General features: G+C 41.4%; 1 protein-coding gene across 6 annotated transcripts; it reads left to right on the top strand.

Moving 5' to 3' along the window:
* The first annotated feature begins 15,970 nt into the window (after window positions 1–15,970).
* Window positions 15,971–48,108, top strand: CCL28 (C-C motif chemokine ligand 28). Of its 6 annotated transcripts, none has more exons than XM_033179504.1 (4): window positions 15,988–16,109; window positions 38,450–38,576; window positions 43,484–43,581; window positions 45,478–45,688. In XM_033179504.1, the coding sequence occupies exons 1-4, from the start codon at window positions 16,046–16,048 to the stop codon at window positions 45,540–45,542; spliced, it is 354 nt and encodes a 117-aa protein (XP_033035395.1). In that variant the 5' UTR covers window positions 15,988–16,045; the 3' UTR covers window positions 45,543–45,688. The 6 variants fall into 6 exon arrangements, with proteins under 6 accessions (XP_033035394.1, XP_033035395.1, XP_033035397.1 ...); XM_033179507.1 differs by lacking the exons at window positions 15,988–16,109; window positions 43,484–43,581 and adding exons at window positions 31,758–31,866; window positions 35,973–36,023 and having other exon boundaries at window positions 45,478–48,108; XM_033179503.1 differs by lacking the exon at window positions 43,484–43,581 and having other exon boundaries at window positions 15,971–16,109; window positions 45,478–48,108.
* Window positions 48,109–72,089: the final 23,981 nt, after the last annotated feature.

Raw genomic sequence — 72,089 nt, 5'->3', positions numbered from 1 at the left:
AGCAGAGGAAAGAGAAGAGTTTATGATGAGGCCAAAGGAGTCTTTCCAGGGACCAAGATGGTGGCCTTGTTCGCCATCTCAGAGCACACACCACTTGGGGAATAAACAGTTACCTTCCCAGTCCTATTTTCCTGGAGATGCATTGTGTGAGCCATCTCTGAGCTTGTCTGATTTCCACGTTGATCTTGACTGAGCATAGAGCCCTTAGAAAGTTTAACCTCAGAGGCAGATGATCCGTAACTTGGGCCTATTCTAGGTCTCCTTTTGGCCGCCTTCAGAAATAGGGGTTTGTCTCTATTTCTCTTCAGGGCTTGGTTTCTGTTCTGAACCAGGATTTCTTGCTCTGGTCTTGAACTTCTCTCTGTCTCTAGTTTCTTCATTCATTCAACAATGAATATATATATATATATAACATACTATATATTATATGTAATGTTATATAATGTGTACATATTATATAAATATATAAGTATATATAAGTACATATAATTATATATTATAATTATATATATAATATAAATTATATATAATATTGTGTATATGTATGTATGTATGTATATTTTGAGATGGGTCTTGCTCTGCCACCCAGGCTGAGATGCAGGGGCATGATCTTGGCTCACTGCATCATTACAACCTCTGCCTCCTGAATTCTGGTGATTCTCGTGCCTCAGCCTTCTGACTAGCTAGAATTATAGGCACATACCACCACGACTGTCTAATTTTTGTATTTTTAGTAGAGACAGGGTTTTGCCATGTTGGCCAGGCTGGTCTAGAACTCCTGACCTCAAGTGATCCACCCGCCACGGGCTCCCAAAATGCTGGGATTATAGGTGTGATCCACTGTGTCTAGGCCTCATTCAACAAATATTTATTGAGCCCTTATCACATGACAGCACTGGTCTAGGCCTTGGAGATGCTTTGCTGAGGATAAGAAGGCCTGCTACCAGCTCTCATGAAGCTCAAGTCCTGTGCTAGGGAGAGGACTATTGGTCTTTACAATCAGATATCACTTTCCCCTTTGCTTATTCATTGTCCAAACCCCCTGCTGTCATCCTCGCCTTACCTTATCACTGGAGCTTGGAGATAGGGCAGACTCTAGACCATTTGCAGTGGACAGCACCATCCTCTCTGGATTAGCTCCCAGCTCTGTTCTCTTGCTTCTTGGCTTTCTTGCCACAGTTTAACGCTGGAGCTGAGATATTACAAGTATCTTGCTGACATCCACCACCCTGTGCTGTGACTCCAGGTGCTCAGAAAAGCTGCCTTCATTGTTATTTTCCTCTGGGCACATGTCCCTGCTCACCATTGGCAAATCTTCTGAAGGCAGCATTAGTATCATCCAACAATGGCTTATTCCCACTGGCCAGCAGTTAATGAACTATTACTGGGGATGGTTAATGCCCTGTGAAATCAGTCATTAATTGTAGAAACAACTGATTTTGGAGAGGTTGAGGCAATTATTAAAGCTGTTTATGATGGTGTTGGCATAACAAAACACACTGCCATGCTGCCCATTCATCATAAGGAGAAAAGCCAGCGCCATAGCTTTGAAGTTTTTCCCTAACAGGGAGTGGTCATGGCTGCTGAGCTCCATCAGCCCCTGTAGCCACACTCCTAAAACCGTGGCTACATACACTGGAAGTCAGCAACAGTGCTCCTTCGGGGGGAAAAAAGGTTCACCTGCTAATGGCCGGCAGAAGGAGGCAGCATCGGATAATGGATGAAGCTGTTCTCGGGCGGTGGCTGTTCCTGGTTGTGGTGGCTTCTGAAACGGCAATCCAGGGAACTGCTGAGGGACAGTGAGGTTTCTCCAGGTGGTCTCTGAGATGGCATCCGAAAGTGGTGATTCTGAGACTTTCTCTTTATTTGTTTTGTTTCTGGGGAGAATTTAAAATAAGCTGGTCCCTTTGTTAGTAGCGCATCTAAAACACATTTATTCATTTGCTCCAAAATGCAAGGTTGCCTCCTGACAGCTTAGAAGTCAGTCACATTAATAGAAACCAATAATAGTCTTTCTCTGAGCTACCGTTATTACGGCAGGGTAGATTTTCAGCTTCCCACCCTTCAGTCTCCCAGGGATTTCTGGAGCCCGGGGCAGTGTTTTGTATAAACACTTGAAGAAGTCCTAAAAGGCCCTAATCCTATTGTTCTTGACATCCTCAGCCAAGGTGGTGTGTAGGAATGTCTCTCCTTTAGTCACCCTGCATTCACACCTAGTGGGTCTGCATCAGGCACTCTCACTGATAATATCCAGAGAGAATGGTGACCGTGAAAGGTTTGTTAACAGGCAGAATTGCAGAACTCTTATTGTGATTTTGCAAAAATCGTCTAGGCCACAATTGGGTAAGGATGCCAGGTGTATGCTCATAGCAGGCTGGTTTATAATATTGAAATATTGGAATTGCTCTATATGATCAATCACATAAGGCTAGAAAAGTACCTTTTGGTACATCAATATGGTAGAATATTGTGCAGCATTTAATACAGTTATTAAAATCTATGCTTACTGACGTAGAAAAAAAAATGCCCATGCTATATTATTGAGTGGAAAAAAGCAAGGAACCATATAGGCTTCATCCCATTTTACTGAAAATGCACACACATGTGGGTGCGTGCACGTGAAAGCGTCTCTGTTGATAACACCCTAATATGTTACAGTGGTTATTCTGGGAGAGTGAAGGTGACTTTGGAATTCCTCCTTATACTTTTGAATGCTGTCTGAATTTATTGCAATGAGCATGTCTTGATTTTATAATACGAAAAACGTCTTTTTGTTAACATTTAATGGAAACCTGTTCTATTTTATTCATTGAGATAAAATGATGTCCTATCAGGATTTCCTAAAGCTCTTTATGTTACTTGCCTTTATTGGCCAAATTAACATGGAGTACTATTAGGAAAAAACAATTTTAAATTTAGAAAATTATGAAATCTCCAAAGAATTTTAAAGATTAAGTTGTGAAAGTAGAAAAATCAATGACTTGCAATTTCTTATTATGTTATAAACCAAAACTAAAGACTGGGCAACATCAGAGCAAGTAGATGGGGTGGGTGGGGCATATGCCGACTGAAGCAAGGATATGGAGGAGGGCTGGGGAGCAACAGTCCTACAAAGGTAATGTTTGTGCAGCGATGGTGGGTGCCGATGACATATAAGGGTCTGTAGGTCACAGGAGTGCTTCTTGGCCACACAAGTCTGAGAATTTATGATGACTGAATTTTTCACTCTGCCATTAATTTTGAGTTTTCTTAATTTGCCCATAATTCCAGATCCAGCCTTGCCTTTCCCTGGGAATCTTCTCTCCTGTCTCTAAATGTTGGAGGACTTCTGCTTCGCCCCTTTGCTGAGAATTAACTGTATCAGATACCCAAGAAAATGATCATTTCCAAGTCTCCTTAAATGAGCTCTTTCTCTTGTTAAACATCATTGCATACACATCTTATTTTAAAGTACTGCGGCACAGTTGAGATTTCACTGAGTGGTGTTTTCAAATTCCAATGTGAGGAATTGTCTCTTTAACAAAATTTGATGCAAAGTGCAGAACCTGAAACCTGAAATAAAGACCGTGAATCAAGTTTTTATTTAACTTATGAAGCACCTGGAGGAAGAGAGCAGAAATTATTTAAAACACATTGTACAAAATTAAATGTGTTAGAAGAATTACCTTTGGGGATGAATATAAACAACAAACATACAGTACAATTAAAATTATCTTTGTCATCATGGCCAGAGGGGAATTCTGGAAAAAAAAAATAAAGCTACAACACAGTAAACATCAATATCGTCCTATTAATGGCTGAGCAAAAAGAATATTCCACAAAGTACATTTTTTTTTTTTGCTATTAAAGAAAAAGCCTGTATATTGTCAGAAGTTTTCTAGCTTTGAGCAGATAGGTTATGAATAGAATAGTAAAGTGAAATCAATGCAAGACATATCCTATTGGGAAGTAGAGGTATTCCTAATAAGAATGTTGTAAGACCCAGGTCAAAAACCAAACCAAAACCAAACCAAACTGGGTAACCCCCAAATTATCCCTTTAGAGTGTATCTCTTTACCAATGATGTAAACAATTTGGTCTTTATTATCTGCCCTAGTGCAGTTTTAAAATAAGTTCCTTCATTGTTTCATGTATCTATATTTTGTTTCTCCAGCAAGATTTCAGTCTATTCAGGGGAGGGGCAATTTGCTCTGCTTGTCTTGTGTTTCCAATCACTTTTGTTGTCAGGAGAGCTGAAGGCATGGCAGGTGCTTCTCAGTTATTGATTCACTGGGCAAGAAGGAGTCTGAATCAGAAAAGAATAGCTTTAGCATGGCTTGCTACTTGCAGTTGGTTGTTAATAGCTTCTTAAAGCCTCTAGTTAAGAAAGATTCTGAAGATGAGTTTGGGTTGAACAGAAAGAAGATTGTGGTTGATGGATAATGTCTGCCAAGGGCACAAGAGTGGTGGTACTGATGCCGTGTGCAGTCCCTGACCCTGAGTCAACCAGCCCTGGAGCCACCACACTTCTGGGCTCTGTTATATTAGATAGACACATCTCATTATTTAATGCACTATTAATACGTTTTTCATACTTATAGTTAAAAGCTTCCTATATCACAGAATCTCCTATTCACCAACCCCAAAACTTCAACAGAAGTTTGCCTCAGAAATTATAATTTTATTTCTACAAATGAATTAGAATATTTTAATGAAAAGCCACATACAACACATGATTAGAAAAAATTCTCAAATATTCTTTTAATATTCTTTTCTTTTTTTTTTTTTTGAGACGGAGTTTTGCTCTTGTTGCCCAGGCTGGAGTGCAATGGTGTGATCTCGGCTCACCACAACCTCTGCCTCCCAGGTTCAAACGATTCTCCTGCCTCAGCCTCCCAAGTAGCTGGGATCACAGGCATGCACCACCACACCCAGCTAATTTTGTATTTTTAGTAGAGACAAGGTTTCTCCATGTTGGTCAGGCTGGTCTCAAACTCCCGACCTCAGGTGATCTGCCCGCCTCGGCCTCCCAAAGTGCTGGGATTACAGGCATGAGCCACCATGCCCAGCCTCAAATGTTAGTTTTTGTCCTTACTAGTTGAGTAACTCCTGCCTAAGTTTCCTTAAAACTCTTCAAATCTCTGTTTTCTCATTTGTAAAAATGGAACAAGATATATCTCACATAATGATGGTAAAATTTAGATACCTTAAGCACACAGGCACTGAACACATCTGGCATACAGGTGACTCATCGTAGCTGCATCACCCATACCAGGCTTCTTTCCTTCTCCTGACCTTACTGAGGAGGTCCAACCTCGAACATTGGTAAAAACATTCACCATGAGGCCGGGCGTGGTGGCTCATGCCTGTAATCCCAGAACTTTGGGAGGCTGAGGTGGGTGTATTACATGAGGTCAGGAGTTCGAGACCAGCCTGGCCAAAGAGATGAAACCCCCATCTCTACTAAAAATAAAAAAATTAGCTGGGCGTGGTGGTGTGTGCTTGTAATCCCAGCTACTCAGGAGGCTGAGGCAGGAGAATCACTTGAATCCCAGAGGCAGAGGTTGCAGTGAGCTGAGGTCACGTCACTGCACTCCAGCCTGGGCGACAGAGTGAGACTCCATCTCAACAAACAAACAAACTTCACTGTGAAGTCCTGGAGTGAGAGAGTACACAGTCTTTCCTTTTGGACTGATGGATTTCTTTGCAAAATTGCCTGGTGATTCTGGCATCATATCCCTTTAGGTCTGCTGTAGCTAAAACGCAATCTAATCAGGAAAATAAATTCAATGCAAACTAATACACAATTTGGAAACCTTCTGAGAGTAGATGCATTTGACACTTTGGAAGATTTTTGTCTTATTTTATTACAGGACTGTATCTTCTGATAAATTAAGGGAGATGAGTTGTTTCTGAGCCAAAGAAACCCTTACAGTGAAATTAAAATTTAAATCCTTTCTGCGTTTGCTCTGTCAGACCGATGGGTCTTTGTCAGAAGGGACTTGAGCTATGTGACTCTGTTTTATATTTTTATTTTTTTCTTGGTCTAAGAGGCCCTTATTGACTTTTTCTGTAATTTTGTTAGTCTGTTACTAGGATATTGTTCTCTAATATAAAGGAAAAGGCGGAAGCTGTAGGGAGAATGATTTAAACCTCAAAAATTGATTCAACAGCAAGTAGAATTTCATAATAACTAAGATAATGGGTTTGAAATGTAGCTAGATTTGGGTGTTAATCCTGTCCTTGCCACTTAACAGCTGGGTTACCTTGAGCAAATTGTCTACCTCTTCAAGCCTCTGTTTCCACATCTGTAAAATGGAGATGATGCTTGTAATGTATAATCATTGCTTTGTAAAAACCTCCCTAAATTTAGTGGCTTCAAACAAAACTCACTTAAAAAAATTCTCAAGCATCTGTGTGTCAGATGCCTGCAGGTCTTGGCTGACTCCCCCACGTGACTGCAGGCTGCTGGGAGACAGCTGCTCCACGTGCCCCTCATCCTCTTGGAGCAGCAGGCTAGCTGAAGCGTGCCCCTCTCGTGGCGATGGCAGAGGGGCAAGAGCTTGAGCTCAACAAACCAAGCATTCATCCAGCCCTTTGTCAGTCCTGCTAACATTTCATTGGCCGAAGTAAGCTACATGGACAACCAACCCCACAGCCAAGGAGGAAGGATTATGCTTCTCCCATAGGGCTGGTTACTGGGGGGGTAAACAATCACCAATCTGTTACCAGGTAAATACCAGGCTCATAAGGTTGTTGTTAGGATTGAATGAAATAATAAAGTATTTTGCAGAGTTACTGGAGCTTCCTGAGTGCTAAAACAGGACAGCTATTAATTCTACCTACCATTGCTACCATAACAAGGTATGTTACATGCTCCTAGTGAGTACAAGTAATGAAAAAAGGACATTATCAAAGCAAAAAACAATCTGTAAATGTGGTTTAAAATACGTCGACAAAATTTTTGATACTTGTCCATTCAGAAAGTGGGGTCTGCGTTCTTCCTTTTGAGTGAGGATTAGATTTAGTGACTCTTTACAGGAACCAATAGAAAAAAAGTGGAAATGCAATGCCAGAGACTAGGTCCATGTAACCAAGGTCCAGTTTTGGTCAATGGAACATGAGGCACATTTTCTGGGAGGGTATCTGGGAAACCTTTGGCTTTCCTAATAAAACATAAAAAGATGAGGTTGGTGTCACCCTTGCACCACTTCTTGCCTTTGAAGTTGACATTGTTTACAGCAACAGGTGTCATTTTGTGACCAGAAGGGTAGGGTCAAGAGAATTACAGAGGTGCCCTTGTTGATATGATTACGTAAAACTAACATTACCTACTTCCAGATTTATTTTTATGTGAAACAATTAGTTGGAATTGGCCAGGTTTTCTGTTGCTTATACCTAAAAACATTTCGAACTCATAGAACATGAGTGGAATAGGCTGAATAATGGTTCTCAGAGGTGTTTATTATCTTCACATCCAGAACCTGTGAATGTTACCTTCTTTGGCAAGAGGGACTTTGCAGGCATGATTAAATTAAGAATCTTGATATGGGGAGATTATGTCAAGTTATATGGATGGCCCCTAAATGTAGCCAAAAATGCTTTTGTAGATGAAGGGAGAGGGACATTTGTCTATAGATGAGGACAAGGCAAAGTGCTGGTGGAAGCAGAGATTGGAGTGATACAGCCACAGCCAGGGAAGGCAGGTGGCCACCTGACATCAGAAAAAGTGAGCAAAGGATTCTTCACTGGAGCCTCCAGAAGGAACCAGCCCTGTCCACACCTGGGTGCTTCACCAGAGTGAGGTGGGGAACACTGAGATGATCTGGGTGAGGTCAGGGAAGCCTTTCCCGAGGGAGATATAAAAAAGTGAGCTGGCGATGGCTTGATAAAGAGCAAGGAGGGAAAGAACGAAACACATTTATTTGAAGCTTCTTATGGGCCAATCACTACGTATGCCACCAGTGAATTCTCACAATTATTGTGTGAGAAGATGCCATTGTTATTTCCATTTTGCACATGAGGAGAATGAGGCTCCTCCCCTCTTCTTGGTCTCCTACTTCTTCCCTCATCTTTTCTCCCTCCTCCTCCTCTTTCTCTCCATCCTCCTCCTCTCTCCCTCCATCCTGCTCCTCTCTCCTCCCTCCTCTCTCTCTCTCTCCCTCCTTCTCTCCTTCTCTTTCTCCTCCCTCTGTCCCTCCTTCTCCTCCTCATTCTCTCTCTTCTTGTCCTTCTCCCTCCTCCATCTTTCCTTCTCTTCTTCCCCATCACTTTTCCCCTGGCCCCTACCCTTCCCCTCCTCTTTCTCCTCTTCTTCTTCCTTCTTCCTCCTCATTTTCTCCTTTCCTCTTCCTCCATCTTTCTTCCTCCTCTTCCTCCTCCTCCCCTTCCCCCCCCCACTCCCCTCCTCCTCCTCCCTTCCTCCCCCCCTTCCCCCTCTTCCTCGTCCTCTTGCTTTTGCTCTCCTTGTGGTAATTAGAGAGGAAAAACATGTGCCATTAACCTCTAGCCACCCGGCACTGTGTAGACACCTGATGCAATGCTGACTTACACGTCACATGGGAGTTTGCACTGACTCATGTAAAAGTTTGTGCTCATGCACACACACACACCCTCACCCCCACATACACACGCATGATTTCAGGACTTGGACATTTTTTACTTCTGAAAAAATGACCACAGTCTTGTCAAATGCTTCAGGAGAGAAACATTTCTCTTTTGTGCCATGATTTGCTCAAAGGCAGATGCAGAGTGTTCGTTCAAATGCTTCCTCTCCCCTGATTATCTTGTACAAAGCTCTCCATGTGGGAATAGTTGCAGGTTTCCTTGTCATTCTCTGGCTCTGGTTTATAGAAACATGGATCATTTGTTGAGACACACTTCAAAATCAGAGTGCGCTCAGTTAGAAATGGTTCCGTCTTTTAATTCAGGCATAATCCTAATAGAGACACCACTCTCAGGGCTGAGGAATCCTTGTAGGATTCTTTGATCAAGGGACACTTTTGAGTTCAGTGGCTTCAGCTGTCCAAGCCCTAAAAATAAAGTGGAGCCATTTACTATCTGGAAATGTCGATTTCGGTCACGTCCTAGTTTCCTGTGGGGTCGGAGGACTGAAGCGTCGTCGCCTCAAAAAGTCGGCATGGGGCTGGGGATAATACAGGTGTGAGTCACCGCGCCTGGCCAGTTTCTGTTATTTAGTTAGATTTGAACAACCTAATGGTATTAGTTGTGCCATGTCCAACAGATGTCTCGGTTTCTCTGAAATTTTAAAATATCTCGCAGCACCACCGAGTTTGTTTTAGCATCCTGAGTTGCCTCAGCACATAATGGACTGCTGAGATGGACTAGTTAGTCCCTTTCACTAACATATCTTTGAACTGGTTTTGTATTAACTAATATCTAACTAATTAATTTTGTAATTAACTAATATTGTCTAGTCAATCCTAGACAAGACGAAGACCCAGCTGAAGACCTATAAGAGTGGTTGTGTTTGACTTTCCCCATGAAAGAAAATCACCTTGAGAGCAGAGACATTGTCTCCATCTCTAGAATACAGACATTGTCTCCATCTCCAGGATGGACACATTCCCTAGGGCTGTGCTCAGCACAAGGTGGGGACTCAATACATTTTTGTTAAATGAATGAATGAATGAATGGCTGTATCTATTTCACCCTTCCTCCCCCCTTTTTTTTTTAGAAGATGAGTTGAGGTGTCCTAGACATTTCTAACTCAGAATTCTTCCCTGAAGAACCTTAGAGTGTCAGCCCAAAGAAGGAAACAATCATCAAAGTCAGTGACCAATACCTGAGCTTAAAATTTCATTTGTTCTTCACTCTAAAGCAGGAGTCCCCAACTCCAAGGCCATGGACCTGTACCATTCCATGGCCTATTAGAAACCTGGTTGCACAGCAGGAGGTGAGTGGCAGACAAGCAAGTATTATAGCCTGAGCTCTGCCTCCTGTCAGATCAGTGGCAGCATTAGATTCTCGCTGGATCTTGAACTCTATTGTGAACTGCACATGCTAGGGATCTGGGCTGCACCCTCCTTGTGAGAATCTAATGCCTGATGATCTGAGGTGGAACAGTTTCATCCCAGAACCATTCCCCCTCCCCTCCCCGTCCATGGAAAAAATTGTCTTCCACGAAACCAGTCCTCAGTGCCAAAAAGGTTGAGGACCACTGCCCTAAAGGAAGCAGAAGGAGAAAAGTGCTTTAGGAATACTAAAACAGGAAAAAGAAAAACGGACAATACTTTCCTGTTTTATTACTTAAGGTTGTGGCATCTTTTTCTTGATGCTTTTAAAGAAAAGGATAGATAAATTACCGGGATGGTTTGGTTAAAGGCTAGCTGTGAGAGAGGGGAATAAATCAATCAACCTTTTTGTGGAAGGTTGATAGCAATATTTCAGGCCCTCATGCTCTTACAAAACCTTGACACTCTACGTCAAGAGGTGAAGTCTATTTTCCCTCTCCTTAAACTTGGATAGGATTCTGTGACTGCTCTGACTAATCAAATGCAACAGAAGTGAACTTAATTTCCAAGACAGGATATAAAAGGCAATGTGGCTTCCATCTGGGCTCTCTCTCTCATTCATGGGATACTTACCTTTGGAACCCAGTCACCATGCTGTGAGGTAGTCAAACTAGCCACATGGAGGGGCCCATGTGGACAGGAATTAAGATTCCCGGTTGACAGCCAGCATCAACTGCCAGACATGGGAATGAGGTGAGTCCTCCAGATGATTCCAGCTCCCAGCCTTCAAACCCCCAAACTGATGCTGACTGGGGCAGACATGAGTCATCCCTGCCAAGCCTTACCCTGTTTAAATAACAGATGCATGAGCAAAATAAATGCTGTGGTTGTTTAAGCCACAAGTTTGACATATTTGTTACAGAAGTTTAGTAACTGAAAAACTTTAAAAAATTTTTTTTGAGACAGAGTGTGGCTCTGTCACCCAGGTTGGAGTGTAGTGGCACAAACAAGGCTCACTGCAGCCTCAACCTCCTGGGATCAAGTGATCTTCCCACCTCAGCCTCCCATGTAGCTGGGACTACAGGTGTGTGTCACCACCCCCTGCTAATTTTTTTGATTTTTTTGTAGAGACCGGATCTCACTTTGTTGCCCAGGCTAGAAAGAAATTTTTTTTAAACCATTGTATTTGAAAAATGTATACATAATATAATGAGGAACACAGAACTCTGGACATAGACTGCCTGGGTTCTAGTGCTAGCTTCAGCACTTATAAGCTCTATGACCCCGGGCAAGTTAAACTCATCCCTGGAGTGAAGGTAATAAGAATACCTACTTCATAGGATTGTTCTGATCATTAAGTGACTTAATACATGCAAAATGTTTGAAACAGTGCCCATTACAAAATAAACTCTATGTAAGTATTCCATATGTTGCGGTGGTTTGGGTGATGGTTATTACGGGTAATATGAATGTGGTAGGCAGAATTCTAAGAAGGCCCTTGTGACTCCTGCTCCCTGGTGTCCACACCATTGTATTATTCCCTCGCTTTGAATCCAGACGAAAACAGCGAGTTGCTTCTAGTTGATAGAATATGGCAAAAGTGAGGGAATTTTGCAGATATAAAGTCCTTAAAGTTGATTTTAAGTGAACTCAAAAGGATGTTATTCTGAGTGGAGCTAACCTAATGAAGTGAGTTCTTTAAAAGAGGATCTAGAGATCAGAGACTCTGACCTGCTGGTGCTGAAGAAGCAAGCTGCTGTAAGCTCAACACCTGTGAAGAAGTGAGTGAGGCCAACTACCACATGAGCTTGGAAGGGATCCCAAACCTCAGATGAAACTGCAGTCCAGGCCAACACTTTAATTGTAGCCTCATGAGACCCTGGGCAGAGGACACATTGTGCCATACCTGACTCCTGGTCCATGCAAACTATGATATAATAAATGGGTGTTGTTTTAAGCCACTGAGTTTCTGCTAATTGGTTATGCAACAGTATGCAACTAGTAAATGCAAGTAGTAAAAATTCAAACCATAATAAAGTATATACAATGAAAAGGAGATATTTTTCTACCATTCCAGACCTTCACCCTCCTCAGAAACAACCACTAATAAGAACTTGTGCTTTTGGCCAGGCACAGTGGCTCACGCCTGTAATCCCAGCACTTTGGGAGGCCAGGGTAGGCAGATCACCCAAGGTCAGCCTGGCTAACATGGTGAAACCCCGTCTCTACTAAAAATACAAAAATTAGCTGGGCATGGTGGTGCACACCTGTAATCCCAGCTACTCGGGAGGCTGAGGCACAAGAATCACTTGAACCTGGGAGGTGGAGGTTGCAGTGAGCCAAGATTGTGCCACTGCACTCCAGCCTGGAAGATACAGTGAGACTCCATCTAAAAAAAAGAACGTGTGCTCTATCATTCCACAAATGCATGTGTAAGCATTTATATCCATGTATGTGTTGTCCATATGAATTTCCTATATGTACACACATAGCAGAGAGATAGACAGATGATATTTTCCACTGTTTTGCACCTTGTTTTCTTCACTTAAAGACCAGAGATCTTTCTTTTTTTTTTTTCAGACAGAGTTTCACTCCTGTTGCCCAAGCTGTAGGGCTATGTCGCCATCTTGGCTCACTGCAACCTCCACCTCCCGGTTTCAAGTGATTCTCTCGCCTCAGCCTCCCAAGTAGCTGGGATTACAGGTGCCCACCACCACACCCAGCTAATTTTTTGTATTTTTAGTAGAGATAGGGTTTCACTATGTTGGCCAGGCTGGTCTTGAACTCCTGACCTCAGGTGATCCACCCGCCTTGGCCTCAAAAAGTGCTGGGATTACAGGTATGAGCCACCATGCCCAGCCATCTACTGCCTATTTTTCTGTTGAGCTATTGGCTTCTTCCTTATTGATATACAAGGCCTCTTAATACAAGAGTCTTTTGTCTTCTGCCTTACAAATACCATCCCCTGGTATACTTATTTCAACTTTTGTCTTTTTTTGAATTTTATTTATCCATGATGAAATTTCACTTTTTTATAAGGTCAAGTTTTTTTTAATGGGTTCTGAGCCTTGTTTTATGCCTAGAAAGACCTTCTCTGCTGTAAAACTTAAACAAAAAAAACCTCTTCCGTATTTTCTTTGGGTGCTTTTACATTTTAATTCTTCACTTTAAATATTTAATATACCTGGAATTTAAAGGTTTAACTTTATCTTTTTTCTACACAGTTAGCCAGTTGTTTCAAAACCATTCATTGAATAATCCAGTTTTCCCTGAGGTAAAATACTAACTTTGCAATATATTAAATTGGCATGAGCCTTTTGTCTTCTGGATTTCTGCATCAGTGATACACGAACTTAATTACAGTAAATTTATAATATATTTTAACATCCAGAAACATTAATCATCCCTCTCTGCTCTCCTTTTTCCGATTTCCCTGGGGGTGTTTTTATTCCTATTAGCTCAAGGTACCATTCTGCTCTATGGTTCCCAAATTACTGAGTGACCTTAGGCAAGTCACTTAACTTCTATGCTTTAGCATATAATACAGTTGATGATGGTGATATGGAATTGAATTTGTATTCATATATCTGGAAAGCATGAATGCTAAAAAAAAAAAAAAAAAAAAAAAAGGTTATAAATTTAAGCCAGAAAGGAAACTATAGTGTTAACCAGGAATAAGAAAGTCAGGGCAAGGGAAATTCCCTCCATTGGCCCTAGGTTCAAACTTTGTTCCTAATGACTAGTCCTGCATTCTTTCCTCTCTGTTTACTTTGGCATACCTCATCACACATTTAATTACAGAGTGTAAACTATGAAACCACACACTGAAAGGAACCAAACTGGCTCTCCTAAAAGCCGCCTCAGCTGGAAAATGTTCCATCTTGTTTCTAAATACAGATTTCTGAAATTCTCTCTCTCTCTCCCTTTCTGTCACTGCCCTTGGCCCTTGTTTCAAAACTATAAATCTTCAGGTGATATGTTTTTACAACTAATTATCCCTCAAGAGTAATTTATTATTTTCAGTGTGGTATATAAAACAATCTCTTCTGAGAAGTGAAAATTTAAAATATTATTACCAATTAGGCTATAGATATTCAGAAAAGGACAAGAGTACCAATTGTAGACTTCTGTGACCACACTGGCAAGATTTTGCTTATGTAATGAAGGCCTTCTCATTTGAGTTATCCAACTCATTATTCATTCAGTGAATAGTCATCTACTATTTGCCAAGCACTGAGCAACACACTGGAGATCCTGCCTTCACTGAGCCCACACTATTGGAGGAGAGAGGCATGTACAGAGATATTTTCAATACTGTGAGATAATTTGGCACTATATATGAAAAAGTGATTTAAATGGGCATACCCTTTGACAATTTTCACTTCTAAAAATTTATTTTATTTTTTTCAAGGCAGAACCTCACTGTCCACCCAGGCTGGAATGTAATGTTGCAATTTCTGCTCACTGCAGCCTCAACCTCCTGGACTCAAGCAATCCTCCCACCTTAGCCTCCTGAGTAACTAGGACTACAGGCACACGCTACCATGCCAGGCTATTTATTTTTATTTTTTATAGAGACAGTGTTTCCCCATGTTGCCCAGGCTGGTCGTGAACTCCTGGGCTCAAGTGATCTGCCCATCTCGCTTTCCAAAGTGCTGGGATTACAGGCAAGTTACTCTCTTACAATTATGGAGGCTGGGAAGTCCAAGATCAAAGCACCAGTGATTTCAGTTTCTAATTCCAAGATGATGCCTCTTTGCTGCATCTTTTGGAGAGAAGGAGCATTGTGTACTCACCTGGCAGAAGAGCAGAAGGTACCAACCCATTCCCACAAGCCCTTTTTATAGTAGCATTCATCCATTCATGAGGGTGGAGCCATCATAACCTAAACACTGCCCATTAGGCCCTATCTCCCAGCACTATTAGGGATTAATTTTCAACATTAGCTTTGGAGAAGAAAAAAATATTCAAACCACAGCAGCAACTTATAATATATAAAGAAATGGGTGAAATTAATTTTAATAAGATATTTTATTTAACCCAAAATATCCAAAATATTATCATGTAATCAATAATCAGTATAAACATTATTAACAAGATATTTTATATATTTTTCTGTACTCAGTCTTTGAAATCCAGTGTGAATTTTATACCTATAGTACATCTGAGTTTGGACCAGTCACATTTCAGGTGCTCAAGAGCCACATGTGGACTAGTGGCTACCACATAGGACAACACAGTTCTAGAGGAAGCATGGCATGATTTTGGAGGTCATCTACTCTGACTTGTTATTTACAGCAAAGTTAAGTACATTGCCTGAGGTTATACAACTTATTAGTAGATGAGGAGCAATTAGAATCTAGTTAGCTTCATGGTGCTCCATGGTTTTATTCACAAAGATGATTAGCAGCAAAGCTGGACTAGCGCTCATGCCTCTTCACATCTGCTCTTGGGCTCTTTTCTACAAGGTTTTGCCCCTCTTCCTGTCTTTCTCCTAAATAAGCTATTGTAAAAACTTCACTGGAAATAATTTAGCTGTGAACCAAGACCAGAACGGGCTTTAATAATTCCATATCTTTCCACAAAGATAATTTTTTTATGACTTGTCACCCTTGTCCCCAGAAACTCATGGTTTCCATAAGCTACTTAAAAACTGATTATGCAATGGGTCTCAAGTGTCCATTAGAATCACCTGTGGAGCTTTTACAAAATTCAAATGACTAGTCTCCTACCCGAGAGTTCTGGTTTACAAATCAGGGAAAGGGGAGAATCATGTAGATTGATTTTTTTTTAAATGTTTCCCAAATGATTCTGATGCACACCCCAACTCACAGTGACCCTGTCAGCTGCCAGATCTCCACTGACATCCCCTGACTCCCAGGCAGGGTGAACACAAGTTAGGAGCTTGATAAGTTGGGGAGGAGCTGGCCTTAAGGAAAGTGAGAAATAGATACCCTGAACACCTCCCAGGGCGGTGCCACCTGGCTTACTTTTCCTCTACACTTTCTCTGTGCCCAAGGACACCTTTAGCCTCATTTCCTGATTGAACAGCCTTACTTGTGTTGCTGTCAGTGCCAGTAGGGCAGGCAGGAATGCAGCAGACAGGACTTGCCATCATGGCCTTGGCTGTCTGTGCGGCCCTACATGCCTCAGAAGGTGAGTAGGGGCACTGGCCACCTAGGCCTCCACTGGAAGGGGGGTATCTCCCAAATCTGTGCTGGAAGGATTGAGGTGGGGCAAGAATATCTATCTCTTCAAGCAGGAATTTCCAATTAATTTCTGATTACCTACCAGAGAATGACATAGGTTTAAATTCTAGATCTCCCATTAGTTTCAGGAAGGAACCTCATTCTAACAGGCATACTAGAAATTTTTGCCACCTGCAGGATGAGGTCCTTCCATATAGGTGCAACTTCGGGCTATGTTTCCTTTTCTGATGACAGTATCTTAGAAAATCCCCAGCTAGAGGCTGGAGTAAAGCTCCTACTATTCATCTGTCTTCCTCCATACCCCAACCTGCTAAATTGTCTGAACACAAGTGTACACATTCCTGGAGGGAAAGACAGACTTGGCCAGCTGCGTTCAAATTAGGTAAGTTGTAAATTTCCTGAGCAAAGTCAGCCCTATGGATACAAAAAATGTAAACTTCAGTCTGATCTTTAAAAAGGGAGGGCAGAGCTAAGCACAGTGGTGCATGCCTGTATTCCCAGCTACTCGGGAGGCTACAGCTGGAGGATAGCTTCAGGCCAGGAATTCGAGATTGCAGTGAGCTATGATCACACTGTGAATTGCCACTGCACTCCAGCCTGGGCAACACAGTAAAACCTCATCTCTTAAAAATAAAAAGAGGGGAGGAGAGGGGAGAGGGAAGGAAAGGAAGAAAGGAAAAGAAAGAAAGAAAAAAAGGATGAGGGAGATTGAACCCTACAAATTATGTCAAAGAGAATTTAAATTGTGAGTTGCTAGCATGTATATGGAGACGGTAACTGCATTTGAACTAGAGGGAATCTCTTCTAAAGTAGCACTCACTACTATATTCAGGAAACCCTAAGTGTCAGTACTTAACACTTGACCAGTGGCTCTTTTCCATTGTCATCTTTTCTTTAAGCTTTATCCTGAACAGATTCTCTAAGTCTAGAGCAAAGGCGGAATATAAGTCTTCTTTGGTCTGCTTTTTAAAAATTTGAGCCAACATTTTAAAACTGAAAGCTTTCTCATATACATACTCATACATACACACATACAAATTGGATTTTAAAGCTTCTCTTGAAAAATCAGATGTAGCAACAATGATTCCACCATACCGAGGCAAGAACTGGCTAAAGCAGATGAGCCTCTGAAGTTTGCTGTATTAACTGCCTAGTCCCTGCAGACATTTGCTTAGGGACTCCACTATAGTCCATCCATGTACTGGGCTTATGCAAATAAGCAACAGAAAAAAAAACTGGACAGTCTCTTCTCAATTTCTACTAATCTATCTATCTTATCAAGATAAAGACAAAAACTTGTCACTTTATGTTTCTGTAACATTTCTCAGAAAAATTCACCACTGAGATTTTGGGACTCATTTTCACTATTTCTGAAAGGTCTGCCTGCTAAGGCTTCACTCCTAGTTCTGGTAATTCCACCAACTCAAGTTTTTTACATAAAACTTTGAAATGTGTACCTCTATCCAGCTTCCTGACCTACTCCCACCTGTCCCCGCAGCAGCAGCTCTCCTACAGGAAAGGAGGGAGGGAATAGCAGGTCAAGGAGGCAGAGTGTAATGAGGAAGGGTCTGCCATACCCAGGACCCAACTTCACATGGGACTGAGTCCTGGTAGAGACAGTGGAGTGGGACGGCAAAATGAAGAGGCGTGTGAAAAGGTATGGCTGCTGGCAATAATAAAGAAAGGGAGCCGAGAGACCCAGCAATAGCCTTTTGGCTTAGTCTCGATGCTTTACCTAAGGCAGTTTAGGCCACAGGAAAATCACATTGCCTGAGAAGCTCCAACCTTCTGCCATTTAAAAATAAGTGATACTGGGTAAAAACACACAAGTAGTCCTGAGCACAATTGTGGAACAGAGGGGCAATGCCACAGCTATTCTTAGCAAACTTGCACTCAAGTGTCCATGTAAGCCAGGTGCCCTGTGGGAGGCACTTAAGTGATTCTGGGTCCAGGGAAGGGGTGGAAAACCAAGTGGGGAGGGAGGAAGGTAGAGAACACTCAACAACTCAACAGTGCAAAGGACAGGTAGCCTTGGCAAGGGGAATAGGGAAATGGCCTGTGCCAGTTTGGAACTTTGGGAAATATATTTTGTTTTCTTCAGGCAGAAAGCTGTTCCTTATCTTAATGGTGTCTTAAATGGCTAACTTGTTGTGATGGCTCAATAACTGGCATTCCCAAAGTGTTTTGCATAAATCAGGAAGCAGGTGACTTTATCTATAATTAAAAGCCTTGGATTCTGCCCAAAGGTAGGGCACACTCCACCTCTGCTGACGTGGCTGCTGGCTCCCAGAACTCAATACTGAATCCATAAACATGTCTTTCATCCTGTTTCAGTGGCCCTGAGCCCGATTATTTAAACCCACAGTCTAGGGCTTTGTGGGCTTGGCTGTTTTATTGTTCATTAAGATCAAGGCTCACTTGTGCCCAGCAGATTCAAGTTAGGAGGTTTTGCTGCAGTGAGGCCCAAATTGTCTTCCCACTGACAACCTTCTTTCTCAGAGTACAATGGCTACTGAATCACACCAATACTTGCTAGAGATTTGCTGCTTGCATCCTAAAATGTTGACTTTTGTTTTAATCATAACACACTGACTAGGGAAGATTACCAGGAATATACATTTGTGACTCAGTGTTGTTCTGCACAATTGGGACTCTCCAATTGTGGTCCCTAAGAGGTCTGACATAGGTGGGACTACAGGTGCATGCCACCACACCTGGCTAATTTTTTGTGTGTTTTTGGAGATGGAGTTTGTTGCTCTTGTCACCCAGGCCAGGCTAGAGTGCAATGGCACGATCTCGGCTAACTGCAACCTCCGTCTCCTGGGTTCAAGCAATTCTCCTGCCTCATCCTCCCGAGTAGCTGGGATTAGAGGCTTGCGCCATCACACCCAGCTAATTTTTGTATTTTTAGTAGAGACAGGGTTTCACCATGTTGCCCAGGCTGGTCTCAAACTCCTGACCTCAGGTGATCCACCCACCTTGGCCTCCCAAACTGCTGGGATTACAGGTGTGAGCCACCTGTCCAGCCACACCTGGCTAATTAAAAAAAATTTTTTTTGTAGAGATAGAGTCTCACTATGTTGCCCAGATTGGTCTCGAACTCCTGGCCTCAAGTGATTCTCCTTCCTTGGCCTCCCTGCCTGTAATTCCAGCACTTTGGGAGACTGAGGCAGAAAGATTGCTTGAGCCCAGGAGTTCCAGGCTGCAGTGAGTCATGATCGCACCACTGAACTCCAGCCTGGGTGACAGAGTGAGACTCTCTATCCAAAAAAAAAAAAAAAGTAAAACTTTACCAAAAAAATAAAATTACCAAAACTCACAAAAATTAAAGAATTTATCCTAATATTATGAAAGTTACAAATACTTAGTGTATTTTTAAATATAAAAATATAAAGAATAAAAAAAAGGAAAGTTCCACTTCATCATTCCTTTAATCCCTCTCCCCTGTCCAGAGGGTTCTGCATATACTTCCAGAATTTCCTCTAGGCATTTAGCAACACAACCCACACATACATCCATACCAATATTTTTTTTTTTATTATTCTTTAAGATCTAGGGTACATGTGCACAATGTGCAAGTTTGTTACAAATGCATACATGTGCCATGTTGGTGTGCTGCATCCATTAACTCGTCATTTACATTAGGTATATCTCCTAATGCTATCCCTCCCCCTCCCCCCAATCCACGACAGGCCCCGGTGTGTGATGTTCCACACCCTGTGTCCAAGTGTTCTCACTGTTCAATTCCCACCTATGAGTGAGAACATGCAGTGTTTGGTTTTCTGTCCTTGCGATAGTTTGGTCAGAATGATGGTTTCCAGCTGCATCCATGTCCCTACAAAGGACATGAACTCATCCTTTTTTATGGCTGCATAGTATTCCATGGTGCACATGTGCCACATTTTCTTAATCCAGTTTATCATTGATGGAAATTTGGCTTGGTTCCAAGTCTTTGATATTGTGAATAGTGCTGTAATGAATATACGTGTGCATGTGCCTTTATAGCAGCATGATTTATAATCCTTTGGGTATATATCCAGTAATGGGATGGCTGGGTCAAATGGTATTTCTGGTTCTAGGTCTTTAAGGAATCGCCACACTGTCTTCCACAATGGTTGAACTAGTTTACAGTCCCAACAAGAGTGTAAAAGTGTTCCTATTTTTCCACATCCTCTCCAGCACCAGTTGCTTCCTATGATCACCATTTTAATGATCACCATTCTAACTGGTGTGAGAAGGTATCTCATTGTGGTGTTGATTTGCATTTCTCTGATGGCCAGTGATGATGACCATTATTTCATGTGTCTGTTGGCTGCATAAATGTCTTCTTTTGAGAATTGTCTGTTCATATCCTTTGCCCACTTTTTGATGGGGTTGTTTGATTTTTTTCTTGTAAATTTGTTTAAGTTCTTTGTAGATTCTGGATATTAGCCCTTTGTCAGATGGGTAGATTGTAAAAATTTTTCTCCCATTCTGTAGGTTGCCTGTTCACTCTGATGGTAGTTTCCTTTGCTGTGCAGAAGCTCTTTAGTTTAACTAGATCCCATTTGTCAATTTTGGCTTTTGTTGCCATTGCTTTTGGTGTTTTAGTAATGAAGTCCTTGCCCATCCCTATGGCCTCAATGGGATTGTCTACGTTTTCTTCTAGAGTTTTTATAGTTTTAGGTCTAACATTTAAGTCTTTAATCCATCTTGAATTAATTTTTGTATAAGGTGTAAGGAAGGGATCCAGTTTCAGCTTTCTACATATGGCTAACTAGTTTTCCCAAGACCATTTATTAAATAGGAAATCCTTTCCCCATTTCTTGTTTTTGTCAGGTTTGGCAAAGATCAGATGGCTGTAGATGTGTGGTATTATTTCTGAGGGCTGTGTTCTGTTCCATTTGTCTATATCTCTGTTTTGGTACTAGTACCATGCTGTTGTGTTTACTGTAGCCTTGTAGTATAGTTTGAAGTCAGGTAGTGTGATGCTTCCAACTTTGTTCTTGTTTGCTTAGGATTGCCTTGGCAATGTGGGGTCTTTTTGGTTCCATATGAAGTTTAAAGTAGATTTTTCCAATTCTGTGAAGAAGCCCATTGGCAGCTTGATGGGGATAGCACTGAATCTATAAATTACCTTGGGCAGTACAGCCATTTTCACATATAGATTCTTCACATCCATGAGCATGGAATGTTCTTCCTTTTTTGTGTGTGTCCTCTTTTATTTCATTGAACAGTGGTTTGTAGTTCTCCTGGAAGAGGTTCTTCATATCCCTTGTAAGTTGGATTCCTAGGTATTTTATTATCTTTGAAGCAATTGTGAATGGGAGTTCACTCATGATTTGGCTCTCTGTTTATCTTTTATTGGTGTATAGGAATGCTTGTGATTTTTGCATATTGATTTTGTATCCTGAGACTTTGCTGAAGTTGCTTATCAGCTTAAGGAGATTTTGGGCTGAGATGATGGGGTTTTCTAAATATACAATCATGTCATCTGCAAACAGGGACAATTGACTTCCTCTTTTCCTAATTGAATACCCTTTATTTCTTTCTCCTGCTTGATTGCCTTGGCCAGAACTTCCAACACTATGATGAATAGGAGTGGCAAGAGAGGGCATCCCTGTCTTGTGCCAGTTTTCAAAGGGAATGTTTCCAGTTTTTGCCCATTCAGTATGATATTGACTGTGGGTTTGTCATAAATAGCTCTTATTATTTTGAGATACATCCCCTCAATACCTAGTTTATCGAGAGTTTTTAGCATGAAGGGCTACTGAATTTTGTCGAAGGCCTTTTCTGCATCTATTGAGATAGTCATGTGGTTTTTGTCTTTGGCTCTGTTTATATGATGGATTCTGTTTACTGATTTGCGTATGTTGAACCAGCCCTGCATCCCAGGGATGAAGCCGACTTGATTGTGGTGGCTAAGCTTTTTGATGTGCTGCTGGATTCGGTTTGCCAGTATTTTACTGAGGATTTTTGCATCGATGTTCATCAGGGATATTGGTCTAAAATTCTCTTTTTCTGTTGTGTCTCTATCAGGATGATGTTGGCCTCATAAAATTAGTTAGGGAGGATTCCTTCTTTTTCTATTGATTGGAATAGTTTCAGAAGGAATGGTACCAACTCCTCTTTGTACCTCTGGTGGAATTCGGCTGTGAAACCGTCTGGTCCTGGACTTTTTTTGGTTGGTAGGCTATTAATTATTGCCTCAATTTCAGAGCCTGTTATTGGTCTATTCAGGGATTCAGCTTCTTCCTGATTTAGTCTTGGGAGGGTGTATGTGTCCAGGAATTTAGCCATTTCTTCTAGATTTTCTAGCTTACGTGCATAGAGTTGTTTATAGTATTCCCTGATGGTAGTTTGTATTTCTGTGGGAATGGTGGTAATATCCCCTTTATCATTTTTTACTGTGTCTCTTTGATTGTTCTCTCTTTTTTTCTTTATTAGTCTTGCTAGCAGTCTATCAATTTTGTTGATCTTTTCAAAAAAACAGCTCCTGGATTCATTGATGTTTTGAAGGGTTTCTTGTATCTCTATCCCCTTCAGTTCTCCTCTGATCTTAGTTATTTCTTGCCTTCTGCTAGCTTTTGAATGTGTTTGCTCTTGCTTCTCTAGTTCTTTTAATTGTGATGTTAAGGTGTCGATTTTAGATCTTTCCTGCTTTCTGTTGTGGGCATTTAGTGCTATAAATTTCCCTCTACATACTGCTTTAAATGTGTCCCAGAGATTCTGGTATGTTGTGTCTTTGTTCTCATTGGTTTCAAAGAACATTTTATTTCTGCCTTCATTTTATTATGTACCCAGTAGTCATTCAGGAGCAGGTTGTTCAGTTTCCATGCAGTTGAGTGGTTTTGAGTGAGTTTCTTAATCCTGAGTTCTAGTTTGATTGCACTGTGGTCTGAGAGACAGTTTGTTATAATTTCTGTTCTTTTACATTTGCTGAGGAGTGCTTTACTTGCAACTATGTGGTCAGTTTTGGAATAAGTGTGATGTGTTGCTGAGAAAAATGTATATTCTGTTGATTTGGGGTGGAGAGTTCTGTAGATGTCTATTAGGTCTGCTTGGTGCAGAGCTGAGTTCAATCCCTGGATATCCTTTTTAACTTTCTGTCTCGTTGATCTATCTAATGTTGACAGTGGGATGTTAGAGTCTCCCATTATTACTGTGTGACAGTCTAAGTCTCTTTGTAGGTCTCTAAGGACTTGCTTTATGAATCTGGGTGCTCCTGTATTGGGTGTACATATATTTAGGATAGTTAGCTCTTCTTGAATTGATCCCTTTACCATTATGTAACAGCCTTCTTTGTCTCTTTTGATCTTTGTTGGTTTAAAGTCTGTTTTATTAGAGACTAGGAATGCAACCCCTGCTTTTTTTTTTTTTTTTTTTTTTTTTTTCCATTTGCTTGGTAGATCTTCCTCCATTGCTTTATTTTGAGCCTATGTGTGTCTCTGCATGTGAGATGGGTCTCCTGAATACAGGAAACTGATGGGTCTTGACTTTTTATCCAATTTGCCAGTCTGAGTCTTTCAATTGGAGCATTTATCCCATTTATATTTAAGGTTAATACCGTTATGTGTGAATTTGATCCTGTCATTATGACGTTAGCAGGTTATTTTGCTCATTAGTTGATGCAGTTTCCTCCTATCATAGAGGGTCTTTACAATTTGCCATGTTTTTGCAGTGGCTGGTACCGGTTGTTCCTTTCCATGTTTAGTGCTTCCTTCAGGAGCTCTTGTAGGGCAGGCCTGGTGGTGACAGAATCTCTCAGCATTTGTTCATCTGTAAAGGATTTTATTTCTCCTTCACTTATGAAGCTTAATTTGGCTGGATATGAAATTCTGGGTTGAAATTTCTTTTCTTTAAGAATGTTGAATATTGGCCTCCACTGTCTTCTGGCTTGTAGAGTTTCTGCTGAGAGATCCACTGTTAGTCTGATGGGTTTCCCTTTGTGGGTAACCCGACCTTTCTCTCTGGCTGCCCTTAATATTTTTTCCTTCATTTCAGCTTTGGTGAATCTGACAATTATGTGTCTTGGAGTTGCTCTTCTCGAGGAGTATCTTTGTGGCATTCTCTATATTTCCTGAATTTGAATGTTGGCCTGCCTTGCTAGTTTGGGGAAGTTCTCCTGGATAATATTCTGAAGAGTGTTTTCTAACTTGGTTCCATTCTCCCCGTCACTTTCAGGTACACCAATCAGATGTAGATTTGGTCTTTTCACATAGTCCCGTATTTCTTGGAGGCTCTGTTCGTTTCTTTTTACTCTTTTTTCTCTAAACTTCTCTTCTTGCTTCATCTTATTCATTTGATCTTCAATCACTGATACCCTTTCTTCCACTTGATTGAATCGGCTACCAAAGCTTGTGCATGCATCACATAGTTCTTGTGCCACGGTTTTCAGCTCCATCCGGTCCCTTAAGGTCTATGCTGTTTATTCTAGTTAGGCATTCATCTAATCTTTTTTCAAGGTTTTTAGCTTCTTTGCAATGCGTTCAAACATCCTCCTTTAGCTCAGAGAAGTTTGTTATTACCGATTGTCTGAAGCCTTCTTTTCTCAACTTGTCAAATTCATTCTCTGTCCAGCTTTGTTCCGTTGCTGGCGAGGAGCTGCATTCCTTTGGAGAAGAAGAGGCACTCTGATTTTCAGAATTTTCAGCTTTTCTGCTCTGGTTTCTCCCCATCTTTGTGGTTTTATCTACCTTTGGTCTTTGATGATGGTGACGTACAGATGGGGTTTTGGTGTCGATGTCCTTTCTGTTGGTTAGTTTTCCTTCTAATAGTCAGGACTCTCAGCTGCAGGTCTGTTGGAGTTTGCTAGAGGTTCACTCCAGACCCTGTTTGCCTGGGTATCACCAGTGGAGGCTGCAGAACAGCAAATATTGCAGAACAGCAAATGTTGCTGCCTGATCCTTCCTCTGGAAGCTTGGTCTCAGAGGGGCACCCGGCTGTATGAGGTGTCAGTTGGCCCCTACTGGGACAAGTCTCCCAGTTAGGCTACTCGGGGGGTCAAGGACCCACTTGAGGAGGCAATCTGTCTGTTCTTGGATCTCAAACTCCATGCTGGGAGAACCACTGCTCTCTTCAAAGCTGTCAGACAGGGACATTTAAGTCTGCAGAAGTTTCTACTGTCTTTTGTTCAGTTATGCTCTGCTCCCAGAGGTGCGGACTATAGAGGCAGGCAGGCAAGCCTCCTTGAGCTGTGGTGCGCTCCACCCAGTTCAAGCTTCCTGGCCTCTTTGTTTACCTACTCAAGCCTCAGCAATGGCGGACGCCTGTCCCCCAGCCTCACTGCTGCCTTGCAGTTTGATCTCAGACTGCTGTGCTAGCAGTGAGCAAGGCTCTGTGGGCATGGGACCCTCTGAGCCAGGCGCGGGATATAATCTACTGGTGTGCTGTTTGCTAAGACCATTGGAAAAGTGCAGTATTAGGGTGGGAGTGTCCTGATTTTCCAGGTACCATCTGTCACGGCTTCCCTTGGCTAGGAAAGGGAATTCCCCAACCCCTTGCACTTTCCCAGTGAGACAACACCCCACCCTGCTTCGGCTCACACTCCGTGGACTGCACCCACTGTCCGACAAGCCCCAGTGAGATGAACCTGGTACCTCAGTTGGAAATGCAGAAATCACCCATCTTTTGCATCACTCACACTGAGAGCTGTAGACTGGAGCTGTTCCTATTTGGTCATCTTGGAACCAGCACACATCAATTTTTTAAAATAAAAACAGGATGGCCAGGTGCGGTGGCTCACGCCTGTAATCTCAGCACTTTGGGAAACTGAGGTCAGGAGATCAAGACCATCCTGGCTAACATGGTGAAACCCCGTCTCTACTAAAAAAAATTAGCTGGGCGTGGTGGCGGGCGCCTGTAGTCCCAGCCACTCGGGAGGCTGAGGCAGGAGAATGGCGTGAACCTGGGAAGTGGAGTTTGCAGTGAGCCAAGATCACACCACTGCACTCCAGCCTGGGCGACAGAGCAAAACTCCATCTCAGAAGAAAAATAAAAATACAAAATAAAAAAATAAAAAAATAAAAAAATAAACAGAAACAGGATCACAATCTACATATTGTCTTAACACATTTTAATCATAGATAACAGTAAATCTACTCAACACAAAAATTCTGAAAATCTGCAGCTTCATCTTATATAAAACATTTAAACGTCTCAGAACAACTGGGAATGTTAATGTTTCATTTATTCATTTATTATTAATATCAATCAGGGTCCTATTAGGAGACAGAAACCAGATAATTTGAAAGTTTAATATGAACAAATTATTAACTATAACAAGAAATAGGCTAGAAAGAAAGATAATTTTAAGGAATGTAGGAAAAGCAGATATTCCAAGGGCAAAAACATATCACTCAAGGAAGAGTTCCTGCACCCTTACCCTCTCCAGCTGAGATCCAGCCATGGCTCACCAAATGGCAGAAAAGTCACCTGGTCTGTACTGGCAGAACATGCTGGATATCCACCTTCTAGTTTGTAGGGGAAAGTCTGTCACAGGGAAGCATCTCACTGGAGGCATTGGGCTACAAACCTGCCTGTAGGGGTGCTACTAATTGCCATGCACTGAAGAAGCTAAAGCACTGCAGGAGCTGCATCTACAGGAATCTGATGAGAGGACCCTGGAGCCAGGAAGGAAAACCCCCTCTTCCTGCAATGTCCCTTCAATATCTTCTACAGATAAAGTTTAACAACGTGCCAGCTAGCCAAGGAAAAATATTTAAGAGCCAATCTCAATTTCATAGAAAGGAAATTAAGGGTGAGTTTGAAACTGAGGGAAAATAAATAAACAAGTGGCACATTCCACAGACACTTAATGGGCACCTGTATACTTACTGAGCCAGGGACTGTACTGCATATTGGCCCACATATGTCCTTTTTGTTTCCATTTATTGAGTGCTATCTGTTGTCACTCCTGTTCTAAGCACTTAAATATACAAACTCATGCAATCTTCACAATAACCCTGAGGTAGATGCTAGGACCACCCCCAGATTACAGATAACAGGATTGAGACAGAGAATTAACTCACCCAAGGTCAGCTAGTAGGTAGCAGAAACAGAATTTAAACCTGGTAGTCTCTACATGTTTAAGTACCATGCTACAAAGCCTCTCAGGATGTCTTTGTGGCACAAAATTATCCAAACCCCTTCAAGACTATCCCCTGACCACTCTAGTGTCTGTATCATGTTAAAGCAAAGAAAAATCCCCATCCACTCTCCATGCCCCCAAATATTATCCCAGGGTTCCAAAGAGTATCTTGGAGGACTTTACTTGGGAATAGCAGTTCCACATATCATGGATTATTGAGTCTTTCCTGCCCACTTAGTGACAACAGTGGCCATCTGTCAGCACCCACCACACGATCTGGCTACACTAAGGCGTGAGGTCCATGAGAATGGAGGGATGTATTCTAACCACATTCTGAACATTATGTGTTGCCTTTTCTTTTTTTAGATGGAGTCTTGCTCTGTTGCCCAGGCTGGAGTGCAGTGGTGTGGTCTCCGCTTACTGCAACCTTTGCCTCCCAGGTTCAAGCAATTCTCCTGTCTCAGCCTCCTGAGTAGCTGGGATTACAGGCGCCTGCCACCACATCCAGCTAATTTTTTGTATTTTTAGTAGAGATGGGGGTTTCACCATGTTGGCCAGGCTGGTCTCGAACTCCTGACCTCATGATCCATCCACCTCGGCCTCCCAAAATGCTGGGATTACAGGTGTGAGCCACCGCACTCAGACTGCCCTTCTTAAATTGCAGTCAGTCTTGAGACACTGCTAGTAGCTAAGTGAATCTATCATTTTTATCTTTAGTCTGCAAATCCTTTCTGCAATAATTGCATGTGCCTTTCTTTACTGTTTCTATTTTGCTGTGTTCTGCATACAGTACCAGTGCTTTTCAAACTGCATTTCTAATCAGCTCCCAGGTGATGCCATTGTTGTGGCTCTGGGTACCACACTTTGAGTAGTGAGATCCTATACAACTAAGCGAGGAAGCGGTTCACCTCTCTACAATAGCAGGATCCTTTCCTTAAAACCCAAAATCTGCCAGTCACGGTGGCTCACACCTGTAATCCCAGGACTTAGGGAGACAAAGGTGGGAGGATAGCTTGAGTCTAGGAGTTCGAGGTCTGCCTGGGCAGTAGAATGAGATACCGTTCTCCAACAACAAAACCCAGAATCTAATTTTTGTATCACAAATTTGATGTGCAGTGCCAACAGTTCTTGAGCACTGAGAGATCTTTACAGCCGTCTAGTGACCAAAACTGGATCATAGACAGAACCAAAACAGGGACTCACATTCCTGGAAAATCATCCATATACTTAATACTGGGAATAATAATGACAATCCAAAGCTAATAGAAATAACACCAGAATAAGGCCAGGTGCAGTGGCTCATTCCTATAATCCTTGCACTTTGGGAGGCTGAGGTGGGAGGATCGCTTGAGGTTAGGAGTTTGAGACCAGCCTGGGCAACATATAACACCCTGTTTCTGCAAAAATTTTTAAAAATTAGCCAGGCGTAGTGGGTGCACCTGTATTCCCAGCTATTTGGGCAGCTAAGGCAGGAGGATCACTTGAGCCTAGGCATTCAAGGCCGCAGTGAACCATGATTGCACCATTGCACTCCAGCCAGGGCAACAGAGCAAGACCATCTCCAAAAGAAAAGAAGAAAAGAAAAAAGGAAAGAAAAGAAATAACACCATAATAAGACAAATAGGAATGCTTTTATTCAGATACTAAAAACATCTTTAAAATATTATATATAGCAAACAAATGATTTATTATATTTACTGACCCCTAATTACTTCAATGTGCAGGGATGGTACCTATGAAAAGCACTGTGTAATTGTAAGTAATTTGGGACATAAGACTTGACCAAAAACTGAAAATACTATTCCTAGAAAAAAAGCAAAAATATTTTTGACATTAAAAGCCTTAAAACAAGATAAAAATGAAACACTAATAAGAACAGAGCTTAGTTCAGTCCAAGAAACTTCCTTAGCACTAATACTAGACAATGTGCTATGTGGTGGGGGGTTACAAAGATACCCTGTGGGAGCTTACAGTCAAAAGACAGTCATAGACTTAATTTCATACATGGTAAAGACAAAGATATAGGAAAGCACAAGGTACTGTGGGACCTCAGATTCAAAAGGGGAAAATGACAAAATTGCAAAAAAGTAGACAACTGAGAGGTTCAGCAGTCCAGAAGCCAATTAATGAGGTCCTGAACTAAGAGTGGTAACAAGGATGAAGAGGAGACAGATGTGAAAAGCGTTAAGGAAAATACAATCTACAGGAATTTGACTGGCCATGGGAGTGCAGAAGGAAGATGGAATTACACTTGGATAACAGTACAAAGTGATTAAATGAGATGAGAAAAGGAAAACAGAAGTAGATTTAAAGTGGCAGGAGATGATGTCTTCAGTTGGGGCTCTGTTGAGTTTGGGGTGCCTGTGGGATATCCAAGTGTATGTTCAATAGCAGGTGGATATACATCAGAATATTTGGGTAGAGGTAAAAAACACATTTTGAAGTTACCGACATAGTAAAAATTTTAAACATGAGATGTGGAAAGAAAAGAGCAGTAGGTTAGGGATGGAATTTTGAGAATGCTAACTATTGAGGAAAGGGCAAAGGAGGACGCATTCAAGAAGCAGAGAAAGTAATTTCTGTTTTGTTTTTTTTTAAATGAGATGGAGTCTCGCTCTGTGACCCAGGCTGGAGTGCAGTGGCACAATCTTGACTCACTGCAACCTCCACCTCCCGGGTTCAAGCAATTCGCTGCCTCAGCCTCCTAAGTAGCTGGGATTACAGGTATCTGCTACCATGCCCGGCTAATTTTTTGTATTTTTAGTACAGATGGGGTTTCACCATCTTGGCCAGGCTGGTCTTGAACTTCTCATCTTGTGATCCACCTGCCTCAGCCTCCCAAAGTGCTGGGATTACAGGCGTGAGCCACCGCGCCTGGCCATAGTTTCTCATTATTCAGAAAATTAGAAGAGACTAGTAACTAAGAATATGGAAATTTTCAAGGAAGGAATGGGCAAGTGTTAAATGCAGCAGAGATGTCCAATGAGACAATGTTAGAAAAATGTCTGCTCAGCCTGGGCATAAAGTGAGACTCCATCTCTACAAAAAAATAAAGAAATTAGCCGGGCATGGTGGTGTGCACCGGTGGTCCCAGCTACATGGGAGGCTGAGGCAAGAGGATCACTTGAGCCCAGGAGGTGAAGGCTGCAGTCAGCTGTGTTTGTATCACTGCACTCTAGCACTGGGGCTTGGGTGACAGAGCAAGATCCCATGTGAAGGAAAAAAAGAAAAAAAAAGTCTGCTAATTGTAGGCGCCCTGAGAGCAGGTACTATGACTTATTAATTCTTATATACTCGCTGTCTGTTACAAAGACTGATACAATGTAGGCAGCACTCTATAAATGCTTCTAGAATTTTACTGACATGACTATCACTTTCCTTAGTAAAATAACACACTTATACGATTCAAAAAGAAACATGTCAGTACTAGATACTGCAGACATTTTCCCAAGGGAGATTTTTCTTGACTCAACTCAGCCTAAATTTTTAGTAGAAAAATATTAATAAAGGAAATACAGAAAATACCTTTCCAACAGAAAGAATAAAAAGCAAAGAAAAAGGATTTAAAAACGCAAAAAAGATAGAATAAATGAATACAAACCAAAAGATTAGTGTAGCAATGTCAATAACAGAAAAATACTATTTAAGCAAAAAGCTACAGTAGAAACAGAGGAATCTTACCGAAAGATAAAAAACTTCACCGAAAAGCTATCTCTAGGGCCCAGACTCCTGTGAGGCAAGAGAGGTGATCGAGTCGTGAAAATGCAGTCAGATGTTGTTTTTATTTAAAATTGCAGCATTTTACTAATCATAACTTTTTTGCATTAATTTTTATTTTGAAAAATATTGCATCCAAATATTGCTCATCTTCATTACGGAGTTCTTTCGGCGGTTCCTTAAATTCTGCACCTGAGGCTCCTGCCTCATTCTAATCCTGGCTGTGGACCAGCAAGGTACTTAGGCGTCTAAAAACATAACCCCAAGTGTTGTATCAGAAAAGTAGACAGAATTGCAAGAAGGAAAAAAAAAAAAAAAAAAAAAAGGCACAATCCCAGTAACTGTGAGATTTTAATATACCCGCATCAAAAACTGATCAATCAAAAAAAACACTAGTAAGGGTTAAGGGAATGCGTGCACAATACAACTAGATTTCTCCTGCAGCTCTGTGAAGGGCAGCCGGCGGTAGGCCAGGCCTGGTCCTGGGCGCCCCAGCCGGCTCCCCTGGGTCCAGGCGTGCTCTTGCGGGAGACGTGGGCGTCTCGGCGTCCGGCCGTCAAGCAATGCCTGGGACTCCACCCTACCCTTCGCGTAGTACTGGCTATACTTCAGCAGCTCCTTCACGTCCCGTCCTCTCCCCGCGCCGGTAGGAACCTTCCACGGCCTTAAAGAAACCTGCTCACCAGGTCAGGGGCGCCAACCAGGTTGCGCACGCGCAGAGGCCGGAAGAGCAGCTGGACGTCGCCCAGGTAAACGACGTCCCGCGCCACCAGTTTCTTGTTGCTGTCACTCTGCACTTCCCGCTCTCTTCCTTGGTCTCGGCTTCCGCTACCGCCCGCGGTTTTCCACTTCAGTCTCCTGGTCCGCAGCAGCCACGACTACGGATACCAATAGCGCGACAGCCGCAAAGCGCCGTAACGTCGTGCTTTTCTTTTGTTTTCTCGTGCTTTGTTTCTTCTGATTTTCCTTTTCCGGGTTTTTAGTTGAACACACGTTTTTTCCGTATATGTGTTTTAAATAAATGCATTTAGGGCTAAATTTAACTGTATCCCACCCATTATAATAAATAGTACTTTCACTATTTTTCAGAATAAGATTTTGTGGTTTCCTCTTTAACTCATGAGTTGAATGCTTTGTTTCTAAGCAACTTACACTTGTAAGTTTATAAATACATATTATTATTTAGATCCAAACATGTATTTATTATTAGAGACAAGGTCTCTGTCGCCCAGGCTGCAATGCAATTGTCAGAGGCGGGTGAACCAGAGCAACTACATCTTAAAATAGGAGCTAAGTAAAATGAGGCTGAAACCTACTAAGCTGCCTTCCCATCTAAGTCACAGGATGAGATAGGTCAGCAAAAAATACAGGTCATAAAAGACCTTGCTAATAAAACAGGTTGCAGTGAAGAAGTCACCTAATCCTACCAAAACCAAAATGGCCCTAAGAGTAACTTCTGGTCGCTCCCACTACTACACTCCCATCAGCGCCATGACAGTTTACAAATGCCATGGCAACGTCAAGAGGTTACCCTATGGTCTAAAAAGGGGAGACACGGGCCGGGCGGGGTGGCTCACGCCTGTAATCCCAGCACTTTGGGAGGCCGAGGCGGGCGGATCACGAGGTCAGGAGATGAGACCATCCTGGTTAACACAAACCCTATCTCTACTAAAAATACAAAAAAAATTAGCCAGGTGTGCTGGTGGGGGTCTGTAGTCCCAGCTACTGGGGAGGCTGAGCCAGGAGGCAGAGCTTGCAGTGAGCAGAGATCGTGCCTCTGCACTCCAGCCTGGGCGACAGAGGAGACTCCCTCTCAAAAAAAAAAAAAGAGGGGGAGGACATGAGTAGTCCACTCCTTATTTAGCATATAATCAAGAAATAACCATACAAATGAGCAACCAGTCGCCCTCAGGGCTGCTCTGTGAAGTAGCCATTCTTTTATTCCTTTGCTTTCTTAATAAACTTGCCTTCACTTTGGACGGCGGAGTTGCCCTAAATTCTTTCTTGCGCGAGATCCAATAACCCTCTCTTGGGGTGTGGATGGGGACCCCTTTCCTGTAACGCAGTGGCGGATCAAAGCCTCCAACTCCTGGGCTCAAGCGATCCCCCTGCCTTAGCCTCCCAGTAGGTGGGCCACAATGCCTGGCTAATCTTTTAAATTTTTTGTAGAGACAGGGTCTCACTATTTTGCCCAGGCTGGTCCTGAACTCCTGGCCTCAAGCAATCCTCCCACCTCAGTCTCCCAAAGTAGTGGGATTATAGGTATGAGCCACCACACCTGGCTCAAACTTTTAAACTGCTACTTTGTACAGGAAACTTCTCTTCAAACACTAAGAATTTAAAAAAAGAGTCATGACTGCAAATACAGTAAGATAAAGCTATGAAATTTTGTGAGAATAAAGTAGAAATTGTGGATAAAATGAACAATTTCTTGGAAAAATAATAAATATATGTAAATATATATATATTTATTTACACACACACACACACAAATAAGACACTAACAAATCCAACTTAAACTTTATCTTTCCTCAGACACCAGGCCTAGTTTTTGAAGTTTTACCAAAAATTGGAAGAACCAAAAATCTTTATCTTATACAAACTCTTTCAAAGGATGGAAGAACAGAGAAGACTACCCAATGCATTGTTGAGATTAACATACCCTTAATACTCAAAACATGGAAGGATGGTAGCAGGGTGTAAAAGTATAGATGAATTTTTGAACAGAGGTGCAAAAATATTAATAAATAGGAAATCTTATACAAGATATAAAAAGTAATATGTTATGAATATGTATGGTTTATCCCAGGAGGGCAAGGAAGAAAATAGATTGATCCACCACAGCAATTTAAAATTATGTGTTGAACTTTCAATGGGCTAGGCACTGTTCTAGGCATTTAGCAAAGTAACAGATTTTAAAAGAGAAAAAACCTTTATTTCCTACACACAGGAACTGAGAAAGAAAGAGATAAAAATGATGATTTACTATAAAACTGGAGTATCTATTCCAAACTATTACAAATAAAAAAATTCAGCAAGGTTGCTGGAGCAACATTAAATAATCAATAGAATTCTTATACATAAAAATTAACTAATTAGAAAAAAGTATTTTTAAAAAGCTCATTCACAATACAACAAAATTTAAAAGGTACCTAAATATAGATCTAAGATATACAACATTATCTTATCATTTTTTTCTTTTTTTTTTTTTTTTTTTTACAATTTTCAGTTATAATTTACTGTCTGTTATGGGAAAAATTACATGTTTCAGTAGACAGTTCATCAAACTTTTCTTTTTTTAACTTATGTCTTCTAAAATGCTATCTCAGTTTGTTTTCTCTCCATTCCCACCAGTTAAGGTTTTCACTGACCTCTGTGTCCTAAGACTTTTTTTTTTTTAAATTATACTCTAAGTTCTAGGGTACAATGTACACAACGTGCAGGTTTGTTACATATGTGTACATGTGCCATGTTGGTGTGCTGCACCCATTAACTCGTCATTTACATTAGGTATATCTCCTAATGCTATCCTTCCCCCCGCCTTCCCCACAATAGGACCCGGTGTGTGATGATCCCCTTCCTGTGTCCAAGTGATCTCATTGTTCAATTCCCACCTATGAGTGAGAACATGCGGTATTTGGTTTTCTGTTCTTGCGATAGTTTGCTGAGAATGATGGTTTCCAGCTGTATCCATGTCCCTACAAAGGACACGAACTCATCCTTTTTTATGGCTGCATAGTATTCCATGGTGTACATATGCCACATTTTCTTAATCCAGTCTGTCATGGACATTTGGGTTGATTCCAAGTCTTTGCTATTGTGAATAGTGCCACAATAAACATATGTGTGCATGTGTCTTTATAGCAGCATGACTTACGTATCACTTTTTTCGTAAAGATCTTGGAGGACCAGGAAAATCTGAGTAGCTAGAGAGATAATTCCATATTTATGAATGGGAAGACAATATTTTTCAGATCTTAGTTGTAATAAAATAAATAAATAAATAAAGTGTAACCAAAAGGTCTAAAAAGTGCCAGAATGCATATTCAAATTCCAGCCCCACCATTTATTTCTTGGTCCTTTGATCTCGGGGAAGTTATATAGTTTTTCTCTATGTTATTACCCATTTATAAAATGGTGATTAATATACTTCCTTCTATATATAGTTGCTGTGTAGATTATATAAATTAATTCACACATGGCAGTTACACTAGTGCCTGGCACAGAGTAAGAACTCAATAAATGTCTGTTATCATTAGGACGTTTGTTGTAGCCTTGCTTGTTACAGTAAAGTACTGGAAACAGTTACTTAAAAATAAGACTGAAGGCAAATATGGAAAATATTTAACATTAATAACATTTGGGTGATGAGTATATAGGTGTTTTTATTATTCTTGGTAGTTCCTCTGTGTTGAAATGTTTCACAAGGAAAGGAGAATAGTAGTAAAATCATCATTTATTTATTCATATCTACATTTCCACAGAAGTATTAGTTTAGGTGAATTATCATGTCTTGATTTTTAAAGTTTCCATAGAAAAAGGTTACTGAACTTATGTTATTGGTATAAAATATAAAGCTGTCTGGTCTCAAAATGCTTTTCATGTCATCCTCCTACAACTTACATTCATAAATTCTATATTCCAATCAAATTGGCATGAATCTGCCTTTTTCCACATTTGTATCTTTACACCCACTGTCTCCTCTATATTTACTGCCCTATTCATATTCTATCCATTTTCAAGTTTTCAGCTCAAATGCCACCACCTTGATAAAGATGAACCTAAGTCTCTATGTTATAATTTATTGCTTCTGCCTTTTAGTGTTCCAGATATCATTCTGTTTATCACATAGCCCTTGCCACATTTTCTCTTTTGTTAGAAATATTTTCCCCCTACTTTCTTTCACACACACTCTACAGAAGCACACCATTATTTTTAATGGAGCAAAAGTTGATACAATCTCAAAAGTGCCAGAGCAAACTGATTCAAGTATGATTTAAATACTGATTTCAATTCACTGCATAGACACATCAGATGCTACCCATGGAACTCCTATACTCTGGGCTTCACTGGCTGGTGAGTAGAAATTGTGATGTTCCGGGTCCCCACTTTCTTGCCTGGCAGTAATTACAAAGTTGCTGCAGGATTTCTTAATCCAAATATTCTTGACAATTCTCAAAGTGGGTCCTGGAGAGGGGTACTTTCCCTCTAAGAGTCTGGGGGAAGTTGGTCTGATACTGTAGGAGGGATGATCCCTTGCATAATCAGAAACCTTACTCCCAGTTTTGTGGTTCCTCTGTTGGGCAGCTGCTCTGGATCCATTTGAAACCCACTGGTGGTTCCCCACTTCCTCCAGAGAGCTAACCTCAGTGCCTGCTTCTCAGGCCAGCTGGGCAACACATCTGCTGATCTCACAAATCACTTTTCAGAGAAATTCCCAGGTGGATCTGCTGGACTTTGTCCTTCCCAAAGCAAAGGGAACACCTCTAGGAGGGGTTAGGGAGGCAGTTGGGGGTGGATCAGGCAAAGTCTTGCAGCATACCTCCGATCCTTGATCGTTCATACCTCTGGACTCTGTTGCTTTATCAAGCCCACTCTGCAAGACTTCTCTTATTTTCAGTAATAGTCACATATTTCTCTTCAGGGGAACCCCTTCTCCATCATACAGGTTTCTGTTTGTGTGAACTCCAATTCTGGAACATAAACTGATTATTTTCCATTATATTCCTGACCAAGGTGGTCTTTGCAGACAGGTTTTGGCCTCCCTGATCTCTTATCAGCTTGCCTCCCCAACAACCTCTCCAACAACCATTGTTCAGTATCATCTGAACAAAACTATGTAAATGCTGAAGAAATGCCACATAATCATCTTTTTCAGCCTAACTGACACACCACAATCTCTCCTATATGGAAATTCTGGAGTCATAATTGAAATAAATGGAAGTAGCTGATGGCTTTTTAAAAATGGAAATATTCTGACAGGAGGCTGCAGGAGGGAACCTCTAGGGGGCGATGTTACCTAACAGAATTTTACAGTTGCCCTATTCGGAACTACCCAGTTTACATTCTCCATTGCCTAACTTCCCGTGTTCTCTCCAAAGTTGTTTCCTGGCCTCTTATATTTTCTGCTTCCTCTGGAGGGCACTCGTTGCACCTACTAACATGTAATAAATGCTGGCCTGCTTCTTGCCTTTTTATGTTAATCTGACTTAGATCAAGTGATCTCCTGCTGAGCCCATCCTATGTTTATATTAATATTTGAGAAATGCAATCCATTTTACTAAGTATATGTATAGGTCCCCGGTACTCTTCGGGCTTAAGACTGAATTCATATCAGCACTCAGATAACTCAAATTCCTAAATACACAGATTTTCTTGTGATTCTTAATTGCTACCATGCTTCTGAAAGTACGTTTCCTATTAGAGTTGCTTGGGTCACAACTAATCTTTGAGGCTAGTAACTCTTCATCTTTCTACCTTCAGGGTCTAGCATAGTGATTCGCATATAGTGAGATGGGTGAATGAATGAATGGGTGGATACGTGGATAAACCCAATACCTTGTTCAGGATATTAAGAGTTTGACTTAGGCAGCACAGCATAGCTAAAAAAAGAAGCAATTAGTTTTAGGAAATAAATGCATTAATAAATGTAGGAACAACTGGTATTCACACACCATAAAATTCTCCATTTTAAAGTAAAAAATCCGTGGTCTTCAATATATTCACAGAACTGTGCGATTACCAATATCTAATTTCAGCACATTTCCATCACTCCAAAAAGAGATCTTGTACCTGTTAGCAGTCACTCCCTGTCCCCTCCTTTCATTCGTCCCTCTCCATCCCTTAGCCCCCCAGCCCCTGGCAACCACTAATCAATCTACTTTCTGTCTTTATGGATTTGCCCATTCTGGATCTTTCATATAAAGGGAATCATACAGTATGGCCTTTTAAATCTGGCTTTTTTCATGTGTAATCCCATAACACTTTTAACATAACTCTTTAACACTTATTTTACTGTGTTGGGATTATTTGTTTATGGCCTGCCTCCCACTGCACTACTAAGCATCACAAGGACAGATTATGCCTTGTTTATTTCAACTTTGAATGTAGAGCTCAGGGCCTGTCACAGAATGGGCAATCAATAAATGTTTGCTGAACAAATGATGCTTTTCCAGTTCCAAAATGCATGAAACACTGTGCAGACCTAACTCCTTTCATCTTTGATCAGTTTGCAGTACCACTAGAATCCTTGTCTGTAATTCTTTTCATCTCTTTCACTTGTTTTGTGTCTTTGCCTAAATTTACATTTTCTCTTTCACAAATATAGCTTAAATTCCAGAAAGTGGGGACATGTCCTGCCCCAAGTCTATATTCACAAAGTCATGTTTGCCCCTTGTTTGTGTGGATTAACATTCTGTTTCTCTGAAATCTTTAAAATGAGAACCATGCCAGTGTTCTATAAACTGTTAAGATTTAACATTTTCTTTCTTTTCTTCTTTTAGCCATACTTCCCATTGCCTCCAGCTGTTGCACGGAGGTTTCACATCACATTTCCAGAAGGCTTCTAGAAAGAGTGAATATGTGTCGCATCCAGAGAGCTGATGGGGATTGTGACTTGGCTGCTGTCATGTGAGTGCTCTTCAGCCAGGAGGTCTAAACCTGCACAGTGATTATTTCCTTGACCATCGAATAATAGGTTGGAAAGGCTTTGCTTGGTTACAACATACAAACAGTCATCCAAACAAGGGAGGGAAGAGTAAATATTCTGTCCGTTAGGCCCCAGGCTCCCTGGAGTAAATTCATAGTCTCTCTGTCCAAAGATGTCCTGAGCCCCATACCAGTGCACCATCTACTTCCACCCTGTAGTGCTGTGGTTAGCACTAAATTCCCCCAGTCACCAAAAAGTGTTCATGACTTTCCTAAGCAAAACAAAACCCCAAATAAAAGATGACTCTGTTATATTTCATGGCTTTTAACCTTTTCCAGTATATGGGTTGCTATCATTTCTACTTTCTGAATTCATCAGGAGCATATTATAAGGTTCAAAAAGGTAGGCCGTGTGTGGTGGCTTATGCCTGTTATCCTAGCACTTTGGGAGGCCAAGGCAGGGGTGTCGCTTGAGACCAGGTGTTCAAGACCAGCCTGGGCAACATGGCAAGACCTCATCTCTACAAAAAACTGTAAAACTAGCCAGGCGTGGTGGCATGCACCTGCAGACCCAGCTACTTGGGAGGCTAAGATGGGAAGATCATTGAGCCCAGTTTGAGGCTGCAGTGAGCCGTGATCATAGCACTGCACCCCAACCTGGGTGACAGAGTTAAATCCTGTCTCAAAAAACCACCACCACAACAAAAAGGCAAAAACAGAAGAAAAGGTTCAAAAAGAAGCATGTAAATATCTATACCTGTCACAGTGCTATATGCAATCCAATCACAAATGCCAATCCAATCTCTGCTTTTGATTCTGTGGTGTTGGCTCATGATGAAACCTCCCAGCCCTGCCCCGGCTCAGTTATTAAAAGCTTTGTTTGTATATGTACTTAACATCTCTATGGAGGCTCCAACATCTGAACTGCATTGGTATTTAGTAAATCTAGATTCTGACAACAATGCTGTGAGAAAAGCATAAATGATCTCCTGATCACACACAGGAGAAAGCTGTGACTTAGGTTACATGGTTCACTTGTGTACAGCTCATGAATTGCAGAAACGGGATGTGAACCCAGGTCTCTTAGTTCAGAACACTGTATACCTCCAGTGTCATTCTAAAGCAGTGGTGAGACTAACCATAAAATGCCCTCTCCAAACTCTACTGCATCTGAGTATCAGGCATCTCCCTGGCATGCCAGTTTTAACACCATTTGTGGCTCCAGGTGATGCTAGTGAGTCATTTGGTGCTCCTTTCTTTGGGCTATAAATAAACCCATTGCTTATGCCTGAGTTCCCAAGTCACTCAGAAACCTTATTCTTTCAGTGAATTCAACAAATATTAATGAATTAATGATTATGCGCCAAGCACTGTTCTATATGCTGGGGATGCAGTGGTGACAAAATGGGTTCTGTCTGCCTAGAGTCTCCAGGGGACTCTTTATCCAGCTGGGTTCTGCAGATCATCTTAATGATTTAAGATCTCTGGAACTTGAAATATATTTTACCTCCTTTCAGAGGGATTTTTTTTTTTTTTTTTTTTTTTTTTTGAGACGGAGTCTGGCTCTGTCACCCAGGCTGGAGTGCTGTGGCCGGATCTCAGCTCACGGCAAGCTCCGCCTCCCGAGTTCACGCCATTCTCCTGTCTCAGCCTCCCGAGTAGCTGGGACTACAGGCGCCGCCACCTCGCCCAGCTAGTTTTTTGTATTTTTTAGTAGAGACAGGGTTTCACCGTGTTCGCCAGGATGGTCTGGATCTCCTGACCTCGTGATCCGCCCGTCTCGGCCTCCCAAAGTGCTGGGATTACAGGCTTGAGCCACCGCGCCCGGCCAGAGGGATTTATCCATTATTCAATTTTGAGGAAAAACTGCTCCAAGATAAGGGTTCTTAAAAGTTCAGAGGAAGAGTTTGTAAGATGTCTGTTGATAGACTTAAAACAGGTTAGGGGCTGTGAACTTCCTGAAATTTTTGTGTATGAACCTGTGAGCATTTGTAGAAGGTCCATAGGTTTTGTAAGATTCTCAACGGTTCTGAGATCGAATAAAGTTTAAAGATCACACTCAGGGTCAGATGTAGGGGAGGAAACAATTCTTGATCCAAACTTGCATTAAGCATGAGTGTCTTTGTGGGAGAACGGAGAAGACTGATAATTTCTTCAGCATCTCAGTTCAAGCCACCACCTGGCTCCATTGGCTCAGGTGGTTTAGTCATTGGGAACCAGCATCACCTGTGGTACTCCAGGGACTACATACCAGTGAGGATTCTGAGGCGTGCTCCAAGTTCCCAACTTCTTTGAAAAACTCCTTGGTATATGTCTGGCCGAGATTCTACCAGTCTTTTATTTAATCTTAAAGAATACTGTTGATAATAGTTGGAGAGTAAAAAGTTCATAGACAATGCATGGATAGACAATGCTTTAGGTGGTTAGAAACAGCTGGATATTTGTGTTGAGTGGACACAGCTGCACTAAATCTGTCTGAACCTGCTCCAGTTGCTCTGAGAAATTCCAAATTTTCAGCTCCTCTCAATTCCTTCCACCTCATTGGCATATATCACCTCAGACTTGAAGTTTGAAGCTTGTAAGGGCTCCAATAGGACTCCCAGAAAGGCTTGGAAAAAAAAAAAACAGAGCAAGTTTCTGTGGGTGTATATGACAGATTCTGGAGGTTATCCAGGGAAGCTATTGGTAACAGGATTTTCAGGGATGTTTCTTTGGGATAAGCAGGTGTCAGAGATCTGAAAGGCATAGGAACAGAAATGATGTTTTGCTGTGATAAGGCAAAATATAATCAGAAACATAAGTCTTCATTTTAAAAAGGACTCAATTTTAATTAAAGAGGTACTAGGAAGCCAATCACTTGGATCCAAAAATATTTACTTTATTCAAGCATAATTTGTAAATTGACCTCTGTGCTAAGAAAGCTAAAAAATACAGAGTTGCTATGACCTAATCTCAAATAAAATTAAACTCTGTAATATTTTTTAACCATAAATTACAGATCCTCTCTGTTGTGTTTCCTGATGTTCAACATAAATAGATAAAGATTCTCTTGTTTTCAGATTAGTTTAGTATGGAGCATGTCTTTACTTACCTAAAATGTAGTCCCTTAACCCTGACTGGGTATAAAGACTTTAAGATTTGAGAAAGTGTTTAAGATGCAGAAAGCGGCCGGGCGCGGTGGCTCAAGCCTGTAATCCCAGCACTTTGGGAGGCCGAGACGGGCGGATCACGAGGTCAGGAGATCCAGACCATCCTGGCGAACACGGTGAAACCCCGTCTCTACTGAAAAATGCAGAAAAACTAGCCGGGCGAGGTGGCGGGCGCCTGTAGTCCCAGCTACTCGGGAGGCTGAGGCAGGAGAATGGTGTAAACCCGGGAGGCGGAGCTTGCAGTGAGCCGAGATCCGGCCACTGCACTCCAGCCTGGGCGACAGAGCCAGACTCCGTCTCAAAAAAAAAAAAAAAAAAAAAGATGCAGAAAGCATTGCTAACACTGGAAATATAATTCCCAAGTAGCATGTATTACTAATAACAATTAATTAATATAAATCAACGTATAGTAAACTTATTAGGCTTTTTTTCTTTTCTGCCTAGAAATAGGTCCTTTGTTTTATACCTTATAAATGGTCATTGTAGTTTTTGATGCCTGAGACAGCAGTTTTCTTGTTCAAACTCCTCTACAGTGACTTCATTAATGAGCTTCTGGATGTTTCCGAACATAAATACAGTAAAAAGTTGTTTATCATGGCCAGGTGCGGTGGCTTACACCTGTAATCCCAGCACTTTGGGAGGCCAAGGCGGGCGGATCATGAGGTCAGGAGATCGAGACCATCCTGGCTAACACGGTGAAACCCCATCTCTACTAAAAATACAAAAAAATTAGCTGGGTGTGATGGCGGGCACCCATAGTCCCAGCTACTCGGGAGGCTGAGGCAGGAGAATGGCGTGAACCCGGGAGGCAGAGCTTGCAGTGAGCCAAGATCGGGCCACTGCACTCCAGCCTGGGTGACAGAGCAAGACTCCGTCTCAAAAAAAAAGAGTTGTTTATGTTGGGCAGAGGTCAGAGGATTCTTAATCAAACAGATATTTTCTGTTGTGAGAAAATGTGAGGTTTTTAAATAGAATTATCTGGAAGGCTTGAGTAGTTTTTCAGATGTGGTTGTGAGGCGTTGTTGTGTTTCGAGGAATGGGTAAAGAAATAAAGTTTAGGGGATATTAAAGGTATAATCTCTATGGCAGGGCCACCCCTTTACATCCATCAGACTATCTCCAGCTATCCTCCTGTGGGTTAATAAAAAAACAAAATCAGGGATTGGCCTCATGACTTCTTACAGTCAAAACTCTCCACCTACAAACTCACCATTGGGAAGGTGGGGATTGGTGCCCATCAGAATACTATGGAATTGCGAGTAGGGGAAGGAATGTGGAATAGGCCAGCCCCCTTTCCAACATTACTTCATCTCTTTCTATCCTGTTGGAAAATACATGGGATCCAAGTAGAGATTTAAGAAGTTTTTAAACTTTAGGATTCTAAAACATCATAGGATCTCAGATTTGGGAGCTGTGTTCTGGTAGCTGATTTTTTTTCCTGGTTGAATTACACTGGGAGCTTGCATCACCAGCAAGTCTTTGAAAAAGCCCACATGCTAGTTGTTGCGTGTTTTCCTATGGTCCTCCACCTCTGTGAATCCTCTGTCTGTATCTCTTCCATCTGGTTCTCTCCTTCAGCCCCGGTGCCAATGCCCCTCCCTGAGTGCCATCTCTCTTATTTTCATAATGGACTTGAATCCTAGCTCTTTCCTGTGTAACTTATGGGCTTATCTGCATGTCACTGAAATCTTTTCTTTTTTTTTTTTTTTTTTGAAACAGAGTTTCCCTCTTGTTGCCCAGGCTGGAGTACAGTGGCACAATCTTGGCTCACTGCAACCTCCTTCTCCCAGGTTCAAACAATTCTCTTACCTCAGCCTCCCAAGTAGCTGGAATTACAGGTGCATGCAACCATGCCCAGCTAATTTTTGTATTTTTAGTAGAGACAGGGTTTCACTATGTTGGCCAGGCTGGTCTCGATCACCCGACCTCAGGTGATCTGCCTGCCTCAGCCTCCCAAAGTGTTGGGATTATAGGCGTGAGCTACTGTGCCTGGCCTGCATGTCACTGAAGTCTTTATCTACTCAGTTTCTTTCTGACATCACAGGGAGAAGCAAGAGTTTTAGTCCTTTGGAAAGGGTAGGAGCTTCAATGCCAGTTTTTTGTTTGTTTGTTTGTTTTTGTTTCCTATGCAGCAGTGGTACAGCCACGTTTTCTCCTGTGATAGCAAACCAACTGACCATAGTGAGAATTAGATGGTTTTTTTTTTTTTTTGAAGACTCTCTATCTAATACACATAGCGAATATATTGTTCTCTTATTAAGATGCTCCACTTCTTTCAAATTAATATTCCCCACATGGTGGCTTTATTATGTTAAAGTTCATTGTTACTTTCCCCCCATTCTCCCCACTTTTCTCCCATTTCAGGAGTCCCTACATTAGCTGATAATGATTCAACTTAGGTCATCTAGAAAAATAGCAGCCTACTCTCTACTCCACCTCTGTTTTTTCCCTGAAGAACAGGGTCAGGAGTTTCAATTTATCTGGACACAGAAATACTGTATATGTAGAGGCAGCAGGATTTGTGACATTTGGTAAGAGCTGATGACCCCTTGTGGGGAAATTAGAAGTCACCAATATCTTTTTCAACAAAAAATTCTTCTAGTTACCAGAAACTGTGCATGCTGCCCTAGCATTCTCCCAGCCCACTGTGAGAACTTCATATAGAAAAATGAAAATGAGCCAGGCACAGTGGTCATGCCTGTAATTCCAGCACTTTGGGGGCTGAGGTGAGTGGATCACCTGAGTTCAGGAGTTCAAGACCAGCCTGGCCAACATGGTAAAACCATGTCTCTACTAATAATACAAAAATTATCCAGGTGTGGTGGTGCACACCTGTAATCCCAGCTACTCGGGAGGCTGGGGCAGAAGAATCACCTGAACCCAGGAGGCAGAAGTTGCAGTGAGCCGAGATCACACCATTGCACTCCAACCTGGGTGACAAGAGCGAAACTCCATCTAACCAAAAAAAAAAAAGAAAAATGAAAATGAAAGCACATTCTGAACTGTGTCATAGATCTATATCATATTAAAATGTTAATGAATGCCTAGAATATCTTAGTTTTGTTTTGTTAATTTAAGTTTTAAATTAAAGTTTTGAATAAGGCCTTTTCAAGAAACTTCTAGACTATTCCTCCTTCAAGGAACTTATCTCCAGTAGGAGAGATGAGATGAGTATTCAGATAAAAGACAGCATAAACTAAGTGCCAGAAAAGAGGTAAGTAACTATCATTGAGAATCAGAGGGGAAAAAGGACAGCATCTAACTGAGAGAATCTACAAATCCTTATGGATCAGAAAAACCTCAAACAAACCTTAAGGATGTGTTTGAGATGGGCTGTGAGGATGAATTGGTTTTGTTGGGTGAAGCTTGAAGTCAAGGAAGATAATGTTTTCACTTGGTTTTTATTGTCTCTTTTCCTCCTTTCTTCTTCCTCTTTTTTCTCGTTTCTTTTCTCCTCCTGCTCCTCATCCAATTCCTTCTTCTCCTTCTCTTTCTTTTAATACTCTCTGCTGATATCTGAGGACCCACAGGCAGCAGTGCTTGTGAAGTCAAAATTGAACCTTGTGGTGCTCAGCTTTAGAATTCACTTCATTTCTACACTGAATTCAGAAATTTAGTCTGAATTTAGTCTCTAGGAATACAGTGTCCCAAAGTGGGAGCTGCAGGTAAGTCATTTAGTGGTTATTTATATATATTTTCTATCAGTGACTTTCTTTTGCTTCCCTTTCTAACAGCCTTCATATCAAGCGCAGAAGAATCTGTGTTAGCCCGCACAACCATACTGTTAAGCAGTGGATGAAAGTGCAAGCAGCCAAGAAAAATGGTAAAGGAAACGTTTGCCACAGGAAGAGACACCACAGCAAGAGGAACAGTAACAGGGCACATCAGGGGAAACACGAAACGTATGGCCATAAAACTCCTTATTAGAGAGTCTACAAATGAATCTACAGAGACAATTCCTCAAGTGGACTTGGCCATGATTGGTTGTAAGTTTATCATCTGAATTCTCCTTATTGTAGACAACAGAACAAAACAAAATATTGTTTTTTAAAAAATGAACAATTGCATGGTATGCAAATGTAGCCAATAATATACTCAACTGGAAGATGAAATGAAAAGATAATGCTGGTTGGGTACGGTAGTTCACAGCTGTAATCCCAGCACTTCGGGATGCTGAGGCAGGAGGATCACTTGAGTCCCGGAGTTTGAGACCAGCCTGGGCAACATAGCAAGACCTCATTTCTACAAACAAAAAAACAATTAGCCTGGCATGGTAGTACTTGCCTATGATCCCAGCCACATGGGAGGCTGAGGTGGGAGGATCACTTGAGTCTGGGAGAGTTTGAGGTTGCAGTGAGCAGCCTGGATGACAGAATGAGACCCTGTCTCTAAAAATAATAAAAATAATAATAGTGCTTATCGTCATACAATATTTTAAGAGGAGCTTAAAAAAGAGAAGATATAACTTCTCCCAACTTTTTAATTATAGTTTTCCAAACTTACAGAGAAGTTAAAAGAATGGTACAATGAACATCTATATATCTTTCACCTAGATTAATTGTTGTTAATATTGTGTCACATTTGCTTTCTCTCTCCTCTCTTTGTATGTGTTTCTATATAAAATATTATAACTTTTAAAATATACCTTGTTTGCTAAACCATTTGAAAATAAGTTGCAAACATCATGGCACTTCACCCCTAGTTTCTTTTTGGTGTTATAACTTGATGTACTCTAAAATAAAGACATGTTTCTACCTAATCACATTGTCAGTTTTATACCTAAAAAATTAACAATTTCATCTCATATATTCCGTATTCAAATTTTCCCAACTATTTAGAGAGCATTTTTTGTAGTTTTTTTTCAATCCAGTAAACAATCAAGGCTGACATACATACTGCAAATAATTGTTATTTTTCTTTAATGTCTTTCAATCTAAGAAAATTCCTCTGCCTTTTAAAAAAATTTTTAATATCATTTTGTTGAGAGAGGGTCTTGCTGTGTCTTCCAGGCTGGAGTGCAGTGGCACAATTTTGATTTTAGCTCACTAAAGCCTCAACCTCTGGGGCTCAAGCAATCCTCCCACCTCAGCCTCCTGAGTGTCTGGAACTAGGTGCATACCCACCACACCTGGCTAATTTTGTTTATTTTTTGTAGAGACAGGGTCTCACTGTGTTGCCCAGGTTGGTCTCAACCTTCTGGGCTCAAGCGATCCTCCCACCTTAGCCTCCCAAAGTACTGGGATTATAGGTGTGAGCCACAGTGCCTGGCCTAGTTATTTTCTTATAATCAAATTCAGGTTTAATGTTTTTGGTAAGAATTTCCTATGTGAATTTGTATACTTATTTTTGTCATATAGAGTTCATAAATATTAGGGTTTTTTTCTAAATAGAAAAGTTTAAACTAAATATAACTTCAAAACATCTAGTTTGAGTAGCTGCCATTGTTTGAATTGAAATTTTCTCATATTGAAAAGAACAAAAAGCCTGCCTTGCTGCCCAGAACATTTTGCCTCCCGCAGTCAGTTCTTGGAGCAGCACTAGTTAGGGGCCCAGAGTTCGGTCCTCTGTGTGGTGATTTTACGCTCTGCCTAAACAAGGAGTCTGCATCTTTTAGCTCCTCTCCCACCCTTCTTACACGTTTTTGTTGTGTTTGTTTGTTTGTTTGTTTTTGAGACACAATATCACTCTGTTGCCCAGGCTGGAGTGCAGTGGCACAATCTCAGCTCATTGCAACCTCCACCTCCCAGGTTCAAGTGATTCTCTTGCCTCAGCCTCCCAAGTATCTGGTATTACAGGCGCCCAGCCACCACACCCCTTTGATTTATGTATTTTTAGCAGAGACGGGGTTTCCCCATGTTGGCCGGGCTGATCTCAAACTCCTGACCTCAAGTGATCCACCCAACTCTGCCTGCCAAAGTGCTGGAATTACAGGCATGAGCCACTGCGCCCGGCTCACACGTTTGAGTTGATACCATTGTGCCATTCCTCTTTTGGCCTCTTTTTTGTCCATAGAGGCTTTGAGATAGGTAAGAGCCCAGTGTTCACAAAAAGCCAATAGAAAGCAGGAGCCACTTTTTCAGGTGGCAGGTGTCCTGGGTATTTTAGTAGAGACAGGGTTTCACCATGTTGGCCAGGATGGTCTCAATCTCCTGACCTCGTGATCCACCCACCTCGACCTCCCAAAGTGCTGGGATAACAGGCGTGAGCCACCGCGCCCAGCCAAAACCAGATTCTTAAAGAAATTACATTTTACAGGTTATTGCATGTGCTTAGTAAAACATTATCTCTGTTACTGTACTATGCACTATTATTGTACTAAGAGTGAATACTGTTACTATATCATGAGTAAATCACCTGGTTAATCCTTTAAGTTTTCTTTTTGAAAAGTTACATTTTTATTGAAGTCATATAGGTGTGTGATTAAAAAAATCAAAAGTACAGCAGAATTTATAATAAAAATAACATCCTCCCAGCCTATCCTCCCTATTCCTAGGCCTATTCTTGAGGCAACATCTTGTAATCCTTTTTTCTGAGACAGGGTCTTGCTCTTTTGCCCAGGCTGGAGTGCAGTGGAGCAATCTGGGCTTATTACAATCTTGACCTCTTGAGTTCAAGCAATCCTTTTACCTCAGCCTGCCTAGTAGCTTGGGTCTACAGGCATGTGCCACCATGTCTGGCTATTTTTTTAAATTATTATTTTCTGTAGAGACAGGGTCTCACTATGTTGCCCAGGCTGGTCTTGAACTCCTGGGCTCAAGCAATCCTCCTATCTCACCATCCCAAAGTGCTAGGATTACAGGCATGAGCCACTTCACCTGGCTTTCTTAATCCTTTTAAAAGTTTAAGTTCTAATGGTTACTTCTGTGATTTCAAATGAAATGCTTAAAGTATCATTTCTTTGCTTATCTCTTCCCTTTTTTCTCCTCATCCTAGTGCTTGATGTTTCATTACAATTATTTTTGTTTATCTCTGTAACTTTCAATAATATACTTGTCTTCCATTTATTAGTCTTTTTTAAATACTTTTTTCTTTTTTCTTTTTTTTTTGATACAGAATCTCACTCTGTCACACAGGCTGGAGGGCAGTGGCACGATCTCAGTACACTCCAACCTTTGCCTCACAGGTTCAAGGGATTCTTGTGCCTCAGCCTCCCGAGTAGCTGGGATTACAGATGTGTGTCAGTACGCCTGGCTAGTTTTAGTATTTTTTGTTACAGGCAGGGTTTCACCATGTTGGCTGGGCTGGTCTCAAACTTCTGATCTCAAGTGATCCATCTGCCTTGGTCTCCCAAAGTGCTGGGATCACAGGCACGAGCCACTACGCCTGGCTTATGTATTAGTCTTTATGTAAGATGTACATAATACTCCATACTCCTTTCCTTTTCCTCCCATTGAAACTGTTCCTATAAACTTTATAAAATAAATCAGGGAAGAAGAGAGGGTGAGAAACACATAAATAATCCAAGCTTGCAGCACATTCAGCATTAATCATTAGGTCAGTTTGCTCGCTGACCCCTTCCTCATAGTTGTTTGGCTATTGCTTCAGAATTACGTGGAGTCTGTTACAAGATTATGGTTCCCCTTAACTGCTCTATAGATAACAGCTTGAACATTATGAAATGTTAAGTTTTCCCTTTGAGACATTCTTTCGGGTCCTACATGCTGATGAAACTACTGATGTCAGCTGGTCTGAAGGACCTACCAGGAGCTAAATCATCAAAGAATGCGATTTCCATATCCTAATGATTTAATCTCCCTTACCCTGACCAATCAGTGACCCAAATTTTCCAGCCCCTTGCCTTCCATGATCTTCTTAAAAACCCCAGCCCAGAACTCTTCAGAGATTTAAGAATCTTCTCCTACCTCATGACTCAGCACCATGTAATCATTAAACTCTCTGCTGCAAACTCTGCTGTCTCAATGTATCAGTCTGTTACTATACAGTGAGTATATGAACCTCTTGGTGTTATGACACTATCCTCCTATGTTTCATCTTGTGTCACATCAGCTATACTTTTACATTTACATGACTGATGTTGATAATTCTAACTCTGCACTGTAATAATTGTCTTTCCTGTTTTGTTTAGGGCAGGGTTTCACAATCCTGGCACTACTGACATCTTGAGCTGACAATTCTTTGTTGTAGGGGGTTCTCCCATATACTGTAGGTGGGTTAGTAGTATCTCTGGCCTCTACCCACCAGATGACATCCAAAAATGTCTCAAGATATCGCCAAATGTCCCCTGGGGAGGAGTATAAAAATCTCCTCTAACCCTAGTTGAAAACAACTGGTCTAGAATCTAAGGTAGATTTCAAAATTGAAAACCAATGTAGTCGGAAAAATCCTGAGATGACCCCTAAATTTTCTGCCCTGGTATAGACATACCTCCCAAGCACCAATCTAGGTGCTGCAGTGAAGGTATTTTCCACATGTAATTAAGATCACAAATCAGTTGACCTTAACATAGGGAAATTATCCATGTGATAGTGACTTAATCACAGGAGCCCTTTCAATTTTTTGAGAAAGAGTTTCACTCTTGTTGCCCAGGCTGGAGTGCAATGGCACAATCTCGGCTCACCACAACTTCCGCTTCCCAGGCTCAAGCGATTCTCCTGCCTCAGCCTCCCAAGTAGTTGGGATTACAGGCACACAGCACCACACCCGGCTAATTTTTTATATTTTTGGTAGAGATGGGGTCCGCCCGCCTCAGCCTCCCAAAGTGCTGGGATTACAGGCATGAGCCACCATCCCCGGCCCCAAGTTCTTCATATAGCCTACTATTCTTGCCTTTATCAATCACTCGAAATCTTGAGATGACCACTTGTGCATTTGAAGCTGTTTATAGTTCTAAGATTTTTAAGTAACAGCATTCATGTCAACTGCATTGCTGGGGAGGGCTGTGCCCTTCAAAATGAGTGCAAAATGTCTGTCTCCAGATCCCTAAAAGTAGGCAATGACTTTTTCTATCAGTTAACAATGGCATTTTTTTTTTTTTTAAGCTTTCTTTCTGTTTCTGATGGGTGCTTCTGTTTGTGGCTACCTTGGGTTGGTAGATGAGTTTTTACTCCTTTTAATAAGAAGCCTATTGGCCGTGCACAGTGGCTCATGCCTGTAATCCCAGCACTTTGGGAGACTGAGGTGGGTGGATCATGAGGTCAGAAGTTTGAGACCAGCCTGGACAACATGGTGAAATACCTTCTCTACTAAAAATACAAAAAATTAGCTGGGCGTGGTGGCAGGCACCTGTAATCCCAGCTACTCGGGAGGCTGAGGCAGGAGAATCACTTGAACCCAGGAGGCGGAGGTTGCAGTGAGCCAAGATCGCACCATTGCACTCCAACCTGGGCAACAAGAGCAAAGCTCCATCTCCAAAAAAAAAAAGAAAAGAAAAAGATCTTCCATTTTGTAGAAAATGGATTTTCTGGATAATGCCATTAAACTTCACTATTTCAATCCAAATTGGGATGGCTAGCAGACAATCTAAAATGCTTCATTCACTCATTCTATGTAGCATAACTAGAGAATGAGAGAAAGAGGACAAAGATGACCTAAATGTGGTATTAGTACGCATCCCTGTGAGATCTGAATTTTTTTTTTTGGGGGGGACAGAGTCTCACTCTTTCACCCAGGCTGTATTGCAGTGGCTCCATCTCAGCTCACTGCAACCTTCACCTCCTAGGTTCAAGCGATTCTCCTGCCTCAGCTTCCTGAGTAGCTGGGATTACAGGCTTGCACCACCACACCCGGCTAATTTTTGTATTTTTAGTAGAGATGGGGTTTCACCATGTTGGTCAGGCTGGTCTTGAACTTCTGACCTCGTGATCTGCCCACCTGGGCCTCCCAAAGTGCTGGGATTACAGGCGTGAGCCACTGCACGTGGCCTAGAATTTTTATACTATCACAGAATAAATAGAACTATGACATATGTTTCACAATTACATAGCTAATTCAATGTTCTTTTGACAATTCTAGCACATTTCTTTTACAGTGATAAAATCATTGTTTCCCTCTGGTAAATGTGGGTGACTCCGAGTTCATTCCATCCTAATGCCATGCTTACGCTCTTCCTCACTATTCCTGATAGATAATTGATTAACTGGCATATTGAAGCCTCTATATATTCTTGCCATTCTACCTCTATATAAACTTATCAAAACAGTACAGCATCTCCTTTCTTCATCCAAGGTCTAGCACATAGTAGGACCTCAGTAAATATTTATTGATAAATATATGTACGCAAGTGACATCTTATTTGCTCAATTACAATGAAAACAAAACACCACAGAGCAGTGATGCACTCTTGAGATGACCAACTTCTACTGAAAAACGAGAAGGCTACTGAGGGTTAAATTCTGCCAAGACCTGGCCTAGGAAACTATGTTAAATTAAGCCAGTGTGACTGGGCTCTAGTGTTTCCAAGCTGTTCCTAATATCAGACTTTTCATGCCCTCAGTCTGTCTGTAAGACAGACTTATCTCTATTTCTGCTCATTTTTCTCCCAGGCTATAATTATATGCATCAGTGAGTTAAAAAACCTTCTTTGCACAGTAGGTAGGACAGGAGAAATGGCTTCTGGAAGCCCAACTTTGCTAAACGCAGGCCACAGTGAAGACAAATGGAACAATCTGTGAGAAAAGTCAGTTTTGTGGAAAGAATGTGGGAACACAGTGGCCTTGGAGATTATAAAAGATGAAGAAAAGAAGTGATGCCCTGTTGATTCTTTATTTGGAGAGTTATCCTGGATCAATCAGAAGGGCTAAAATTTAAAAAATAAAAATATCAAGTGTTAGTCTGGGCGTGGTGGCTCATGCCTGTTATCTCAGCACTCTGGGAGGCCGAGGCAGGTGGATCACTTGAGGTTGGGAGTTCAAGACCAGCCTGACTAACATGGAGAAACCCCATCTCTACTAAAAATACAGAATTAGCCGAGCGTGGTGGCACATGCCTGTAATCCCAGCTACTCGGGAGGCTGAGGCAGGAGAATTGCTTGAACCAGGGAAGCGGAGGTTGCAGTGAGCTGAGATTGTACCACTGCACTCCAACCTGGGCAAAAGAATGAGACATCATCTCACCAAAAAAAATAAAAAAATAAAAAAATAAAAAATCAAGTGTTAGCAAGGATGTGAAGCAACTAGAACTTTTATATGCGTGAGAGGAGGTGCAAATTAATAAAATCATTTTGGAGAACTGTCTATCACTATCTCGTCATATACCTGTGCTATGACCCAGAAATTCCACATGTGGGTATTAATAATATCTAGTTAAGTGAATATGTTCGCCAAAACACATGTATAAGAATGTTCAGGCTGGGCATGGTGGCTCACACCTGTAATCTCAGCACTGTGGGAGGCCAAGGTGGGTGGATCACCTGAGGTCAGGATTTCAAGACCAGCCTGGCCAACATGGTGAAACTCCATCTCTGCTAAAAATATAAAAATTAGCTGGGCATGTTGGTGAGTGCACCTGTAATCCCAGCTTCTCAGGAGGCTGAAGTAGGAGAATCACTTGTATCTGGGAGGCTGAGTTTGCAGTGAGGAAAGATCACACCACTGCACTCCAGCGTGGGCAACAGACTGTCTCAAAAAATAAAATAAAAATAAAATAAAGTCAGATAACAGCTCTAAAAAAAAAAAAAAAAAGAATGTTCATAGCAGCCCCCAAACTGGAAACTACCTAAGTGTCCATTAACAATAGAACGGATAAACTCAAAATATTTTATGCATATAGTGAATATAACATTTGGCTGGGCATGGTGACTCACCCTTGTAATCCTAGCATTTTGGGAGGCCAAGTTGGGTGAATCAGTTAAGGCCAGGAGTTTGAGACCAACCTGACCAACATGGAGAAACCCTGTCTCTACTGAAAATATAAAAATTAGCTGGGCATGGTAGCACACACCTGTAATCCCTACTACTCGGGAGACTGAAGCAGGAGAATCTCTTGAACCTGGGAGGCAGAATTTGCAGTGAGCTGAGATTGCCCCACTGCACTCTAGCCTGGGTGTCAAAGCAAGACTCTGTCTCAAGCAAACAAACAAACAAAACAAAAAGAATATAATATTTGTGTTAATGAGAAAGGACATCTAAAGGATATGAGTCATCTTCAAGGACTCATGAAACAATACAGATGTATCTCACAAGCATAATGATTATAGAACAAGACCAGATACAAATGAGCCAATATTAGTTATTGCTACAGTTAGCTATGTTTGTCCCCCAAAGCTCATATTGCAATTAGATCCCCAATATTGGAAGAGGGGCCCAGTGGGAGGTGTTTGAATCATTAGGGCAGATCCTTCATGAATGGCTTGTGCCATCCTTGTGGTACTGAATAAGTTCCCACGCTACTACTAATCTGGAAAGCAGGTTGTTAAAAAAAGAGCCTGGCACCTCCCCCACTCTCTTGCTTCCTCTCTTACCATGTGATCTGCACATACTGGCTCTCCTTTACCCTCCACCATGAGTGGAAGCAGCCTGAAATCCTCAACAGAAGCAGATGCTTGTGCTCTTGTACAGCCTGCAGAATGGTGAGCCAACTAAACCTCTTTTCTTTATAAATTACTCAGCTTCAGCTATTCCTTTATAATATAAATTGACTGAGATAGTTATCCATTAACGTATAACAAGTTACCCCAAAACTTAGTGACTTAAAACAACACATATTTATTATCTCATAGTGTCTGTGGATAAGGAATTTGGGAGTGGCTCAGCTGGATGGTTTTGGCTCAGGATCTCTCATGAAGTTGCAGTCACAATGTCCACAGAGGCAGCAGGCATCTGAAGGCTTGACTGGGGCTGGAGGATTCCCTTCTCAGATGGCTCACTCACATGTTGTTAGAAGGAGGCCTCATGTGGATCTCTCCATGAGCTGTCTGAGTATTCTCACAACACAGCATCTGAATCCCTCAGAGAAAGTGATCCAAGAGACAGAACAGGGAGAAAGCCTCAGTGTTTTTATGACCTAGCATTGGAAGTGATTCATCCTGTCTCTGTAGGTTATACAGACCAAATCTGATACCATGTGGGTGGGGACTACACAATGGCATGAACACCAGAAGTCAAGGATCACTGGGGACAATTTTGGAGGCTGGAATCATCCATTCCACATGTTTCTATAAAGTACAAAAGCAGGTGAAACTAAGCTATGCTGTTGGTTAAGATAATGGTTACTCTGGGGAGAGGGCAGTGACTAAAAGGAGGGAAGAGATGGGCACTTGGGGGTGCTAGTAATGTTCTGTTGCTTGATATAGATGTAGTTATATGACTAAATTTATCAGGCTGTAACTTATATGTTCCTCTATGTATATTAAACTTTGACAACTTAAGCAGAATAAGAAAAAGGAGAAGGAGAAAAGAAAGAAAGAAGCTGGGCATGGTGGCTCACTCCTGTAATTCCAGCATTTTGGGAGGCCAAAGGGGGCAGATCAATTGAGGCAAGAGTTTGAGACCAGCCTGGCCAACGTGGTGAAACCCCATCTCTACTAAAAATACAAAAATTAGCTGGTTGTGGTGGCAGGTGCCCGTAATCCCAGCTACTCAGAAGGCTGAGGCAAGAGAATCACTTGAACCCAGGAGTCAGAGTTTGCAGTAAGCCAAGGTCATGCCACTGCACTCCAGCATGAGCAACAAAGTGAGACTCTGTCTCAAAAAAAAAAAAAAAAAAAAAAAAAGAGAGAGAAAGACAGACAAAGGAAGAGAGAAAAAGAACTCTGGAATACATCCAGAGGACATGGGATTCATATTCTATGAATGGAAAATCAGACCTTCTCAAGAAGGTGCTTAGCCCAGTGGCCCAGTGACCCAGTGCAACATAACTCAGAAGGAGAAGGGAGGTCCTGATCCATTTGACTGATCTAGGACACAATACATTGGCAGCTGTCTTATTATTAACCCAGGTGCCATAACTTCTTGAGTATATAAACAGGTAAAGATATTAGAAGAAGCAGGAGTAATAAAATTTAGATGTCTGCAATATTGCTCCATTCCTGGGTATATCATGCCAACCACTAAGAGAAAACAGATTATCTGTGCATTGATATGCATAGTCATGACCTCATAAGACTGTTGAGAGATTAAGCGATATGATGTATGAGAAAGTAGTAGGAGAATAGCATGGAGGAGGCACTGAATACATTTATGTATTCGTTAACTAGTATTTGAATTATATATTGCTGTCTAACTTACCATCTTAAAATTTAGTGGTTTAAAACAATAATAATTTATTATTTCTCACAATTTTCTGGGTTAGCTGGGGCTCAGTTGGACAGTTCTTACACTAGTCTCACTTGAAATCTTTTATATGGGTACAGTCAGATGGTTGGGACTAGAAAGTCCAAGATGGCTGCACTCCCATATCTAGCACTTTGTGGAGATGACAGGGAAGCCAAGCCCCACAGGGTGATGGGATTGCAGGGTCTAATCTTTCTCTATAGTCATAGAGTCTTTCCCTCTTCATGTGGTCTCTTCCCATACTATCTCTAGCACAATAGCCAAACTTTTTTCATGGTGACTCCGGGTTCCCAAAAGTACAAACATGGAAGCTGCCAGGTCTTGTGCCACATTCAGTTAATTAAAACAAGTTGGCAGATTCCATTTGGGAAGGGACTGTATACCAGGAGGTATGATTCATTGGAGGTCATCTTTGGAGTCTAGCTGCCACATGTGAACACTTAAAATATATATCAAGGCCAGGCGCAGTGGTGCACCTGTAATCCCAGCATTTTGGGAGGCCAAGGCAGGTGGATCACTTGAGATCAGAAGTTCAACACCAGCCTGGCCAACATGGTGAAACCCCATCTCTACTAAAAATAAAAAAATTAGCCAGGTGTGGTGGCACACACCTGTAATCCCAGCTACTTGGGAGGCTGAGGTAGGAGAATCACTTTAACCTGGGAGGTGGAGGTTGCAGTGAGCCAAGATCCCACCACTACACTCCAGCCTGGGCAGCAGAGAGAGAATCCATCTCAAAAAAAGAAAAGAAATAAAATTTAAAAAATAAAATAAAATACATATCAGGAAATAACAATTTTGTTTATTTTAAGAATGTACTTTCTCAATTTGTTTCTACTTTTTGTCTCAATTTTTTAAGATCAGCTTTAGGTATACTAGAAATTAACAAACTAGAGTCTGGTGGGTAATTTTCTAAAATGGTTCCCAATCATCCCTGCTTTCTAGTATTCATGCCCTTAAGCAATCCCCTTCCTTTGAGTGTGGGCTGAACCTAGTGATTTGCTTCTAACAAATAAAATACATCAAAAGTAAGGGGATGTCAGTTTTTTAATGAATTATAAAAGATTGTGACTTTGTCTTACCAGTTCTCTCTCTCTCTTTCTTTCTCTCCCCCCGACCCCCACCCCACCTCTCAAAGACACTCTCCTGTCTTCTTGACTTACTTGCTATATGAATTTGCTAGGGTTGCCATAACAAAGTACCACAAACTAGGTGCCTTAACAACAGAAATTTACTGTCTCACGGTTTCAGAGTCTAGAAGTCTGAAGGTATCAGCAGGGTTGGTTTCTTCTGAGGGCTGTGAGGGAAGGTTCTGTCCCATACCTCTCTCCTTGGCTTGTAGATGGCTGATGGCCAGCTTCTCCCAGTGTCCCTTCACATCATCTTCTTTCTACGTGTGTCCATTTCTGTGTCCAAAATTCCCCTTTATATGAAGACCTCAGTCATACTGGATTAGGTCCCACCCTAATGACCTTATTTTAGCATAGCTAATTAAATCTATAACAACTCTCTTTCCAAATAAAGTCATACCCTCAGGTAGTAGGGGTTAGGTAGGACTTTAACAATTCATCCCATAACAGGGAGGATGAGTGCTGTGGGAATGGGAAAGGAAATGTTGTTTTCTTTAAAGTACATGACTCAGAGGTTGCATATAGCGCCTCCCCTCATATGCCATTGGCCAGCAGTTAGCCACATGGCCACATGACCATCCAACCTCAAGAGAAAAAGGAAATATAGTTCTTAGCTGGTGGCCACCTGCCAGCCAAAACTGTTGTTGTTTTATTATTAGAGGAAGATGGGGAAAAAGGATACTGGGGGCAACTAGCAGCTTCAGATACATTATAGTTTGCAAAAATTTTGTGAAGGAGAGAACTACCTCCTTCAAACTGCAATAATAATTGCTCTTTTGTTGCAACTACCAACCTACCATACCAGAAATCTTATAATTAGTCCTCACAATAACCCTGAGAGTCATTTTTCCTCCCATGTATTACAAAAGGAAAAATCAAGGTTCAGAGAGATTAAGCAATTTGGTCAGAGCCAAACCTTTTAAGTGGTGGAGGCTGGAATCCAACAGAAGATTCTGTCTGGTGTTAAAGCCTGACCATTTCACTGTACCCCATCACATACCCTAGCAAGCAGCACTCCATCAGGTCTACCTTATTTGCACTCCTTAACTTCATGGCAGTTCTGGGCAGTGACTTGAAAATTTGTATGGGAAACATCAGAAATGCCCATTTCTAGACTTTATGGGCTAACAAAGTGAGAGACAATCAAAATTCCTATATAAAACATACACTGGTAGTTGGAGGCAAGATAAACATAGCTGAATAGGAACAGCTCTGGCCTGCAGCTCCCAGCAAGATCAATGCAGAAAGCAGGTGATTTCTGCATTTCCAACTGAGGTACACAGCTCATCTCACTGGGACTGGTTAGACAGTGGGTGCAGCCTACAGAGGGTGAGCCAAAGCAGGGTGGGGCGTTGCCTCACCTGGGAAGCATAAGGGGTTGGGGAACTCCCTTCCCTAGCCAAGGGAAGCCGTGAGGGACTGTGCCATGAGAAACGGTGCACTCTGGCCCAGATACTATGCTTTTCCCTCAGTCTTCGCAACCTGCAGACCAGGAGATTCCTTTTGGTGCTTATGTCACCAGGGCTCTGGGTTTCAAGCACAAAACTAGGCAGCCATTTGGGCAAACACCAAGCTAGCTGCAGGACTTTTTTTTTCAAACCCCATTGACACCTGGAATACCAGTGAGACAGAACTGTTCACTCCCCTGGAAAAGAGGCTGAAGCCAGGGAGCCAAGTGGTCTAGCTCAGCAGATCCCAGTCCCACAGAGCCCAGCAAGCTAAGATCCACTGGCTTGAAATTCTTGCTGCCAGAACAGCAGTCTGAAGTCCACCTGGAGCGCTCAAGCTTGGTGGGGGGAGGGACGTTCACCAATACTGAGTCCTGAGTGGACATGCAAACAAAGTGTAAACACAAATACAGTGTAAAAAAAAGTGTAAACACAAACACAGTGTAAACAAAGCCACTGGGAAGTTCAAACTGGGTGGAACCCACAGCAGCTCAGCAAAACTGCTATAGCCAGACTGCCTCTCTAGATTCCTCCTCTCTGGCAGGACATCTCCAAAAGAAAGGCAGCAGCCCATAGTCAGGGGCTTATAAATAAAACTCCCATCTCCCTGGGACAGAGCACCTGAGGGAAGGGGTGGCTGTGGGTGCAGCTTCAGCAGACTTAAACATTCCTGCCTGCCAGCTCTGAAGAGAGCAGCAGATCTCCCAGCATAGCACTCGAGCTTTGCTAAGGGACAGACTGCCTCCTCAAGTGTGTCCCTGACCCCCATGCCTCATGACTGGGAGACACCTCCCAGCAAAGGATGACAGTCACCTCATACAGGAGAGCTCTGGCTGGCATCTGGCAGGTGCTCTTCTGGGATGAAGCTTCCAGAGGAAGAAACAGGCAGCAATCTTTGCTGCTCTGCAGCCTCCGCTGGTGATACCCAGGCAAACAGGGTCTGGAGTGGACCTCCAGCAAACTCCAGCAGACCTACAGAAGAGGGGTCTGACTGTTAGAAGGAAAACCAACAAATAGAAAGGAATAGCATCAACATTAACAAAAAGGACATCCACACAGAAATCCCATCAAAGGTCACCAACATCAAAGACCAAAGGTAGATAAATCCATGAAGATGAGGAAAAAACAGCACAAAAAGGCTGAAAATTCCAAAAACCAAAACGCCTCTTCTCCTCCAAAGGATCACAATTCCTCGTAAGCAAGGCAACAAAACTGGAGGGAGAATGAGTTTCATGAATTGACAGAAGTAGGCTTCAGAAGGTGGGTAATAACAAACTCCTCCAAGCTAAAGGAACATGTTCTAACCCAATGCAAGGAAGTTAAGAACCTTGAAAAAAGGTTAGAGGAATTGCTAATGAGAATAACCAGTTTAGAGAAGAACATAAATGACCTAAAGGAGCTGAAAAACACAGCACAAGAACTTCGTGAAATATACACAAGTATCAACAGCCAAATCAATCAAGCAGAAGGAAAAAAGGATATCAGAGGTTGAAGATCAACATAATGAAATAAATGTGAAGACAAGATTAGAGAAAAAAGATTGAAAAGGAACGAACAAAGCCTCCAAGAAATATGGGACTATGTGAAAAGACCAAACCTATGTTTGATTGGTGTACCTGAAAGTGACGGGGAGAATAGAACCAAGTTGGAAAACACTCTTCAGAATATTATCCAGGAGAACTTCCCCAACCTAGCAAGACAGGCCAACATTCAAGTTCAGGGAATATAGAAAACACCAGAAAGATACTCTTTGAGAACAGCAATCCCAAGATACATAATCGTCAGATTCATCAAAGTTGAAATGAAGGAAAAAATGTTAAGGGCAGCCAGAGAGAAAGGTCAGGTTACCCACAAACGGAAGCCCATTAGACTAACAGTGGGTGTCTCTGCAGAAACCCTACAAGTCAGAAGAGAGTGGGAGCCAATATTCAACATTCTTAAAGAAAAGAATTTTCAACCCCGAATTTCATATCCAGCCAAACTAAGCTTCATAAGCAAAGGAGAAACAAAATCCTTTACAGACAAGCAAATGCTGAGGGATTTTTGACACCACCAAGCCTGCCTTACAAGAGCTCCTGAAGAAATCACTAAATATGAAAAAAGAAAAAAAAACCCAATACCAGCCACTGCAAAAACATACCAAATTGTAAAGACCATCAACATTATGAAGAAACTGTATCAACTAACAGGCAAAATAACCAGCTAGCATCATAATGACAGGATCAAATTCACACATAACTTTGAGAAGCTGAGGCAGGTGGATCATGAGGCCAGGAGATCAAGACCATCCTGGCTAACATGGTGAAACCCCATCTCTACTAAAAACACACAAATTAGCTGGATATGGTGGCACAAGTCTGTAATCCCAGTTACTTGGGAGGCTGAGGCAGGAGAATCGCTTGAACCAGGGCATTGGAGTTTGCAGTGAGCCAAGATCACACTGCTGTACTCCAGCCTGGCGACAGAGCAAGACGCCATCTCAAAAAAAAAAAAAAAAAAGAGTCAAGACCCATCAGTGTGCTGTATGCAGGAGACCCATCTCACATGCAAAGACACACATAGGTTCAAAATAAAGGGATGGGGGAATATTTACCAAGCAAATTGAAAACAAAAAAAAGCAGGGATTGCAATCCTAGTCTCTGTTAAAACAGGCTTTAAACCAACAAAGATAAAAAAAAATACAAAGAAAGGCATTACATAATGATAAAGAGATCAATGCAACAAGAAGAGCTAACTATCCTAAATATATATGCACTCAATACAGGAGCACCCAGATTCATAAAGCAAGTTCTCAGAGACCTACAGAGACTTAGACTCCCACACAATAATGGTGGGAGACTTTAACACCTCACTGTCAATATTAGATCAATGAGACAATAAATTAACATTTTTTTTAGAACTGAAATAATTGCATTCTATGATAAAATTATTTTGAGATTAATATACCATAAGGCTGCCAGAAATCTGTATCTTTACACAAATTGATATACTTTTTTTAAAATTTCTTATTTTTATCAACACATTGTAATTATATATATTTATGGGATACAATTTGATGTTTTGATATATATGTTGTATAATGATCAAATCAGGGTACTTAGCATACTCAAAAAAATACAGTGGTATAAACATATAAAACACTCTACACAATACACATACACGTGTACATGTACATACACACACACACACATATATTTTTGCTTTTGTGGAAAATTACTGTCCTTTCTTTTTTCCTCCAAGAACATCACTTTGCTCTGTGTTGCTCTAGTTTAAAAAAAAATCACAATGTTTATCAGAAAATAAGGTTTGTACTCTGCCTATGGAGTAGCCATTCTTATATTCCTTTACTTTGCTAGTAAACTTGCTTTCACTTTTTAAAAAGTAGAAAAAGAAAAGAAGATCTATAAATAAGATTTTGCTGAAGTTGAGCAGAGAGTTTTATCCCTGTCCCTCTCCCAAATCTGATGGCAGGTTATTGTTTCAATTATCTTAGACACTTTTGCTTTTTCTCGAGGCAGAGGCAGGGAGTCAATTGGGGATGATGATTCACTAGTCTCAATTGCTCTGTGAAGGCTTTCTTGAGTGGCTTCTATTTCCTTGTGTAAACCCAAAGGTTGCAATAAGATGATCCTCTCCCCCTTTATGGGTTAGCAGCAGTTTCTTCCACTAATCTATGAAAATTCTGGAAAAGAGGTATGTAGGTTACATCAGAGAGCCAGAACTTTTTGGGAAACAGGTACCAGCACTCTAATCTGAGCTACTGAAATTGGAGATAGGATAACCTGTCAGGGCAAACCCCTGAAGTCAACTGGCAGGCAAGGCACCAACTGCCACAAAGGGAAACTCACCTGAAGAGCAAGTGCATTCTCAGTTGGTCACTCGGGCTTGACACCAGGGTCTTAGTGCTTGGGCATGGAGGTGGATTCTTTCTACTTCAGTGAGTGGTTAGGAGCCAAAATGCTCAAGACCTTACCATTCAGGGTATGGAATCTGAGCCTATGTGTTTCCCAGGACAGCTGCAGCTATGGAGCCCAATTCTGGAGCACATGAAGCTGGTGCGTGTCTGGTCCAGTAAGGACATCATCATCTACTGAACTGTGGTATTAGAAAAGCCCCTTGAGGGCAGAGTCATGTCTAATGTGTTCCCTGTTCTATTCCTGGTGCCTAGCCCACTATCCTGTATGTGAAAGGTGCTCCGTGAATACTTCATCATAAAAGACGCTAAATAAAGAATTCAGGATCTAGAATTCAGTAACATAACACTGTGGTAGCAACCACAGCAACCATAGCAACCATGCTGGTAGACTCAAATCTCTCTCTCTCTGCCTCATATCTGGAAAACAAAAGTGCCCTGCTTTGGACTGAATTCTTGGACTATTCAGGTGGAGGACATAAAGAGACCTTGAAAAGGAAATACTCTAGTTCTTGTAAATAAAGGTAAATTGATTTGCAATGAATTGACTGGAAAAATAAATGTTAGTGTATGTGCACCCCAAGCAAGTAGAACAAATCGTACTGGTTGCATAAGATATTATTTCAGGTATCTGAATCATGTAGATCACGGGTGACAACTGCAAGGTTCTGATTCTCTGAAAGGACATGCCTGAACAAATCTTATTTTAGTTGGATGAACCACTTAGTACGTATATATATCAATCTTTTATGTCAGAAATAGCTCTTCACTCCAAAATGGGCTCAGGTTACTTTTCAGATGTAAAATGAGAAACTCAGCATTTCTAATTCTCCAAATCAAATGTTAAAATCAGGTCAATTTCTCTATATTGCTGTATAAGAAATCAGAAGTAGCGAAGACACAGCAGATATTATTTATTTCTGAAGCAAACATATTCACAATGACTGCTATGTAAATAATTCAAGTAAAATATTAGTTTTAATAATCTTGCAAGCATTTTCATGGAGTTAGCAATTATTATTTAAAACATACACACAACTTAGTAACTAAAAGTGAGTCTTTTTTTAATAAACTATATATACCTGAAAACTATGGGGTAAATAATATTTTTATAACTATAATGAAATTGTAAATGAAGTAGAAAAGTTTTGCAGATGACATGATTCTTAATCTAGAAAACCCCATAGTCTTGGCCCAAAAGCTTCTTATGCTGATAAACAACTTCAGCAGTTTCAGGACACAAAATCAACATACAGAAATCACTAGCATTCCTATACACCAAAAACAGCCAAGCTGTGAGCCAAATCAGGAATGTAATCCCATTCATTGTAGCCACAAAAATAATAAAATACCTGGGAGTAACAAGGGAGGTGAAAGATCTCTACAATGAGAATTACAAAACACAGCTCAAAGAAATCAGAGATGACACAAACAAGTGGAAAACATTCCATGTTCATGGTTAGAAAGAACGAATATCATTAAAATGGTCATACTGCTCAAACCAATTTACAGATTCAATGCTATTTCTATCAAACTACCAACGACATTCTTCACAGAACTAGAAAAAACTATTTAAAAATTCATATGGAACCAAAAAAGAGCCTGAATAGCCAAGGCAATCCTAAGCAAAAAGAACAAAGCTGCAGGCATCACTTTACCGGACTTTGAACTATACTATAGGACTACAATAACTGACACAGCATAGTACTGGTACCAAAAAATAGACACATAGATCGATGTAACAGAATAGAGAGCCCAGAAATAAGGCCACATATCTACAATTATCTGATCTTCAACAAAGCTGACAAAAATAAGCAATGAGGAAGGGATCCCTGTTGAAATCCTATTTATTGAATCCCTATTCAATAAATAGTGCTGGATAACTGGCTAGCCATATAGCTGGCTGTATATCTGTATTGATATCTGGTATCAATACAGAAGATTGAAACCAGACCCCTTCTTTACACCATGTATAAAAATCAACTCAAGATGGATTAAGACTTAAATGTAAAACCCAAAACTGTAAAAACCCTGGAAGACAACCTAGGCAATGCCATTCTGGACATAAAAACTGGCAAAGATTTCATGATGAAGATGCCAAAAGCAATTGCAATAAAAGCAAAATTGATAAATAGGGTCTAATTAAACTAAAGAGCTTCTGCACAGGAAAAGAAACTATCAACAGAGTAAATAGACAACCTACAGAATGGGAGAAAATATTTACAAACTATGCATCCAACAAAGGTCTCATATTGAAATGCAAATCAAAACCACAATGAAATAACCATCTCACTCCAGACAGAATGGCTCTCAAAGGAATGTAAGTCATTCTGTTATAAAGATACATACATGTGCATGTTCATTGTAGCCCTATTCACAATAGCCAAGACATGGAATCAGCCTAAATGCCCATCAATGATAGACGGGATAAAGAAAATGTAGTACATATACACCATGAAATACTATGCAGCCATAAAAAGGAGCAAGATCATGTCCTTTGCAGGAACATGGATGGAGTTGGAGGCTATTATTCTCAGCAAACTAACACAGGTCTAGAAAACCAAATACTGCATGTTCTTACTTATAAGTGGGAGCTGAATGATGAGAACACATGGGGAGGAAGAACACACAATGGATCCTGTCAGGAGATACCAGGGGAGGGAGAGCAGGAGGAAAAATAGTTAATGGATGCTGGGCTTAATACCTAGGTGATGGGATAATCTGTGCATCAAACCACATGCCAAACATGGCATGTGTTTACTTATGTAACAAACCTGCACATCCTACACATGTACCCCTGAACTTAAAATAAAAGTTGAAGATAAAAAGCTATCATATCCAGAATCTATAAGAAATTTAAACAAATTTATAATAAAAAGAACCATTAGAAAGTGGGCAAAGGACATGAACAGACACTTTCAAAAGAAGACATACATGTGGCCAATAGGCATATGAAAAAAGAGCTTAATATCACTAATCATTAGAAAAATGCAAACCATTTTGCATTTAGTTCATATACACCATGAAATACTAGGTCATAAAAAAAGGAGATCATGTCCTTTGCATGGACATGGATGAAGCTGGAGGCCATTATCCTTAGCAAACTAATGCAGGAACAGAAAACCAAATACCACATGTTCTCATTTTTAAGTGGGAGCTAAATGATGTAAACACATAGACACAAAGAGGGAAACAACAGCCATGGGAGCCTACCTGAGGGTAGAGGGTGGGTAGAAGGAAAGGAGCAGATAACATAGCTATTGGGAATGAGGCTTAGTACCTGGCTGACAAAATAATCTGTACAACAAACACCCATGACACGAGTTTATGTATATAACAAACCTGCGCTTGAACCTAAAATTTTAAAAAATTCCCAAAAAATCACATGATAAAAATGAATATTATTATTATTTCATTTTTTTACATGGGTCTGGGACCAAGGGAGAATATTATTTCATAAAGCCGATGTTGACATTTGAGTTTCATTTGTGCAGCATTACCTGGTAGTGTAATTGCCCACAAGGGTCTTCTTGTCTGCTGCATGGATAAACCAATTCACTGAGACAGCATTATGCAGTAAAGAGTTTAGTTTAGGGGGGCGGAGCAAGATGGCCGAATAGGAACAGCTCCAGTCTCCAATTCGCAGCGCGAGCGACACAGAAGACCGGTGATTTCTGCATTTTCAACTGAGGTACTGGGGTCATCTCACTAGGGAGTGCCGGACAATCGGTGCTGGTCAGCTGCTGCAGCCTGACCAGCGAGAGCTGAAGCAGGGCGAGGCATCGCCTCACCTGGAAGCGCAAGGGGGAAGGAAATCCGTTTTCCTAGCCAGGGGAACTGAGACACACAACACCTGGAAAATCGGGTAACTCCCACCCCAATACTGTGCTTTAAGAAAACAGGCACACCAGGAGAATATATCCCACACCTGGCCAGGAGGGTCCCACGCCCACGGAGGCTCCCTCACTGCTAACACAGCAGTCTGCGGCGATCTATCCGCAAGGCAGCAGCGAGGCTGGGGGAGGGGCGCCCACCATTGCTGAGGCTTAAGTAGGTAAACAAAGTCGCTGGGAAGCTCGAACTGGGTAGAGCTCACAGCAGCTCAAGGAAGCCTGCCTGTCTCTGTAGACTCCACCTCTGGGGACAGCCCACAGCTGAAGTCCAATAGGGGAAGCAGTGGGGGCCGGTGCAGACGCGAACGACTCTGTCTGACAGCTTTGGGGAGAGCCGTGGATCTCCCAACGCGGAGGTTGAGATCCGAGAACGGACAGACTGCCTGCTCAGGTGGGTCCCTGACCCCTGAGTAGCCTAGCTGGGAGACATCCCCCACTAGGGGCAGTCGGACACCCCACACCTCACAGGGTGGAGTCACCCCTGAGAGGAACTTCCAAAGGAAGAATCAGACAGGTACACTCGCTGTTCAGCAATATTCTATCTTCGGCAACCTCTGCTGCTGATACCCAGGCAAACAGGGTCTGGAGTGGACCTCAAGCAATCTCCAATAGACCAACAGACAGTCCTTCTGACTGTCAGACGGAAAACTATCAAACAGGAAGGACACCTATACCAAAACCCCATCAGTACGTCACCATCATCAAAGACCAGAGACAGATAAAACCACAAAGATGGGGAAGAAGCAGGGCAGAAAAGCTGGAAATTCAAAAATAAGAGCGCATCTCCCCCTGCAAAGGAGCGCAGCCCATCGCCAGCAACGGATCAAAGCTGGTCAGAGAATGACTTTGACGAGATGAGAGAAGAAGGCTTCAGTCCATGAAACTTCTCAGAGCTAAAGAAGGAATTACGTACCCAGCGCAAAGAAACTAAAAATCTTGAAAAAAGAGTGGAAGAATTGACAGCTAGACTAATTAATACAGAGAAGATCATAAACGAAATGACAGAGATGAAAACCATGACACGAGAAATATGTGACAAATGCACAAGCTTCAGTAACCGACTGGATCAACTGGAAGAAAGAGTATCAGCGATTGAGGATCAAATGAATGAAATGAAGCGAGAAGAGAAACCAAAAGAAAAAAGAAGAAAAAGAAATGAACAAAGCCTGCAAGAAGTATGGGATTATGTAAAAAGACCAAATCTACGTCTGATTGGGGTGCCTGAAAGTGAGGGGGAAAATGGAACCAAGTTGGAAAACACTCTTCAGGATATCATCCAGGAGAACTTCCCCAACCTAGTAGGGCAGGCCAACATTCAAATTCAGGAAATACAGAGAACGCCACAAAGATACTCCTCCAGAAGAGCAACTCCAAGACACATAATTGCCAGATTCACCAAAGTTGAAATGAAGGAAAAAATCTTAAGGGCAGCCAGAGAGAAAGGTCGGGTTACCCACAAAGGGAAGCCCATCAGACTAACAGCAGATCTCTCGGCAGAAACTCTACAAGCCAGAAGAGAGTGGGGGCCAATATTCAACGTTCTTAAAGAAAAGAATTTTCAACCTAGAATTTCATATCCAGCCAAACTAAGTTTCATCAGTGAAGGAGAAATAAAATCCTTTACAGATAAGCAAATGCTTAGAGATTTTGTCACCACCAGGCCTGCCTTACAAGAGACCCTGAAGGAAGCCCTAAACATGGAAAGGAACAACCGGTACCAGCCATTGCAAAAACATGCCAAAATGTAAAGACCATCGAGGCTAGGAAGAAACTGCATCAACTAACGAGCAAAATAACCAGTTAATATCATAATGACAGGATCAAGTTCACACATAACAATATTAACCTTAAATGTAAATGGACTAAATGCTCCAATTAAAAGACACAGACTGGCAAACTGGATAAAGAGTCAAGACCCATCAGTCTGCTGTATTCAGGAGACCCATCTCACATGCAGAGACATACATAGGCTCAAAATAAAGGGATGGAGGAAGATCTACCAAGCAAATGGAGAACAAAAAAAAGCAGGGGTTGCAATCCTAGTCTCTGATAAAACAGACTTTAAACCATCAAAGATCAAAAGAGACAAAGAAGGCCATTACATAATGGTAAAGGGATCAATTCAACAGGAAGAGCAACTCTCCTAAATATATATGCACCCAATACAGGAGTACCCAGATTCATAAAGCAAGTCCTTAGAGACTTACAAAGAGACTTAGACTCCCATACAATAATAATGGGAGACTTCAACACTCCACTGTCAACATTAGACAGATCAACGAGACAGAAAGTTAACAAGGATATCCAGGAATTGAACTCATCTCTGCACCAAGCGGACCTAATAGACATCTATAGAACTCTCCACCCCAAATCAACAGAATATACATTCTTCTCAGCACCACATCGCACTTATTCCAAAATTGACCACATAATTGGAAGGAAAGCACTCCTCAGCAAATGTAAAAGAACAGAAATTATAACAAACTGTCTCTCAGACCACAGTGCAATCAAACTAGAACTCAGGACTAAGAAACTCAATCCAAACCGCTCAACTACATGGAAACTGAACAACCTGCTCCTGAATGACTACTGGGTACATAACGAAATGAAAGCAGAAATAAAGATGTTCTTTGAAACCAATGAGAACAAAGATACAACATACCAGAATCTCTGGGACACATTTAAAGCAGTGTGTAGAGGGAACTTTATAGCACTAAATGCCCACAAGAGAAAGCAGGAAAGATCTAAAATTGACACTCTAAGATCACAATGAAAAGAACTAGAGAGGCAAGAGCAAACACATTCAAAAGCTAGCAGAAGGCAAGAAATAACTAAGATCAGAGCAGAACTGAAGGAGATAGAGACACAAAAAACCCTCCAAAAAATCAATGAATCCAGGAGTTGGTTTTTTGAAAGATCAACAAAATTGACAGACCGCTAGCAAGACTAATAAAGAAGAAAAGAGAGAGGAATCGAATAGACGCAATAAAAAATGATAAAGGGGATATCACCACTGACCCCACAGAAATACAAACAACCATCAGAGAATACTATAAATGCCTCTATGCAAATCAACTAGAAAATCTAGAAGAAATGGATAATTTCCTGGACACTTACACTCTCCCAAGACTAAACCAGGAAGAAGTTGAATCCCTGAATAGACCAATAGCAGGCTCTGAAATTGAGGCAACAATTAATAGCCTACCAACCAAAAAAAGTCCAGGACCAGATGGATTCACAGCTGAATTCTACCAGAGGTACAAGGAGGAGCTGGTACCATTCCTTCTGAAACTATTCCAATCAATAGAAAAAGAGGGAATCCTCCCTAACTCTTTTATGAGGCCAACATCATCCTGATACCAAAGCCTGGCAGAGACACAACAAAAAAAGAGAATTTTAGACCAATATCCCTGATGAACATCGATGCAAAAATTCTCAATAAAATACTGGCAAACGGATTCAGCAGCACATCAAAAAGCTTATCCACCATGATCAAGTGGGCTTCATCCCTGGGATGCAAGGCTGGTTCAACATTCGCAAATCAATCAACGTAATCCAGCATATAAACAGAACCAAAGACAAGAACCACATGATTATCTCAATAGATGCAGAAAAGGCTTTTGACAAAATTCAACAGCCCTTCATGCTAAAACGCTCAATAAATTCGGTATCGATGGAACGTACCTCAAAATAATAAGAGCCATTTATGACAAACCCACAGCTAATATCATACTGAATGGGCAAAAACTGGAAAAATTCCCTTTGGAAACTGGCACAAGACAGGGATGCCCTCTCTCACCACTCCTATTCAACATAGTGTTGGAAGTTCTGGCTAGGGCAATCAGGCAAGAGAAAGAAATCAAGGGTACCCAGTTAGGAAAAGAAGAGGTCAAATTATCCCTGTTTGCAGATGACATGATTGTATATTTAGAAAACCCCATTGTCTCAGCCCCAAATCTCCTTAAGCTGATAAGCAACTTCAGCAAAGTCTCAGGATACAAAATTAATGTGCAAAAATCACAAGCATTCTTATACACCAGTAACAGACAAGCAGAGAGCCATATCAGGAATGAACTTCCATTCACAATTGCTTCAAAGAGAATAAAATACCTAGGAATCCAGCTTACAAGGGATGTAAAGGACCTCTTCAAGGAGAACTACAAACCACTGCTCAGTGAAATCAAAGAGGACACAAACAAATGGAAGAACATACCATGCTCATGGATAGGAAGAATCAATATCGTGAAAATGGCCATACTGCCCAAGGTGATTTATAGATTCAATGCCATCCCCATCAAGCTACCAATGAGTTTCTTCACAGAATTGGAAAAAACTGCTTTAAAGTTCATATGGAACCAAAAAAGAGCCCGCATTGCCAAGACAATCTAAGTCAAAAGGACAAAGCTGGAGGCGTCACGCTACCTGACTTCAAACTATACTACAAGGCTACAGTAACCAAAACAGCATGGTACTGGTACCACAACAGAGATATAGACCAATGGAACAGAACAGAGTCCTCAGAAATAATACCACACATCTACAGCCATCTGATCTTTGACAAACCTGAGAGAAACAAGAAATGGGGAAAGGATTCCTATTTAATAAATGGTGCTGGGAAAATTGGCTAGCCATAAGTAGAAAGCTGAAACTGGATCCTTTCCTTACCCCTTATACGAAAATTAATTCAAGATGGATTAGAGACTTAAATGTTAGACCTAATACCATAAAAACCCTAGAAGAAAATCTAGGTAGTACCATTCAGGACATAGGCATGGGCAAGGACTTCATGTCTAAAACACCAAAAGCAACGGCAGCAAAAGCCAAAATTGACAAATGGGATCTTATTAAACTAAAGAGCTTTTGCACAGCAAAAGAAACTACCATCAGAGTGAACAGGCAACCTACAGAATGGGAGAAAATTTTTGCAACCTACTCATCTGACAAAGGGCTAATATCCAGAATCTACAAAGAACTCAAACAAATATACAAGAAAAAAACAAATAACCCCATCAAAAAGTGGGCAAAGGATATGAACAGACATTTCTCAAAAGAAGACATCCATACAGCCAACAGACACATGAAAAAATGCTCATCATCACTCGCCATCAGAGAAATGCAAATCAAAACCACAATGAGATACCATCTCACACCAGTTAGAATGGCAATCATTAAGAAGTCAGGAAACAACAGGTGTTGGAGAGGATGTGGAGAAATAGGAACACTTTTACACTGTTGGTGGGATTGTAAACTAGTTCAACCATTATGGAAAACAGTATGGCAATTCCTCAAGGATCTAGAACTAGATGTACCCTATGACCCAGCCATCCCACTACTGGGTATATACCCAAAGGATTATAAATTACTCTACTACAAAGACACATGCACACGTATGTTTATTGCGGCACTATTCACAATAGCAAAGACTTGGAATCAACCCAAATGTCCATCTGTGACAGACTGGATTAAGAAAATGTGGCATATATACACCATGGAATACTATGCAGCCATAAAAAAGGATGAGTTTGCGTCCTTTGTAGGGACATGGATGCAGCTGGAAACCATCATTCTTAGCAAACTATCACAAGAAGAGAAAACCAAACACCGCATGTTCTCACTCATAGGTGGGAACTGAACAATGACATCACTTGGACCCGGGAAGGGGAACATCACACACTGGGGCCTATCATGGGGAGGGGGGAGGAGGGAGGGATTGCATTGGGGAGTTATACATGAT

This window comes from Trachypithecus francoisi, unplaced genomic scaffold, assembly GCF_009764315.1.
Source record: "Trachypithecus francoisi isolate TF-2019V2 unplaced genomic scaffold, Tfra_2.0 Lachesis_group2, whole genome shotgun sequence".
NCBI classification, from domain to species: Eukaryota; Metazoa; Chordata; class Mammalia; order Primates; family Cercopithecidae; genus Trachypithecus; species Trachypithecus francoisi.
Note: the sequence above shows the minus strand (reverse complement) of the source record. Positions and strands in the feature narration are given on the sequence as shown.

What these genes read in the sequence shown, in the direction of transcription:
- CCL28 (XM_033179503.1), top strand. Translation starts at nt 16,046, where the DNA reads ATGCAGCAGACAGGACTTGCCATCATGGCCTTGGCTGTCTGTGCGGCC. An exon ending in GGCCCTACATGCCTCAGAAG is followed by an intron (nt 16,110 to 38,449) that starts GTGAGTAGGGGC and finishes TTCTTCTTTTAG; the next exon opens with CCATACTTCCCATTGCCTCC. An exon ending in TGTGACTTGGCTGCTGTCAT is followed by an intron (nt 38,577 to 45,477) that starts GTGAGTGCTCTT and finishes CCTTTCTAACAG; the next exon opens with CCTTCATATCAAGCGCAGAA.